Source organism: Acomys minous (genome assembly GCF_964271855.1).
Source record: "Acomys minous genome assembly, chromosome: 8".
NCBI lineage: Eukaryota > Metazoa > Chordata > Mammalia > Rodentia > Muridae > Acomys > Acomys minous.
This window is the reverse complement of record NC_140489.1, coordinates 955,652-1,027,740: the sequence shown is the minus strand read 5'-3', so window position 1 is coordinate 1,027,740 and position 72,089 is coordinate 955,652. Positions and strand designations below refer to the sequence as shown.

Sequence of the window (72,089 nt, the reverse complement as noted above, 5' to 3'; positions counted from 1 at the left end):
GTATGTGTGTTGTTCTGTCCTTCCACCATGTGGTTTCTGGGGATCAAATTCAGGTCATCAGATTTGGTGGCAAGAACTCTTACTAGCCGAAGCATATTACTGCTATATCTTGAAGTTCTCAACAAAATTTCACTTACTTGCAGAGAAAAACCCAAAACTGTCAGGATGCCATGGAATGATTTTAAAATGGATACAAACAGTTATTGTAGAAGACACTTATATCTCATCACTTTCCATCCTAAGATGCCCTCAGGTGGGTGAGACATAACGTCATGCAATGGTGTACAAAGCAGAGGGGGCTGGTTAATTTACTGACTCTACAACTCACTGTGAACCTGATCAACAGCGGAGCACTCGGGTCTCTCTGGCTATTTTATGTGGTCTTTATAAAAAATAAAATAAAAAGAAAGAAAAAGATTTTCATTGCCCTCCATATCTGCACCATCCTTTAAGGAGCAAGCACCCGGCTCTCACGCGTTTCACATAACTCTTCCTAGAGACACGTCTCTTCCAACCTATTTTTGTTTCCAATGAGAGCACAGCTGTCTTTCATTAGACATGTTTAACTTGCCAGCTCTATATATGCACAGCTTTACATCCTTAACAGAAGATTTTTTAATACAGTTTTAGCTCTTGCTTGAGATAAATCAAACTCAAAGTGACAAATAAGCAAGTGTCTGCAAGAAGTGGGGGGTTGTCTGATTTAAAACTCTGAGAGGCTTAGAGAGCCTTCAATCTCAGATTGCACAAATACACATTTTATTCAGCAAGACATGATAGATACTTTATTGCAGGGCTGTTCTTTTTTAAATTCACTACATGCAACTGAGAAGAATCTAAAGCTATAATATATTAATAAGATTAGCTAGGGATAGAGAAAGAAAAACTGGTAATTTAAGTAGTGTAATTTATCAAATGCTTTAGAGATGTTGCATAAACATTTTCTAATATTAAATGCCTTTTTCCCCCTGGTTCCCTTGTTTTCACTTTTCTCTTCTATTGTACTCACTACCGGCTCACTCTGTGTGTGCGCACACAGTCCGAACGCTCTCCCGGTTATTAGGAAGCATGAGTATATGTAAATGCACTGCAGTTAACATGCAAAGGAGATGGCTGGCCCGCACGTTTTACTGCATGGACCTAACTTATGACCTCCTTGCTGCTTGATGAAAATCCAGACATTTACTGAAATGAGTATAGTCTTTTTGCCTCTCCAAATTAATTATCTGTAATAACATTTTTGCCTTTTAATTGCCTAAAGACAAATTAATTCCTCATCGCAGCCTGTCCCCTACTTTAAAAAATAATTCCTAATAAGAGCTTATGCTTGATCCAAGTTTTGGGAATTTGACATTTGGCAGCTGTATTGGTCAGACTCCCTTCTCTCCGATAAAAACACATGGGAGAAGCAACTTCATTGATTCAGTAGCAAATAAATGCTGAGGAGAACGATGTCTTCAGCGACCATAACAGGTACCTCCTGAGAGAGCTGTCTGGTTAGTTTTACCAAGAGCATGCTAACGCTGCATCACGTGCATGGTGATGCGACAAACTGAGAAGACCAAACCACCAGGAAGATAATATTGTACAAAAAACAAACAAACAACAACAAAAAACGTGTCCACTTAGGCTGTCACCTGAATCTCTCACTATGAGGAAGTAAGCACGTGCTGAGGGGCATTGTGCAAAATACGGTTTGCCTGTCCTCTACTAAACTTGTGACCACTGGAAAGATTGGTGAGCTGGTACAACTCAGATAGACTAGAAAGGGGCTAGGGAGCTGACGCAGTGTGTAAAATGCTGTTGTACAAGTGTGAGGACCTGAGTTCACACCCACAGCGCCCACTCAGATGCTGAGCAAGGCAGCCCAGGGATATACCATAGACCGGGGAGGGGTAGAGACAAATCGAGACAGCCAGGTCCCTGACAGACCTACCTTGTCCATTGGTGAGCTCCAGGCTTGGCAAGAGAGCATGGCTCTGAAAACAAGATGGTGAACGCTTGAAAAAAATGTTCACTGTTGACCTCTGGCCTCCACGCATGCACAAGAACCTTCTCTCTCACACACAGACGATACTAAAAAGACAGCTAAGCGCAAGATATAATTCATATTAATGCTGGAGAGGGAGGAAAAGAACTTTGGTTTTACTTGTGCGTGTTTATTGTTCTCTAAAGAACAATTATTAGGACGAGTGGTAAAATTGAATATAAATTTGCTTTAGGTGATTACTGTTGTAGTGAGCTTAAATTTTCTGAAATTGAGATTATCTGGTTTCCTTAATCTGTTGGCAAACAAGGACAATGTGAGGACATATATTGTAAGTAAAGATAAACAGTTAGGATACCTGTCGACAAGTTGATAATAGCTAGGCAGATGGATGGACACAAGGAATAGATGGACAGACTGAGAGATGACAGGTCTATCATATGCACAAAACAATAAAGCTAACACCAGGAAATACTCTTACATTTGGGGACCATAAGTGAAGTGTATGTAAGTGTCTATTGTCCTATAACGTTCCTAGTTTTATGTTTGGCACTTTCAAAACAAAAAGTAAAACAGAGGGCTATCACAAACCACGTCACACAGGCTATCCTGAAGGAAAGCAGGAAATAGAAGCTAAGAAGAAATTTCGTTTCTCTAATGTGGTGAATGTGGTAGCTTTTCTTAACACTGAGTGTCAACACTGATTTTTTTTCCCTTTTGAGGCAAGGTCTCCTTCAAATCTTCCAGGCTGGCTTCAAACTCTCCACTTTCATCCTGTTGTCTTAGTTACTTTCCTATTGCTGTGATAGAAACCATGACCCAGGCAATTTATAAAAGAACGCGTTTGACTGGGCTTATGGCTGCAGAAGGTTAGAGCTCAGGGTTTCAGACTGAAGCCGTGGCGGTGGAAACAGCAGAGCTCTCACATCTCAAGCCACAGGCAGACAAGGAGCACAGAGAACAGCAGGAGGCTTCTGAAGCCTCCAAGTCTGTGCCTGTAGCACACCTGCTGCAGAAAGGCCACACCCACTAATCCTTCCCAAACAGTTTCACCAAACTGGAAACCAAGCATTCCAACGGGAGCCTATGGGGCCAATCTTATTCAAATCACCACTTCAGTGTTGATTGCATTGACACAAACCACCACAGCTGGCTAATGATGAGCATTTTATAAATGAGTTTTGTTCCCTGTTCAGTCAGATGTGTGTATCTATTGCTCCAAATTATCTGCCAAATTTTTCTTAGCTACTTTTGACATAGTTACATACTTTGGGAGTATACTTAAGAGTCACAAACGCTAATGATGCCGGAGATATTTTGTCAAATGTGCCTTTCTCTTTTCAACTTTTAAACTGCATTTAATGATTTTTAAATTTTTTTATTTTGCATGTAAATGTTGGTGGAATCACATATGTTACAGAGCTTGTGTGGAGGGCAGAGGGTGACTCTCGGGAATGGGTTCTTACCTTGGGATTGAACTCAGATCATGAACACAGATAAAGCAGCCTTTACCTGTTGAGACAGATTACTGGTGAAGGGAAATGGTTTCAATTTTTAACTAATGCTATTTTTTTTGTTTGCTTGCTTGTATTGTTGTTCAAGATAAGGTTTCTCTGTGTAGCCTTGGCTGTCCTGGACTTGCTCTGTGTTGGGATTACAGGCGCGCATCACCATGCCTGGCTATTTTTTCAAATTCTAAAGGAGATAATGGCATAACCTATGACAAGCTATCGGCAAGGTCTCCATTACCTATACAACACCCCATAAAAGTTGTATTAGTATTCATTTCTTCTGCTTGATCCTCTGTATTTCCTCATCTCAAAAGTCATTCTTTCTGTTCCCTTTATTACTCAGCCTTCAGAATCACTTACAGAAATCTATGTGGTCTTTCTGTGCAATAAATTTTATATAACAGTCTATTAGTGAGAGTTCTTTAGAGTAACTTACAGAATGACTCTCTCTCTAAACACTTAAAGGGGGTATATTAGAATGACTTATAGGCTATGGCCCAGCTAACCCATCAGTGATTGCCTGTTAATAGAAGGTCTAAGTATCCAGTAGGTTTTCAGTCCACGAGGACGCCTCAGCTGGCCTTCAGTACTCTCTCATTCAATAGGCTCTCGTCCTAGTGGAGAAATGGACTTGTAGCAAGATGAGAGCAAACAGGCAAATGCTTCCTTCTCCCATAGCCTTAAACAGGCATCCAGCAGAAGGTGTAGCCTGGATTAGAAGCCAGTATTCCTATCTCTAAGGATCTAGATTATAGACGTGTCTTTACACCCCAAATGACCAGACTAGAAGTCAATCTTCCTACTGCAAATGAAGCAATAAAAAAAATCCCTAACATATGTGCCCAATTTTGGGGTTTCAGTTAATTCCAGATGCCATCAAGTTGACAACCAAGAACAGCCATCATGACTGTTTTCAAGAAACAACTTAGATTTCCTGTTTGTATCAGCCAATAGCAAAGCCTACACTCCAGCTCATAAATGGAGCAAACATCAGTGTCCCCTTTTTCCAAGTCGGCAGCCCTTCTCTTGGTGCTCTGAAACTCTGACAACCTGGCGAAAATCCTGTGTGCCACATCTACACACACACACACACACACACACACACACACACACACACACGTTTCTCTGTATAGCCCTGGCTGTCCTGCACTCACTTTGCAGATCAGGCTGGCCTCCAACTCACAGAGCTCTGCCTGCCTCTGCCTCCTGAAGTGCTGCTGGGTGCTACACCTCAGCCTGCTCTACATGAGGCCAGTAGAGGATCATTGCGTTCATGGGACCAACATTGTTCGCACCTCCCCCAATCCATGGGCTTCCGGAGTGTAAGAAAATGGGTAATTCCCTCCCACACTCACAAGGATCTCAACTTAGCCTCAGAACTGGCTTTGGCCAATGAAATGACAGTCAGTGCTATCCAGGCAGATGATTAAAGGGCATTGTAACCTCTGCTGTTACCACTGTGGAAGTAAGCAAGGTTCAGACTAGCAAGTTTGATAATGAAAAGCATGTGACCCCCTTTCCTCGTTGCTCCTTTTAACACCTGAAGCCCAGCTTTTCAGGTAAGTACTAAAACCCACCATGGCATGATAGAACCCAATTAAAACCTGATTCTCCCTGCAGAACCCACCTAAGTTTTCTAAATCATATCTCTATCTATCTATCTATTTATCTATATATCTATCATCCATCCATCTATCCATCCATGTATCCATCCATGTATCTATCTATCTATCAGTTCATCCATGCACCTATCTATAATCCATCCATCCATCTATCTGTCCATGTACCCATCTATCTATCTATCTATCTATCTATCTATCTAACTATCATCAATTCATCCATGCACCTATGTATCTATCTATCATCCATCCATCTATCCATCCATGTACCCATCCATGTACCCATCTATCTATCTATCTATCTATCTATCTATCTATCTATCTACCCATTTAATCATCCATCTCCATCCATCATCTATCACTCTATCAATCTAATAAATGCATACTGTTTAATCTTCTGATCTTGAGAGGGCTTTATTTTTTCAGAAATAGACAATTAATACAGAAACCAATACTTAAAGGTGGTATAATAAAAAACAGAAAACACACTCTTATGGCTTTAGAATCAGGTGGCTGATGAAGGCTACACGAAATAGTGGCAACCTGCTGACGAGGGTGTGGTAACAAAACTTCAGCGGGATAGAGAACACAGCATTCTCAGTGAGGTAGATGTGGGGGCAGTTTAGGAAAACGTCACTGATAGAAACTAGTAAACTTCTGGATTGGGTGAATGTGATGGCCACTGAAAGTCAGACATGTTAACTGGCTTCTTTTGGCTGCCCATCATAAAGTACTAGTAAGGACAGAAGCACTTAGGGAAGTAGTGAGGGCCCAGAACATTCTGGAAAGAAAGCACATTGTTCCTTATCTTCCATCTCCTCAGTCAATAAAAAAAATTGTCAACATAAGAAATGGCTTTGGGGTAAAGATCAAATCATAGTGCAACTGTGAGTTCCTTTGTTAAGAACTCTGAAATCTCTAAGGTTGTGCTTAATGCTTTCAGACAAAAGTGGCTTTTAAGGCTCAAAGGGTTGTGTTCACCAGCAGGCTGACACACCAATGCAACAAGAAGCCTGTCTCGGTAAGAATTGTGGGTGGGCTTCTGTGGCAGCAAATGAGCCAGCACTGGCTTTATAGGAGGCTCTCAGAAGGTTGAAGTCATTTGTACAAACAGAAGTGCCACCATCTTAGACTAAAATGTTCATGTTGGCTCAAAACAAAAAAGAGACTCCTAGCATCCAAACTGCTATAGGAATGGATGCTGAGGTTCAGAAAGACACTCAGCTAAACACCAAGGACACCCCAATTTTCTTCAAAGAAAATGCTATTCACAAAATCGAATTAAAGGCTGTAAAGAATAGAAATCTGAGTACTTAGCTCACAGGGCCGATAGGAAAGGCTCTCAGGATGCTGTCTCAGCACCCTCAAGGAGAATTCCCTCACCTTGGTGTGCATGTTACAAATGTAGGCCTGGATGGATTTTTTAAATTCCTAGGAGTGGGTGTGGATGCCCATGTGCCATGCTACATGTGTGTAAATCAGGAAAACTTGCAGGAATGGATTCCAAGGGATTGAATTTAGATCATTAGGCTTGGTAGCAAGCACCCTTACCCACTGCGCAATCTTGCTAGTTTTAATTGATGGTTGTAAACTGCTAAATTTGAGATGCACAGAATTCACTGCAAAACCCATTTGAGGTCAGCAAACTACAGCCCAAAGATCAAATCCAGTCTCCTGTGCAATTTTGTACAACCTGCAATCTAAGATCTGAAAATGATTGGGTAAGCTTGGTGTAGATGTGCATGCCTATAATTCTAGCTCTTGGGGGCTGAAGCGTGCAAGAAAGATCTCAAGTTTGAGGCCAACCTGAGCTTCATACTGAGTTTCAGGCAATCCAGGCCTATGTTGCTAGCCCTTGTCACCAATGATGAAAAAAGAAAACAGTGAAAAAAAAAAGGAAAAAGAAAGAAAGAAAAGAAAAGAAAAAAGAAACAGGGTGGAGGAAAAATTAAAAGATGAAAATATGTAAAACAATATAAATTCAAATTTCAGTGTCCAAATAAACTTTACCTTAACAAGTTGGTTTCCCCCTTTAGGCTCAATTTTCTTAACCAATATAATTTATTACAACTTTTTAATCGAGTGTACGTCACTTATAACCCAACTAACCAAAACAATAGGAAAAGAGGATTAAGGGGAACACAATAACAAAACCATAAGGATATCAGTTCCAAGGAACAATTCTCCCGGTATAATCAGCAGGATTTCTTCTGCTAGAACCTGGAGTAACCAGAACCCAGAACCTCAGCAGGAGCCGGAGCCCTGAAGCCTTCCCTCGAGCGATTCTCTCTAGGAGCGTCTCGAAGTGGAGCGATGAACAGCCAAAACTATCCCAAGTCTCCAAAGGTCCCGCCTCCAGTTCTGGGCTCATTTATATATCTCCTCCCAGAGTCAGTTCACAGGATCTTTTCAGCTGGTAACAATCAAGCTCCCGCATGAGGTGGTTGGTCTTCTAGTGGATTAACCTCATCTGTTCTCTCACAAGATCGTTCCCCATCCCACACTTGGGATCATAACAAAAACAGGTTTATCTCTCCTTCATCTCCCTTCAGTGTCGAAGTTGGACACTTGTGGTAGAGTTCAGGTCACATGTCAAACCTGGAGTATCTGCTGTCTGCCTCTTTAGAGAGCGTCTGAGGAGCTCTGCTCCAGTTGTGACTCACAATTGTTTACGTGTGATCAAAGGGAGCCCAATGCTTACACGGCAAGTAAAATGGGTGTGCTATGTCTTGGCATCCACTGTGAGCTTCAAGCCATTCCCAGATGAGGCAGCCCAGGCTAGAGCTGGGGGCACCGACCAGAAGGTGAGAACACGCAACATATGACCAAGGACTACTGCCTTTCAGTGGAAGAATTGTGTGGACACTAAACAAGGTTGTCTAAGATTTTGAGTAAGGAATCAGAGCTGTCAGTAGCTCTTCACCTCCGTTCTTCATGTCACAGCTGTAGGAACATGGGTATGAATACAACATAACAACAGAACTATGGCTTCAATAATCCAACAGTCACCTACTGCATGAGGAAAATCTAAGACTTTATCAAAGCCACCAACCAACCAAAATGTCTATTCTTACTGTGAATACTCCCCTAGCACAGGCACTGTGAAGGAGAGAGTGACAGAGGCCTGAAAGCGAAGTGACTAACGTAATTATTATGGGCTAAGTTTCATCCTTTACGTACTTCTTTTCTAGTTAAACTTGAGTCTGACTGGCAGTGAAGCATGTTCCAGGATGTTACCACCAGTTCAGGCCCATGATACCAAAGCCAGACACTTTGCTGATTGTTCTAGGTGTGGAGAGAGAAGCCAGCAAGACAGGACACGCAGCCATGAAATGAGACAAAGAGAAAGAAGAGGAGGAAGAAAGGACAAACACCAAAAACCAAAATCCTGCTATTCAGTTGTGTTACGGAAGACTTGAGGCTCTTAGGGGATAGCAGAAAAACAGTTCCCACTGGGCCTATAAACCTAGCTATTCAAGAGGCTGAGGCAGGAGGGTGAGAGGTTCAAGGTCGGCCTGGACTGTAAGGTGAGTTCAAGACCTCCATCGGCAACTTATCAGTAACCTGTCTCAAGGAGCAAAGTAAAAAGAAGCCTGGGGAAGTAGCTTGGCATACATAAGGTCCAAAGCCCAAATTTATGAATATAAACAGATTTCTACAGATGAGGTGTGGGGTCACAAGGGACTTGGACGTACCTCAGCCATTTAGGTACGGGCTATGTCTTCTAGCCTGGGAAAATGACAAGCCTCTGATATAAATAGCTACAACAGTGTGTGTGTGTGTGTGTGTGTGTGTGTGTGTGTGTGTGTGTGTAATGCTGGCTGAATATTTTACTGCTTGTTTTAAATTAAAACTTTTTACCAATTTTTAAGTGCCTTCAAACTGGGGCATATGAAGAACAAATTTATTAATACAATAAAAATAATAGGATTGGTGAGATAAAATGGTTGCTACATAATCCTGAGTCTGATCCCTAGAGCACAGTTAAAGATGGAAAGAGAGAAGTAATTCTATAAAGTTGTTCCCCGACTTCCACACAAATGCTGAGGCACATACATACACCCTACCCACACAATACTAAATAAATTAATTAAAAATAAATAAATAAGAACCAATCTGCTAGGTTAAGGATGCCTAACATAGATGAGGCTCTAGGTTTGATCTTTAGCACTGAGCTAGAGAGGAAAAAAATCAGCTCATTTTAGGGGCTGAGGAGATTGCTCTGAGAGTAAGAATGCCTTGTACGCAAACAGGAGGACTTGGATTTAAATTTCCAGCATCTATGTAAAAAGCAAGGCTTGGTCCTGCACACCTGTAACCCTAACACTGAGGACAGCACAGAGCAGTGGGTCCCTGGAGCTCTCTGGCTGGCCAGCTTAGCTGCACAACAGGAGCTTGTGGTCAGGGAGAGATTGTGTCTCAATAGGATAAGGCAGAGAGGCAGAAAGTGCAGAGCAGTGCTCCTGTCATCCTCTTACGGCTTCTGCCCTTGCACACCCTCATGTTCAACACACACACACACACACACACACACACACACACACACACGCACACTTTTTAATATTATGTACAGAAAATTCTAAGTGGCAGCCATGATCAAAATATTCTTTGCACCCTCAGCAAACCATCCAGCAAACCTCATTCTTTCTCTTCTTATTTTAGCCTAGACTCTTTTTGTTTTGTTTTGGTTTGGTTTGGTTTGGTCTCTCTGTGTAGCCTTCACTGTCCTGGACTCGATTTGTAGACCAGCCTGGCCTCGAACTCACAGCAATCCACCTGCCTCTGCCTCCCGAGTGCTGGGATTAAAGGCATGTGCCACCACCCCCAGCTCTATAAGGTGTGCCTGTCTTTTCCATTCCCAATGAGGTCTTAAAGCCAGTCTCAAAAAAGACCCATTAACAACAAAAACAGATACAGAAACACTGAGAAAGCACCAAGTAGCAAGTGTACTGAAGGTTGCTCAGGGAAAGCTCACAAATGTTTCCATTCATTTCCCTCTCTGACCAGACCTCTTCTCTCTTGCTCTGAAATCGTGGTGTTTTCCCTCCACCTCCTGTCACCTGAACCTTATTTATCCACCTCAGACTCTGATTCCACCATCAGTGCCTCTGCCCTATTCCTTTGGAGAAACGTCTCCAGGCTTTAGCTTTACCTACCGCCTTCTCTATCAACCCGAGTAATGAAAATGCCAGTGGGATTACCTGACCCCTTTCAAGAATCTAAAATGCCAGAGGTGGGTATGAGCGTACAAACAGCAATGAATTAACCTGCCCAGTCACCCCAGGACTGATAATGTGGGCACCACATATGCATAGGATGAGCGTCAGCACCTACTTAAACTACATTATAGAAAATCACAAAAGCATTAAAGCTGCGAAGGGAGCATTCTCCGGGGTCTTTCTTTTTATTTACATCATACCTCCTACAAGAAAGACAACATAGTTCACCTATTAGTTTAGCATTTCTGATTTCCCGTCATACAGAATCTTTAACAACAATAGTGAATTCCCGATAAACTAAAAGAAAGAATGCTAACGCTTTGAGAGCCCAGAGCCACCTAAAGTGGCTTTCCATGGAGTGTGTTTCGCTGTAGTATTCCTTCTCAGAGGAGTTGCTCAGAGTGAATTTCTCCAATAATAAGTGGAATAAAAGGCCTAAATTGCTTCGGCACAATTCAATGAGATTTCGCTGCACTTACTGAGGTACGCCTTTCCCCACAAGCATGTGCAGCTCCTAATGATCCACTTAGGACAAGGGGGCAAAGTGCCTATAGCCAGCACTGCTTGCCCAGAGATCAGGCATGAGGAAGCCAAATGGATTCCCTCCTTGCAGGCTGAAGTGACAGGACACCGCTGTGTGAGGTTCATCTTCTCCTGGTAATGATCCCCACAGACAGCATCAAGATGAAAACAGTCAATTTGTCAGGTCTTCCATAGTCGATGTCTGGCTTAACGGAGGGAACACTACAGAGGCATGGTGGGTATGCGTATAATCTCGGTTCTCAGACGTGGAGGCAGAAAACTCAGAGGTAAAGGTTGTCTTCAGCTTTGTAAGAAGTAACGTACAGTAAGGTCGATGCTAACCTAGGCTACATCTCGAAACAAATGTGCCAGCTTGCTAAACAGAGTGCTTGCAGAGCATCATCTCTGTACTCCTCTGGGAAGACTTTCATCCTATCTCGTGCTGATGACATGCCTGGAGATGAATTTCAGCCAGCCCTGACTGAAAGTCTGAAAACCATGTGCTCCTGTTTTTTGTCAGCAGACAATCAGGAAAAAAAAAAGATCATGATTGCTTACATATCGAAGGCTTTGATATAATTTTTGTGCTTTAAACGGCAGGCTTGAAATGTTTTATAACATTGTATCACTAAGAGAAAAACAAGCATAAACTGCAAGTAATTATAAAAGTATCTTCTTTTTTATTTTCTTTATACAAGTGTATTATTGTATTTAGGTTCTTTTCAAAATGAAAAAAAAAAAAAAAGGGAAGATTTAAAATTGAGCATGTGACTCCCTGGTAGAGCACTTGCATAGCATGCTCAAAGCCCTGAGTTCAGAAAAATACACAAAGTAAAAGGAAATTGCAGCTTACAGATTAAGATAATGTCACACAGTGTATTTTTAAGTGCATTTGAAGTATTTTGCTTTGGTTTGCTTTTGAGTTGCTGGATTCAAACCCCCAGCCTCAGCAGAGTACTAGACAAGTGCTCTACCACTGGGCTATACCCACAGCCTTGAGTTTTAAAAATTCTTATTAAAATAGAATATTCATTATACGTGTAAGAGAACAATATATCTCAACAGCTTCACATGTGTGTGTGACACATGTACCTCCATACATGAACACACACACATACACACTAAAACTTAAAAATATAAAACTAAACTATATAGGCTTAGCATGGTTGGATCTTAACCCTAGAACTTGTTGATATTGAAATTTCTGATTCCACACACCTGACCAAACTTGGGAGGCTGAGGCAGGAGGATTATGAGTTCAAAGCTAACTTGGGCTACATGGTGAATTCCAAACCAGCCTGTGTCTTGAACAATAATCAGTTAATCAATATTTTCTTTAAAGAAAGTAAGATCTGTACAGCACAAGAATTGCTTGCGCTAATACCAAAAGAAATTTCAGCCACTCAAAAGCTATTCACTGTCTACCTTTCCTCCCTGCAAAGGTAGGCCTTCCTACTCGGTGAGGTGCAGTGCTCTTTCCAACCTGCCAGAAATTTCTAGAATGTCAATCAGTTGTTAACTTGGGTGGAAAGAAGAAAGAGCCAGGGGATGGCAGATGGTTGTCACTGGGGCATTCTGGCCATGTGGGACAGAGTCTTTTCCAGGCTATGCATTTCTTCCCATGCTGGAGAGATGGAAGATGTTGGGTCACATGACAAGCAAAGCCCTACACACACTGGGAAGATAAAGGAGAGTGCGTTGAGACCTCAGGTCACTGCAGGTTCAAAATCATTCACAAAAGGCACAAGATTCCAGAGTTCAGGACTCAACATGGCCTCTAAGACTCTTTTCCCTAATCAGCTTAGGGGCCAACAGAACACAGAGCTGAGCTGGTGACCTCCATTGAGAAGGCTAATCTGAGGTCATTGATATATCTCGTTTAGTTTAAAATGGTCTAGAAAGTTCAGGGTGGCCTGAACATGTAATAGTCTGAGAAAAGCAAAGATCGGGGGGTGGGGGGAGGGCTGGAGAGATGGCTGAGAGGTTAAGCACATGGATTGCACTTCTGGAGGTCCTGAGTTCAATTCCCAGCAACCACATGGTGGCTCACAACCATCTATAATGTGATCTGGTGCCCCCTTCTGGCCTGCAGGTGTGTATGCAGGCAGAACACTCTTTACAAACTAATAAATAAATAAATCTTTAAAATGTATATATATATATATATATATATATATATATATATATATATATATATATATATATAATACAGGTTCTAAATTGTGGTAAATGTTATGCGCAGAGTGAAAGATACTGGTTTGATCAAAGCCTGAGGGAGGGGGGGCAGAGATGAAAAGATTGCTACCTTATCTCCAAAATAGCTCTCTGGGAAGGTGCATTGTAGCTGAGGCTTCCTGATAGACAGACCAAGTCATGCACTGGCAGGAGAGTCTGATAGAAACTCAACAGCTGGTGGGAGGCAGCTGAGGCAAGAATGTCCCTGGAGGCGGTGAGGCAGAAAGGAGGGAAACCTACAAATTGGGAGTGGCAGGAAGTCAGCAGCAGAGTCATTAGTCAGCAGAGGGTTTGAAATGCCCCAGGTTCAGTTGGAGGTCTGACCAGCAACACTCAGGCCTCCGGGGCATACCAAGCACAACTCACAGATAATAACACCTATTTTTCCTGTCAGTGATCTCAGGAGTTTGGACTGTCTATCTGGACAGCACCACCATGCCCTATGACCCTCAAGGAAATAAGTACCATAGGCTAGAGTAAGTAGAATGTTAAAAACAACCCAAGGCAGTTTCCTACCTCACTGGTCAGTGAGGCTTGCGAGCCCTGTGGAGTCACGGTCTTCCGCATGCCCTGAATGAGCCCTGTCTCTTTGGTCTTTATAACTTCAATTTGCTTTTTTATGTACTGTGTGTATGTGGAACGGGCTCCTTGCCAACGGGTTCCCATCAGTCCTGGATTCAGGCCTGAGCTTTAGGATCGATAGTCACAGGACAACGTGTGGGAGTCGGCTCTGTCTTTCCATGAGGCAGGTTTCCGAGATCAAGTCAGGTCCTCAGGCTTGGCGACAAACCATCTCAGCCTCAGAGTCCGTTCGTTGTTTTGGTGACCTTTAGTCACTCTGTCTACCTCAAGGCTCTCCTCTGTCCTTACCACTGCCACCAGCCAGGACACAGAAAGAATCACTGGATGCAACTCTTCAGCAGTTTTACCTAGAGCTGGGGTTTAATGGCAAACGCAGTTGCCGAGGGCAGCAACAACCCTCCCCCAATAGTTTCTATTTTCACATTCAGGCTTGTCTTTGGGGCTCAGTAGAGAAAAGGCACTTGCTGCCAAGCTTGATGTCTGGACTCTTAGAACCCGCATGGTAGGACAGAACTAATTCCTGCAGGTTGTCCTCAGACATCCACATGAAAACTGTGGGATGGGTAGGGTGTGTGTGTGTGTGTGTGTGTGTGTGTGTGTGTGTGTGTGTGTGTATCAGTGTACCTGTGTGGCTCCTGCTTAATATAGCCTCAGGGGCTTCCCGAGCACAGGGCACTTTCTCCGATGCATGCTCACTATTGGCTGAAACTCTGGGAATGCTGCTCACAACCTGTAGTCAAACATGTGCTGTGTGGAGACTGGCATCTCAAATTTGCTCCCTTGGTGAATCTCGTCAGGTGTGGGCTGCTATGAAATCGCTCCGCCCTGCCCTAAAGCTCTCCTGTTATTGAAGGACTGTGTTTAGTAATTACCTCTTCACTTCTGCCTCACTTCTTCAAAAATGGTTTTGTAGTACATTAAAATGCTGTGCATTTTTTTGTGTGTGAATCAGCCTCCATTAAAGTATTTGAGACCATTATTAAGGAAATTATAGGCAAATTTCTTTTCTGGTTTGGGTGATATTAGGGGTTGAACCTGGGCTCTTGTGCATGCTAGGCATGCTAGGCAAGCATTCCTCCACTGAGCAATTATCTGATTTTTCTTTTCAGTCTTGCATTTTTAGACAAATTATCACTAAGGTGCCCAAGCTGTCATGGACTTGAAATCTTCCTGCCTCAGCCTCCCAAGCAGCTGAGATAACAGACGTGTGCCATGAAGCTCAGCAAACTTCTCCCACTGTTTTAAAAAAGAATAAAATTTTACCTCCATAATGAGCAATTAAGTCTATTTAAAATTTGAAATATCTTTGCTAATTGATTTTCTGATGGATGAACATCAGGGCCAAGGTTTATTAAAGGCATCAGTTAGTCCTTCTTTAAAAATTAGAATTCTGCAGGGCTTGATAGTGTAGCTTGTTGGTTGAGTGCTTAGCCATCCCCAGTGTCATGAAAATAAAATGAAATTAAAACTAACAGTAACCGATTCTTGGGATAGGTAACCAAAAACCAAAGCTTTAAAGTCCAGTGTGAACAAGCCAGGTTTCTTGGAACCCACCAACAACCCCAGTACTCTGGAGGCTGAGGCAGGAGGATTGTGGTGATCCACAGACTTCACGGTGCGCACACGTGTCCATTCTACAGCTGCTAAATGACACCCTATTTCAAAAACAAAAGCGAACAGAAATTGAGTGTGATCAGAACAGACCAAACACTTCAAGACTAAAAATCTTTATTCATATGACCTATAGGGTGTGGCCTTCCCTAGTCTTTTCCGGAAGCTGTACAGGGAACAAGCACGACTGAGCATCCATTGGCTTGTGGGATGAATTCCTGCCTCCTCCATGGCTCTTGTCTGGAGAGGAGAGGTGGTGGTGGCTGTCCCCTCGCCGGGGGGCCCACTCCTGGAGAAGAGGTCCTTGCCCGCGGCTGGCCAGCGTGAGGCATGGACATTTTTCAGCATTCAGAGCCCCTGACTGGCATTGCCTCCCAGGACTTCGAATACTTCTTTTCTTGTTTTAATCCTCTTAAGTTCTTTTTCCCATTCCCGGGTGGCTCTCTGGGTTCCTAGTACCTCGAGGGGCGCCTCACCCAGCGGCCCAGAGAGGCCTTCGCTTTCAAGTTTATGGCACATTCGAGGTGCAGGCCGGAGGAGCTGAGCAGGGCTGCGGAACTAATCAGTAATCTTAACACCACCCCGCCAGGCCGGCGTTAGCGGACAGCGAAATGTCACCGAGTATTTTAATTGTGAGGACACAAGGAAATCGGTCTTAGGAATCACTGATCAATTCTATGATTTCAGAAGTCCACAAAATCACCCCTCAGAAAAAGACCAACTCAAGTAAGAAAAAACTGAAAGGAAAATTCTTTGCTCAGGGAACAAAACAGAAGGGGGCAGAAAATTGCATGTACTGCAAAAATTGCCAATGAGACAAAGAGACAGCCTGCATGTTCGGATGGGGTTCGCAGGAACCTACACTAACCTAACTCAGGGTTAATCACAGAACCATAGAGTGTGGATTAAACCCCCGTGGAAGAAAAAACACAAAGCAGAGAAATTTTAATCAGGAACAAAGATTACCATAATCCTCTCCCTCGGCTTCCTTTGCAAAGAAGAAACATTTATAGAGGGCAAACCTCTGAAAAACTATAAAAGCGCGTTATGCTAAATTAGCCCAGGGAACGTCTGGGCTGGGGAAACACTCTGAGGCAGCTTCTCCGTGACAGGTAAACTAGCCTTTACTCGGCATCTGCCTCGCATAGTCCAGTTGCTGTAAAGCTGGAATTTGGAGTCTTTGAGGATAAGTGTTTCTTCATACTTCGTGGTTCCCTATATGTAAAGATTACCTCATTCAAGAAAGTAAATAACCCACTCTCCTAAGACTGTCTTGTTTTCTCAGGCATTCCTGGGGTGTAATTATTTCCACTCACTCAATTTTCCTGGGGATTGGGAGAGAAGTCCACACAAATATTGCACAAAGAAATAACAAAGACTTACACTGGTTCAATAGCTGTAGAGCACACTGCATGGGAAACACAGGGGTTAGAATTTACGTGTATATTCACACCTACTAGGCTGGACACACAAGCTCCCTTGGTCCTCAGGTCCCTTCAAGAGAGATGTACTGGGGGAGAGTGGCAGTTACTCTTCCAAAGAATAGTCCAGACACTTATAAGAATGATGGATGGGGGGAAAAAAAAGGTCAGTCAGTATCACAGCAAACAAAGGTAAATGGTAATGATAAAAGTAAGTGGTAAGAAATAAATGTAATTTGTGAGCCAAGCATTAAAGCAAATGCCAGAAACCCAAGCATTTGGCAGGTGGAAACAGAGGGATTTTGAGTTCAAGGTTAGATTGAGCTATATAGTGGGACCCTGTCTCAAAATTAAAATGATTTTAGGAAGCTATTTGTGAGAAATTGATATATTAATGTCAGAAAAAAATTTATGAGTTATAGAATAGATGCTAAAATTGTACGACTGGCTATGATACTGAAAACATAAAATTTTACTGTATTACTCACTTTTGTGCTAAAGTCTGTTATATTTACCATCACATGTTTGTTTAGCAGATCACACTTTGGCCTCTGCAGGACTGAGCAGAAAAATGAGCTGCAAAGATGACAGTAAAGTGCCTTTCTATGGAGCCCAACCCCTTGTTGAGCCAATACGCATAACACTGTAAGAACAGACTGCTAACACGTCCATGATAATAATACTGTAATAATAACAATCTTGCATTTATAGAAAGCTTTTCACTCCCCAAAGTGCTTTTCCATTTATTATAGTCTCTTTGATATTCCCCCAAATAGTAAGCATTCATCCTTGGCCCCTGAGGAAAATATACTCCTCATTCAGAGGCTTCTCTGTTATACGGCTTTGTGTCAAAAAACAGCCCCAGTCAGTGAGTACTCTGCCCACAAGCATGAGTTTTGCTTTCCATGTAGCATGATAAAACAGCAGTCTCATGGAATATGAAAGCAAGTTTAAACTGCCATGAATCAATTGAAAAGAAAGCTTATTGGAAATAACAAACTGTTTATCTTGGAGATAATTCTGCAAATCAACAAAATAATGTTTTGATGAAAATAGCTAGCAATCTATCAAATCTGTTTCCCTTCATTCCTGGCCTTCCATGAGACCATGTTTCTGAGGACCCATTGTGAGCAGAGCAGCCATGGACTATGAGGGAAAGGACCAGTTTTCGTTGTTGTTGTTGTTGTTTTGAGTTGTTTTTTATTTTATTTTTTGTTTTGTTTCCCTGAACCCAGGGACGCTGGAGATGTTTCCTTGTATCTTAGCAAACCAGAGGAGAGAGAGTTCTACCTTACCCATGTAGATGGCAACAGTGCCCTGGCAGTTGCTTGCACAAGGTGGTGGAAGACACCTGATCACTTGAGTGATTTGAGGGAGACACGCTGCCCAATCTACTCTCCAGTGTTACCAATGAGAAAATAAGCTTTTATGTTCTTCAAACATACATGCACGTCACACACACACACACACACACACACACACACACACACACACTACTTATTATCGCCAAAGAATATTTTCCCCAAGAGTGGAAAAATTTTCTCATCATAATAACTTGTCCTGAGGCAATGAAGGCTTTTTGTTGTTGTTGTTGTTGTTGTTGTTGTTGTTGTTGTTGTTGTTGAGGGTGTTATAGTTTACATGTTTTGGGGTTTCAGGCCTGTGTGGATTTTTGTGTGTTCGCAAGGGTAGAAGTTAACATTAAACGTCTTTCTCAGTTGCTTTCCAACTTTTTTTTGAAGTCATTGAATCTGGAGACTGCCCATTTGTCTATACTGCCTACCAGCAAGGCCCAAGAACCCTCCTCTCTGTCTGGCTTCCCAGCACTGGGATTACATGTGCACTCTGCTGCTCTTGGCTTTACTGCTGAGCCCTCTCCGCACTGGATTGTTGTTTGTTGTTGTTGTTGTTGTTGTCATTGTCTGTTTGCCTGACACAAGGCCCCCTGTCAACCAGACTGTCCTAAATATCACTAAGGAGCCAAGGGTGACCTTGTGCACATGACCTTTGTGCCTCTACTTCCCAAATACTTGGACCGAAGTTACGAGCCACTGAGCCTGACAACGCCAATGTGATCTCTCTCTCTCTCTGCGTTTTATTTTGCTGTATTTATTTACTTGTGTTCGTGGAAAGTGGGCTGAAGATGGAACTCAGGGCCTTGCAAGAGCTCTGCCATTGAGCTAGCCTCACCTTGTTATTGTTAAATGGGGCAATGTTCACGTATCCATGGTGGACCTAAGTTACTATTACTATAATAAGTTTCTGAGGCTGCTTATTTCAACTGAAATGAGCCGGGTGGCTTGCTATGATGCCTGTAATGTTTAATAATAACAGTACGTGGCCACTGCTCCTCCTAAGCAACTTATATAGTCTTAGATATAGAACCAAGAAATAGAGGGCAGAGGCCCATCAGTGTTTCAAGGATTAAAGAGGTTTAGGATTCACCTGAAAACAAGTCTTTTTCCAGTGCTAGGGATCAAATCTGTACTCTTTGCATGCCACAAACACTCCACCGCTGAGCTACATGCCAGGCTATGAAAACTGTTAACATTTGCAAAGTGCATCCAGAGCTAAATGCCCAGTCTTAGGCTACTAAAATCCTCTATATTTATCCCAAAACTGAATTGGAAGATGTAAAGACTATTTTATGGCTCACATTTGGTACTCAGGTTTATTCATTTATCTTTGCCTCTCTAACAAATGCAAGCTTTGGTTTTGTGAGATGGCAAGTTTTTGGGGGCTACTTATCTAACACAAAATTTCTATATTGTGAAAACTTTATTTTTCTTGTGAAAGTCTGCTTATATGTATTACCAGGAAGGGATGTATAACAACCATCTTAAGCAGAATAAGTTTGTGTAAAAAAAATGTTAGCAAAAAAAAAATTAAGCAGAAGGATTCTAAAATGAAGTCTGTCTTACGAGTGTAGTCCTCCCTCAGTGTCTTCAAGACATTGGCTGCAGACCCAACTCCCCAGCTCACACTTAAGCCCTTACTCAGGTGACTCTTTTATATAATGCCTGGATATTTAGCTATAGCTTTCACATATCTCTGCACTGGTTATAAAACTCAACACAGTACAAGTGCTGTGTCAAAATTTGTTATTCCGTATTATTGAAGGGATAAAATCTGCAAAGTCTTCACATAATGCCCGTGCACAATTTCACTTCTAAATATTGTCCATTCGTGGGTGGTTCAGGTCCAAAGAGCCGAAATTGCTCAAGTCATGCGTTCTAAGCAGTATAAGCCTGGTGCTGTTCCAGACACTTCACATGCACCGAACCATTTTCTAGTCCAGCCCAGAGAATCTGATGGTCTTAATGGTGACCTAGTCTGTCTCATAGAGTATAGGATAATAATTAGAACTCTTTATATATTACACAATGTTTTTATATCTTATGAAACTGCATTTCCACAGCTTTATGTGGTAGAATGAATGGGCCATAGGCTAGAAATCATTTGGAAATATTAGTCACTTGCCCCCCATTCTTTAACAGGGGAGTGCAGAGACTGGCAGGTTAAAGAAAACGACTTGAAACTGAACTTCTTACCCAAGTCTGCCACCTTGCATCCCAACAAGTCCTGAGTTAAACAAGGCTTGGCAATCCCTGTGCTTCTGCCGCTGTTGTTCCCAACTGGCTGTGTCTGGCATACGGTAGAGATTTTGCTGCAGCTGAGCTGTGTGGTGCCCCTTGCAATGTTAGCCCTACCAAAAGGTGAGATAACACCTTACGACTTGCCATGGGAATTTTTAAGAACACACCTGTGAGGAGAAAAATACCAAACGAAGTATATATATTTGAGAAAGAGATAGACCGACTCTCAAATGGACATACAGAAAGAGACAGCCTCGTTTAGCGGCCTTTTATGGATGAGACTTACAACAAGAATGGGGCGGGCAGCAAGATAATCTTTGTTGAGACAGGTCATTCCGTGAGCGCACTGCATGCCCAGCTGTTGAGTGATCTACATACCTTTTGCACGGCTACTCAGCCCAGACAAGATGTTGCTCATCTAATCAACAAAGTGATCGTGAGTCTGGGTATTGTTTGTGTACCCTCTTTTCGCCCCGTTCTGCAGGCATTTCATCCCGTCAAGACCCTCTTTTGTTTGGAAGCTATGTGACTAGCTTATGATTTACCCCGCGTCCTCATCCTGGCTGCTCACTCCTGTCTCAGAACTCAGAGTACTCTTCATCCAGGCTGCGAATGCCTGAGGTCTCAGCACTTGGGATGTGGGCGTAGAAGGATACTACGACAGAGGCTAGCCTAAAGTCCCGCAGTGAGGCCCTGTATGGAAAAAAAAAGGTGGGAGGCTTTTTAAAGGAGAGACTAACATTTAAATAGATTGACTCAAAGATTAACTGGCAAGTGAGCATACTGTTTTAAATTTAAAATAACCAGTTACAAAATAAATTATTCTGGTTCCATTTCAAGCTCAGTGATAAGAGGCTTGCAAAACTGCCATCAAAATTAACAGTCTCCTAACTGATCTCTGTGGCTTTGAGGATGTGAATAAAGATCCAGATGAGTTGGTGTGTTGCAGTTGACATGACAATGTTGTGGTTAATCCAAAACCGCAGTGCCCACTGGCTTCTGTGGCTCACTTTGTAAATTCAAATAGTTGGTCTGAAGCCACAACCTGGATGGTCTAGTGAGACTGATCAGAACTCAAAAGTGAGACAAGAACTGAGGGGGGGCTGGATGGGGGGTTGACGTCCCTACCCCTAAGTCTTAAGAAATATTTGGCTAGGATAACAAAACCACAGCCAGGAATTTGCTAGCAAATCAAAATTCCTTTAGAAAAGGTTACATACTAGGATTGCACTGGGTTTTTGGTTTTTTGTTTTGTTTTGTTTTGTTTTTTGTTCTTCTGAAAGATTTTTTAAATTTGGAGATGGGTTCTGTCACTTTAATCTAGTGTACATGTCTTAGAATTTGATTGCTGTGTTCTTGTCACTTCATTACAAGTGAGAAAAGTGCTAGCTGAGTCCTGCATGCTGAAGGAGGGTACACATATGGACTTAGAGGATGGTGTGCATGGACATTGCCACTAGTCCTGGGGCTGAAGTACATACGACTTTCTCACTGCTACAGTAGACCCTAAAAAGAAAAAAAAAGGAAAGAACCAAAGACACTAAGTATTTTTAATGTTAATGTTCTTCCTATTTTAGATTAATATTCAAAATGGAACAAGAGAGGAATACGGAGCACTCTGTCTAGCATAAATAACTCCATGTTCACCTACACTGTATTTGATCATGATCATTTGAAGACATGTGTCTTGACCAAATTATTTCACTAAGCATCATTGCCTACAATCTAGGTATCTAATAAATTTTGTTTTCCAAAATCTCATGCCCGATCTAATATTACCAATTAACTTAGACACTGATTTTCTAGCAATGGACTTAGAGAATAGAAGTTCAAAGCCTTCCGAGTATCAGAGACTATTATAACCAGGCCAGAAGTTTAACTGAAAGTTACTTTCCAATGTGTAGACCCAGAATCCGCCATTTTCATGAATTCATTCAGTTGCCCTTCTCTGTGTGAAAGAAGGTGATGAATGTCAGAAGGAAAGCAAAGACACGTAAAATGTTGCTGCTGCTCTTGGAAAAACCTTCCCACAAACAGAAAAGACAGTCAAGAGTTCTGGGAAACAATTAATTTGGGTCTGTAAGTGGTCCTGCAACACTATCTTTGACTCACGTGCAGTATGGGATCCTGAAGGAGATCGCATATTCCTCCTATTTACAAAGGTACCAAAACTGTGGGCAGAGGTCATGTGACACTGCAGAGCAGCATACAACTCATGTCTCTCAATTTTCTCTATGAACTGAGGCCCAGAGAATTAAACTCAGTCAACTACTCAGTGGAAAGCTGGCCTCTGGGGTCACAAGGTGACTCAATGGGTAAAGGTGCCTGCTCTGAGGCCTGACCACCTTAGTTTTAATCCGTGGAACCTACATGGTAAAAGGATATAACTGACCCATACAAGCTGTCCTCTGACCTCCACACATGTGCATGAGACAGAATTGACCTAGCAAGTAGAAGCCTGTGCATTAAGATTTAGGTGACATGGGGTTTTGAATAGGTGTGAGCCTCATAGACTCAGGTATGTCAATGCTTGGTCCATAGGAGCTGGTACTATTAGGAGTGGGAATAAGGCTATTGTGTAATTCAAATGCTGATTTCTGTCCCCCCAATATCTGGTTGTACTCCTTGTTCTATGAATCTCCTGTCCCAAGGTGGTATAAACACTGTTCCCTAATTGTCCCCTGGTGTGCCAATAAAGCAGCTTACAGCCAGTTGCTGAGCAGGGGAAAGAATAGGGCTGGACTTCCTGCCAGGCAGGGGGGGAGGAGTTAGAGGAGGAAGTAGGGGATTCAGCCATTTGGGAGATGTGCAGTGTCATCAGGAGAAAGGAGCTAGGGCAGGGAAAGCTACAAAGTGCAAGTATCTCAGGGATGCACTCTGTGAGGAAGCCAGATTATCTTAGAGGGATAAGAATAGAGTAATAACTGTGAAAGCTGTTATAAAACAAATATAAGAGAGTCTCAGTTATTTGTGTGATAGCCAGGTTAGGAGAGAAACTGAGAAACAAAAACAGTTTTATAAAGATAAACTTTTAATAGTTAAGAGGGATGGCCTTGTTGAAGTAGGTGTGGCCTTGTTGGGAAGAGGTGTGGCCTTGTTGGGAAGAGGTGTGGCCTTGTTGGGAAGAGGTGTGGCCTTGTTGGGAAGAGGTGTGGCCTTGTTGGGAAGAGGTGTGGCCTTGTTGGGAAGAGGTGTGGCCTTGTTGGGAAGAGGTGTGTCACTGGAGCCATGGCCCCGTGGCTGCTTTTCAAGACGACCAGAAATCAATCCCTGGCATTCACATGGCTACTCACAATTGTTTGTACCTCCAGTTTCAGGGAACCCAACACCCTCACACAGACACATGTGGGCAAAAACACCAATACATATAAATTAAAAAATAAATAATTTTATTAAGTGATGGCCTTAAAATAAACTAAGACAAATAACATTGAGTTCTAGAACAAAATGGAGTGCCTTTCAAAGACATGCATTGTATAAACTGTAAGACTCTATGCATCTTTTTCATCTGCCAAGAAGATAATTTGTCATCTTTACCAAAGCTTCCATTAGCACACCTGTCATCTATCTCTCTGTGTGCCTATATCTAAGTAAACCTGACAAATAAAGGTACTGTTAAATTCACTCGTTTGAGTCATTCTAAACTAGACACCTGTTCTTGCATAATATATAACTGAAATACGTTTAAAGTAAGTTTAGTTTAGTGCTGTGTTCATGATCCATAATTCACATGTTTATAAAAATTGAAGTTGGTATAGTGGTTCACTCCTTTCATCCCAGCACTTGGGAGGCAGAGGCAGATGGATTCCAGGACAGCCAGATCTACATAGTGAGACTCTGTGTCAGAAAAAAAAAGTTGTTGGTTGGGAGTGTGTGTGTGTGTGTGTGTGTGTGTGTGTGTGTGTAGAAGAGGATCGAACAGCCATTGTTGGACTACCCAGTCCATGCTGTATAAGCCAATGTGAGAAATGCCTTTTGTAATATATATTCATCCTATCTGCTCTGTTCTTCTGATACACCTGACTAATACAGGCTATATATGTATCTGGTTTCAAACACTCTTAGTCTCACCAAAACTCCACATTTTTCATTCATCCTTGTCACCAAATCCTCTGCCGAATTGCATACATGCGAAGTTGTAACATATAACACATTCAAATCCTATGAATTATTTGGATAATTATTGATTTTTTTTTTTTTAGAAGAAAGAGAGAACAGAAAAAACAAACGAGAAGAAAAACCAGGCTCTTCGTGTGTGGCATAGGCTGACTACCTTGGTGCTTTGGGAGCAATGGGGCTAAGTGTACGGACAACTATGCCCAACCTAAGCTTTTCAAACCAAAGCCACTGCCAAAAACTACACATTTCTCTCCCCCATCCATTCCAATAGTTACATTTTTAAAAGTCTAATTAAATCAGCAGATGTCCTTGCCCTGCTATAAACACACTTGATGTTCCACTGAGTGGCAGCTCTCCCCCCCCACCTCTCTCTCTTCATATTTATTTATTTAACCCCTTTACATCCTGATAACAGCCTGCTCCCTCCCCTCCTCTTAGACCCAACCTCACATTCCCCCCCCCCATTCCTTTTTCCCATTTTCTCAGAGAAGGAGAGGCTCCCCACGAATACCTGCCGACCCTTGTGCTTCAAGTCGCAGAGGAACTAAGCACATCCTCTTCTATGAGGCCAGACAAGGCAGCCCAGCTAGGGGGAGGGGACACAGTGACAGGCAGCAGAGACAGACGTGGTCCCTACTTCCATTGTTAGGGGATCCACATGATGACCAAGCCGTACATCTGTTACATATGTGTAGGGGGGTTAGGTCTGGCCCATGCATGCTCTTTGGTTCGTGGATCAGTCCCTTAAGTCCTCATGAGTCCAGGTTAGTTCGCTCTATAGGTCTCTCCTTATGGCGTCCTTGACCCCTTCTGCTCCCTAGCTGAGCGACATTTCTAATGTTTTTTTTTTTCTCTTTCTCCTTTTTCCCCCTACGGTTATCTATTCCCTTACATTAGGCTGGTTTAATTTTCTGTGAACGCACAGGTATTCCTTCCCCTCAAAAGTTACAATAGATTTATAAAATGCCGATAAACATTTCTAAAAGTTCATGAACATCAAATAATTTGTTCTTCTTGAAAATTTTTTTCCCTTCAAAATTCCCCATTTTAACGCTTCTGCCTTGGGGTGTGGCCTGGCATCACTCTTCCTAAAGCTGACACTACTGGTTCTCCCCCCCCCCCCCTTTAAATTAGCTTTGCATGGGCTCTGTTCTATGACTGCTTGTGTCTTGGTTTACTTTCTTGTCCCACTCCTCTCATATTCGTTATTATCTGGTAAGTTTCTAGGGAGGGGACAGAAAAGTGTGTGTGTTTGTTTTGCCATGTTTAATAGGGAGTCCCTGCGCCACAGTTTCCTCTGACGCTGCTTACATTGAGCTAGCCTTTGATAATGGGATTAGGCCCCTTACCTTTATGAACTTCAAAAAAGAAGAGACTACTGTAAGTGAAACTCAAATTACCACCAGCAGCAGCTGACCCCGCAACTGACTAGACTACAAAAATAGCTCACCTGTATGCTGCTCGCTATGCAGTTTTATGTCCGTCTTATTAAAGTACCTGGTTTCATACACACACAAGGAAAATGTGAACTGTCTTTAAGAGTTGACTAAATTATCTAATACAGAAATGATAGCACAGATAATAAAGCTAAACAGTTTTGTTATGCAAAATGCTGTTTTGTTATATAAAAATAATAATACAAATGCAAATATTGGTCCTCTTCTTCCACCACATGGGTCCCAGGTCTGAATTAGGTTATCATGCTTGGTGAGCTGCCACATGGGTGCTGGGAACTGAACCCGGATCCTCTGGAACAGCAGTCAGTGCTCTTAACCACAGAGCCACCTCTCCAGCCCCTGGTCATGATGCTGGGTAATAGGTACCTGCTGAGCCACACCAGCTACTAATCATGGTTTTTTTTTTCTTTCCTTCTTTATGATCCAAATACAAGAAACCACTAAATTTTCTTTAAGACCTTGCATTTGTAGAATGTCTCTTCACTTGGATTCAAAGGTAAGAAACAACAGACCTGCCACCAGGCAGTGTGTTTAGAAATCTCAGTAGCTATAATTACAACTGCTGAGTCAAATGATCATAATCACCGTTGTCCAAGGGACCAAAATGTGACGGTGTCTATTGTCTTCCTCATCAATGTATCTGTTGTCCGCTTCCTGCGGCTTGAGATGACGGCACCCACAATGTTAGGGGTTGTTTTCCCTTCGTCTTCTTGACTAACATGAAATAACTGCACGACCAACACTGCACTGTTTGTATTTAATTGCTGAAATGTATAACTTAAGTCAAGACGTGTAGTCTGCTTTCTGTTTAAAGGATTATCCAGCAAGCTTTCCTCCCAGCTTTGTCTGGTGCTATGCCTTGGCCACATTTCTTCTACCCAATTTTAGGTAGTTATGGACAGTTCTCAGCCCTAACTATTTGATGCTTTATTGAGTAATAAAGTAGAGTGTTGCTGAAAATCTCCGCCATCTTGCAGGGTTTTCATTTGGTCTACCCCATAAAGACATCGGACTTAGGATAGATTAAGACACAGACAGTCCTTGGTGGTTGACACACTCTAGGGTAGCATCTGCGTCATTGTCTCTGGTTGTGGGAGTCCTTGTACATGCTTTCACCCCTTGAATATGGACACGGATGCCGTCTGTGAGTTCCTGTCGCCAAAGGCAATGAGATTCTCTCTGAGGTTACATAAGTTTGTTGATAATAAACTTACCCTCAATACTTTCCTTACTGTCTAGATGAAGGTAAATGGAAACATGACATGGGACTGTTGCAATCTCCACCTGCTGGACAGCAAATGTACTGTGCCATTAACGACACACTTGCAAGGAAATGCGTTTGACTAGCATTCTCAGGGATGGCCTTAGACATAGACTCTTTCCTGTCAAAGCCTTAAAACACAATTGCACGTCAGTTAATGTTTTTATTTCAGCCTACTAAACCCTAGCTATGCCACAGTAGAGCAGAAACTGAGTAGTAAAACCAGGCTATATTCGCTGGACAGTGGTGGCTCATGTCTTTGATCCTAGCACTCAGGAGGCAGAGGCAAGAGGATATCTGAGGCCAAAGCCAGCCTGCTCTACACAGCAAGTTCCAAGTTTCAGGACAGCCCGGCTACACAGGGGAACTCTGTCTTGAAAACAAACAAAACAGCAGCAACAACAAAAAGTAGGATGTTTCAGTTGTGAGTTTGTGGTTATTTATTAAATAGTAATAGAATGTAAATGTATCTTTATTCCTGTAGTGAACAAAAGAAAATGTAAGAAATGGAAATGTAAAATAAAATATTTTTATGGGACAAGTACAGAGAAGTAAAGCCTGTAAGGCCTTGATAAATATGGTTCCAAAGAAAGACAAACTCCATCCTTGGTAGGACCTGACCCTGACCTAACCCTGACGTTCACACTGGTGAGCACTGGACTTGGAGAAGATCCAAGTAAGGAGAAGGGAACATTGGTACCATTTGCAAATGAAACACCTACAATAACCCCAGTGTTTCTAGCATCCTGTTTGTGATGCCAATAGATCGTTTGACCTTATGCTTGTGCAGTATTGATAATTACAATAACTTTGCTGTATTACTCAGCTTCTCTCTACATGTGACACAAATGGCTAGTCGGCATGCCTAATGTCACACGACTTTTTGTGTTAGCGGAGCCAAAACTTGAACCCTGAGCTTCGGAGCCTACATCTAGCTGTATCTTCAGAGGGTTTGTGTCTGTGTGTGTGGGTGTGGGTGTGTGGGTGTGTGACTGAGGGTCCTAGTCTAACTTTTGCTATCATGTTGACCCCTACTTTAGCTATGGGCTGAGTTCCCCAGAAGTAGATTCTGACCCAGAGGGTCAAGAGAGTACTAAAGGATGCCTTCAGGAGCAACACGTGGGAGGGAGACGTGAAACCACAGGCGGCTGTCACAAAGCTTCATCTGATCTCCAGTGTCACCTCTGAAGAGTCCCTCTTGAGTGACCTGGAGAACCGTGAGTTGAGGCACAGCCTGGGCCTTATCCTGGGCACAAGCTATCACTGGTGCAGTATGCCCTGGTGACAGGTGACAGGTGACAGGTGTCAGCTATCTTGATTCCTGGAAAAGGCCAACAACTTTCCAGAAGGTTCTCCCAAGTGATCTTTTTCAGGGCTGCATTTCAGCTACTGTTTCCTTCTGCCTGATCTTGCTGTTCCACCCCCCCCCCCTTACAGGTTGCTTCTGAAGGTAATGGTTAGTACCAATACTCACGAGGAATCTAAGCTCTGTGGTAAAGCACCCATGGCACTGGGTCCTGATACATGTTAGTATCAGATGCATCGACTGAAAGATTTATTTATTTATTATGTACACAGTGTTCTGTCTGCATGTACACCTGCAGAAGAGGGCATTAGATCACATGATAGATGGTTGTGAACCACCATGTGGTTGCTGGGAATTGAACTCAGGATCTTTGGAAGAACAGGTGGTGCTCTTAACCACTGAGCCATCTCTCCAGCCCGATGCATTGACTTAAGACCATGCCTACTTTGACTCCTACTATTAGATTTCTACAAAGGATCTTCTGCATGAGTGGATGGCTCAGTGCAAGCACAGGGACTCAAGTTCAGATCCTGATGACCCACATTAAAACAAACAGAACCAAGCATGGCATGCATGTTCTTATAACCCTAGTACTGTGAAAGACAGAGAGAGGGCTGTTGAGGCTTGCTGTCCAGTTATACTAGTGGACACCAGCCAGTTCCAGGTTGAATGACTCTGTCTCAAGGCAACGAAGTAGAGTTGAACACTTTACATCCTCCTGTGGCCCCTGCAAGTGTGCAAGGCACTCATACCCTCATATGCATAAGTAAGGAAATAAATACAAAGGATCCTTTATGGTTTATATATGGGAACTCTATTAAAAGAAAGAAATAAAACCATTTGTGATCAATGTAGTGGTTGCAACATGGCAATTTGGTGAAGGAAGTGGGCCCTACTACTACTAATTTTTCTGTCCAGCCAGACTGAAAAAAGTTTCTTGGTAATGTTTTAAAACACACACACACACACACACACACACACACACACACACACACACACACACACACACGGGGGCTGGAGAGATGGCTCAGAGGTTAAGAGCACTGGCTCCACTTGAAGAGATCCGGAGTTCAATTCCCAGCAACCACATGGTGGCTCACAACCATCTGTAATGAGATCTGGTGCCCTCTTCTGGTGGGCAGGCACATATGCAGACAGGATGTTGTATACATAATAAATAAAGAAATCTTTAACACACACACACACACACACACACACACACACACACACACACACACCAATAACCCACCTAGTATATCCTTGGCCCATGGCTCTCCAGTTTATCTAAAATTAGTCAACTCTCAAGGTTCTGGTGTGTGTGTGTGTGTGTGTGTGTGTGTGTGTGTGTGTGTGTGTGTGTGTGTAAACCCCCAGGGATCGGGGAGTATCAAAATTCCAACATTTTAGGGACATGCCAGACTGCTTTTATCAATATCTTAGGGTCAGTTAATTCAAGACTCTAGAATTGCTCAAACCCCAAAAGAAAACAAAGTTACAGACAAGGTTAAGAACTACTGAGACTGAACGGAGAAGCCAAAGGATGTGACAGGTAAGCTTTGTGTCAGTGACCAGAAAGCACCTAAGAGATAGTTTAAAACAATGATAAGAGGCCAGGCAGTGGTAGCACATGGCTTTAGCCCCAGCACTTGGGAGGTAGTTGCGGCGGATCTCTGTGAGTTCAAGGCCAGCCTGGTCTACAGAGTGATTCTAGGACAGCCAGGGCTAAATAGAGAAACCCTGTCTTGAAGACTTAAAAAACAAACAAACAAAAAAATGTGCATTGCACGAACCCTGGTGCCCCATATTTGACCACGTTCCCTGGATGGGGAGGCCTGGTGGCACTCAGAGGAAGGATAGCAGGTTACCAAGAAAAGACTTGATGCCCTATGAGCATATACAGGAGGAGGAGGTCCCCCTCAGTCACAGTCATAGGGGAGGGGAGTAAGGGAAAAATGGGAGGGAGGGAGGAATGGGAGGATACAGGGATGGGATAACAATTGAGATGTAATATGAATAAATTAATAAAATTATAAACAAACAAACAAAACAATGATTAGGGTAAAATACCAAGGACAAAGCTTAATAGTCAAGGAGGAATATATGCATAAGCCTTATATTCTTCATTACTTGTATCACTAAGGTGCTTGGGGTAAGCAGGTATGCATGGTAGCATTCCCTGGAGGAAATAGTTAAAACTAAATAATCAGGCCAAAAAAAAAAAAACCCCAAAACAAAACAAAAAACCAACCAACCAACCAAAACAAAACAAAGCAAATAGAATTTGTAAATCTGAATTCTTCCTTGTCTCATAATGTGTGCTTTCTGTGTCTTCCTAGGAACCTGGCTCAGTATCAACTGGCTCTAAAACATACTTCTTGGAGCTCCTCAAGCCCATCTGTGGAGGGACAGAAACTGCTGGAGTTAGAATTACTGTAGAATTTTTCCCACCAGTTTTACTGGGATGGCCGCAGAAAAATTCAGACACATGCACACGCGTGCACACACACAGACGCGCATGCACACGCACACACACAAACTCAAATGAACTTTGATCTTGATGACACCAATTCCAAGTGAAAGCTGGAGAGTTTGCCAGAGTTCATCCAAGCAGAAAAGCCATTAGACCTTTCTACATTCGAGCTTCTGTGACAAAGCCAAGATGTTAGTGCTGAATTAATAGAACTAGCAAGTCCTAAACACAAAGCATTCCGCTGCTTATATCTATGAGTCTTATTTGAGCAGTCAAAGGATTAGTTCCTATTTGGAAGCAAACCTAAGTGGATCTTCTGGACTGTCCTAACCTGCTTCCTTTTTTTGTAAATCCTTCTGGCTATGCAAATGCACTGAATGTGGGCATCAGACAGAAGTTATGGCTACAATCCGACACCATTGTTTTTATTAACAAATGCCATCCAGAGCAGAATAACTAAATAGGGACACATAGTAAAAACCAACATTCCGCTGACCTCTTAAACTGAAAAGTTCTGCTCCACGAACAAAGGGTAGAACAATACAATTACATGATAGTGCTTGTACAGCCTTGCTGAATTTGTGATGAAGTCTTGGCTGGTGAGCCGGTCTTCCCATCCCTTCCACCCAAGAAAAGATTGAAAAGAACGGGACAGCTGTAGTGTCTCGACTGAGATTCGATGGTGAATGGGGTGACAGATGTAGGGCTCGTGCCCCAAAGTGGGCAGGCCCTTGTCCTCAACAAACAAAAGAGGGTGGCAGTCTCAGAGACCCATTTATTTCGATAACACTTTTTAAGAGCCAGCTGTCTATATATATATGACATGGGTATAAGGCAGTATTTACTTACCTATTCTCAAATATCATCTAATCTGATAAGCCAAGTAAAAACAATTTCCCCACTTCCTTACTATTAAGTCTGTGTTCTGTTATACTTTGCTAAGTATGTTCTGTATACTATTACTCTGCTTCTTACTTTATCTCATGTCTCAAGTAAAAGCTACTGCAGTTTATCTTAAGATGACCCATCCACAATCTGAAAAGTAGGGCTCTGGGGTAGAGCAGAGTGTAGAGTATTTGCCTAGCGTCTGTGGTATCCTGAGTTCAATCCCCAGTACTACAGAAAAGAAAAAGCAGGATAAGTAAAATTTCGTGTTTTAAAAATGCCTTGTGTGTTACAAGGGCTTTGTCTGGGTTTTACTATCATTTAAAGGAGAATGGACTCCATGGCCCTGTCCTGGCCCAGTAAGTTCTCCACCCACTGTGCTACTCTCCAGCCACTCTGCTACTCCCCACCCACTCTGCTACTCCCCACCCACTGTGCTACTCTCCAGCCCTTGGTTTCTTGGCAGAGCTTCCCTTGGTAGCACAGGCTGGTATGAAATTCATGATTTTGTACATGCCCAGCTAAATACATCATCTGCATAAAAGCTAAACAAGCAAAAGTGTTCCTAGTTTGACCAGGCGTGACTTACTCCCAGAACTAGGGAAGCAGAAGCATCTGGGTCTCTGAATTTGGGGCCTTGCTTGATTTAAGCCAGAGATGCATAGTGAAACTCTGTATCAGCAAAAGAAAACAAAGGAAGCAAGTCAAAGCAATCCCCGGCTTTGCCTTCTAGTAGGTCTCTATGGTCCAAAGTACTGACCTTAATAAACTCGCTGTGTGTATAGTATGATGCAATGGCAGCTTCCTGTGTTTTTTGCTTTTCTCACCAGGGACCATGCCTATCTTAAAGCTGAGCATGACTATGGCTTAGGTGTATCCAGAGTAGATGCTCGTTAGATGGATATTGCCTCCGTGGTTCCCCCAGAGACTTGTGTACAATTGGCAGCACTATCTTTATTTTGTAAATAAGCAAACTCACTGATGAGCGAACTCGCTGATACATGAACTCACCAGCAGGAAAGCAGTGGAATTGGAAAGAGAGATCAGTCTTGCTAGTAAAGTTGGTGTCTGTTTTATCTTAACATACAGTTTCTGCAAGCAGATGGAGAACGTTATCAGTTTTCGATAGAAATATACCAGTTCTTTAAGTTGATCAGTAAGAACAAATTTCTCAGGGACAGAGACAGTCACCAGTAGCAGTGGTTGGAAAACATGATGATTTTGTCTTAGATGTGGCTCCTAGATTTTATAAGGACACATACAACATGTATGTATATGTTCCAGGAAGGTAAAAGTGAAACTATCTAGGGAAGAAACGGGATTAAAAGGTGGGCAGGGGGCCCTGGGAAAACATGTAATGCATAGCATGTATAATGAATATATACAATGAAAAATAAAACATTTAGGCTCTTAATGCATTTTATTGAATAAAATATGTAACCTTTTTAAGGAAGAAGAAGAGGAGGAAAAAGAAGAAAGCATGAACTCAGTATTCAGGGGACTTAGGCAGGAAAATAACCAGTTCTAGGTCAACCTGGGCCAAATAGCAAGGCTGGATTAATTATTTCTGTACTGCTGTGTGACCAAGGCAACTTACTGAAGAAATGGTTCATTTGAGCTTATGTCTTCAGAGGGTTTAAGAGTCCATGAAGGTAGCAAACAGCAGGCAGGACAGCAAGAATAGAAGCTGAGGGCTCATATCAAAGAGCATGCTCAGGGTTGACAAAGCTTTGAAACCTCAAAGCCTATCCCAGTGGCATACTGTGCCAACCCCTAAACCTACCCAAAGAGTTTCATCAACTGAGGACCAAGGGTTTAAGTGCCCAAGACTACGGGAAACATCTCGTATAACCACCGCAAAGGCCCTATCTGGAAAAGCAAACAAGTGGTGGCCACGAGACTCAGGAGGTAAAGGCACCTGCTACCATGCCTGATAATCAAAGTTGGATTCCCAGACCATATGGCTGAAGGAACGAATTAACTCATGGAAGCTGTCCTCTGACTTCACTGCCACACTCACCACCACCCACATGCATACACAAGCACATATGCACGTGCCCATACAAACATGCAAAAAAAAAAAAAAAAAAACCAAAGGAAAAAAACCAAGTGGACTTTACGTCTGTAATCACTGGGGAGGCTGGGGTAAAAGGATTGCTATGAATTCACGGCCAGCCTGGGTTACATAGTAAGTTTCTGGCTAGCAAGAGCTACATATCAAAGCCTAGTCTCAAAAACTGAACAATAACAAGAAGAACATAGGTTATAATGTATTATTGCTATAATGTATTATTATATGTAAGCATGTATTAAAATTTAGCGGTACTGTTTTCTGTTTGTTTGTTTGGTTGTTTGTTTGGTTGGTTTTTTGAGACAGGGTTTCTCTGTGTAGCCTTGGCTGTCCTGGAAGCTACGCAGTTTAGATTGTAGTTTCTATAGCTGAAAAATTCTGATTATGCAGTCAGAATTCTTTAATAAGCTAAACACAATCATCAACATTTTTTTGCTCTGCCTTAAACTACAGGTTTGAAAGATGGAACAATTGTTGAACTATTAAAAGACACATTTTAAAATGTGAACTACATAAGAATAAAAGAAAACATTAAATTAACCTAATTTGTTTTGTTTTGTTTTTCGAGACAGAGTTTCTCTCTGTAACAGCACTGGCTGTCCTGGAACTGCCTTTGTAGAGCAGACGACTGCCTGCCTCTGCCCTGCACGCTGGGATGAGAGGCATGCACCACCAGGCCTGGCTAAATTAAATTGAAATAACCAAAATAAGACTGAGTTGAACCCAAGGAGGTTATTATGTGTATAAAAAATGTGATGTTCCCATTCATTTTTACATAAGGCTGTATGAATTTCACACCTAACAAACTGCAAGAATTCATCTACACTTACTTAAAAGATGGGCTTTAAGCTCCAGGATTATCATGCAGTTTGAGGTTGACTTTTTATCAGAAGAGAAAATAATGCTAATGAGTGAATACTAAGTACAACACTGATTCTACAGAGGTAAATACCTAATTACATCCATTTCCCAAAGTGCGATAAATCACACATTAAGTTATATAGTAATTTAAGGACTTGTAGGAGACAAGAGATGTACTTGATATTCTTCAACCAATTACTTTTAATTAACATGTCTATATTATAAAAACATATGAGAATGTTTTAAAATTAAAAATGTAAAAATATTCAATGCAAGAAGCATATGGATCTGTCCAGCTTCAGGCAACACACCATTGGGAAGATGAGAGGTCTCACTTCCATCTCCCCATTAAAGACTAAGTCTAGACATTCATAATTACACCAATTAATCAGCCATTTTGGCTAAATTATGTAAATTGTCTACATACACTTCTCAAAGTACATAACTGCCAATGCTATCTTCACTTTGGTCAAGTCTATGCTACATAGAAAAATGAAGTGGATAATTAGGACAATTATTCTAATACTTTAGATCAAACATTAATTAAGGTAAAAGCAGATAGATTTGTTTTTTAAATTTTGGATCAAAATCTAAGTATTCTGCTTGTATTCCATAAGCATGCCAAAAAAATGGGTTTTTTCCAATTGTTTTTGAAATCTGAGCATATGGCAACTTTGTAATCAGAGTTTTTTAATTTCTGAAAACTCCTAAAATGCCTACACTATAAGATAGTATTATAGAGTTACTTATATCACTGCTAGGTTAAATCTTATTTTCTAACTTCATACACAACCCTGATAAAGTTTGTGAGCTGGGCAGTGGTGGCACAGGCCGGGCAGTGGTGGCACAAGCCGGCCAGTGGTGGCACAGGTCAGGCAGTGGTGGCACAGGCCGGGCAGTGGTGGCATAGGCCTTTAATCCTGGCACTGCCCCTGACAGATGCAGCCGGAGCTCTGAGTTCAAGACCAGCCTAGTCTACAGAGCGAGTTCCAGGACAGGAAGGCTATACAGAGAAACCTTGTCTTGAGGAAAAAAACATTATGGATGTTCTGAACACAAAAGTCCCTGGAATGCTTATAAAACTCAATAAGTAGATTGTAAGGGGGAATTTTCTATAGTAGCATTAAGATTATACAGGAAAAATAGTCAATGAGCAAGACTTAAGAGTTGCTCCAGTTTTAAATAATCATATTCTTTTATCTATCCAGATAGATAGCAATGACATCCATCCATCTATCTCTGATCAACCTAGAGAAAACCCGAGAAACTGTAATAAAATCTTAACTGATGACCTTAAGCAAAGGAAATAGGTTCTTTGAAATGAAACGTTTCATTGGACCATTATTTTCAGCTTTTCCGTTGATTCAAAATTTATCAAAATAAAATGTTTCCCCCCCAAAAGTGCATTTTAAGCTCCACACAAAATAACTAATAAACACTCAGTACCCATCATGCCCCATGAATATGATATGCCTGAGAATGAAAATTCTGCAGCCCCTCATTTTTAAAAACCATACTGTGAAATCTATACTAAAAGGGTCTTTCCAATAGGCCTTAAGTGAGCACTTTAAAATATCCCCAAGGTTTCCCATGGAGGGTATAGTTAGAGAGCATTCCACTTGAGATCCTCGCCTGAAAGGCCCTATAGAATTGCAGAGTATCATTATTAAGCAAATGTTCCTGGGCCCTTGGGTGGTTCACTTAAAACACATTTCACTGTATTGAATATTCAGTGCCAAAAGCACAGTGTTCAGTGTTAAGATTTGCAATTTAAACCCAGTTGGGAGAAGTAAACGGTCTTGTAATTTGCCTATACTGTATTGCATTGATGTAGTAGCTTTCGTTGATAATTAAGTTCCAAAAATATGAGTAAGGTCTCGGGAACAATGGGGGAAAGCTAACCTTTCTATTACAGCTTTAGCTCTTGACTTCTTACAGATGCTCCATTAAATCGATTTTGTGTTTAATCTCCTCTTGAAAAACAGTGACTGCAAGTCCCCAACTTTCTTCTCTTTGAGAGAACCCAAGTATTTGACAATGAAAACTACAAGGCTCAAACTAGATAATTAACACCACCCACTGGGATAAGAAAAGTTTAGCAAGTCTTTTTTGGGTAGTTTTCCTCAACTAAATCTCACCGGGTTGGAATGTCAATATATATTTCAAATTGTATTTACAAATAAAAATTTAAAGGAACCAGATTTGAGAGGATAGAGGTGTGCTTAAATATGATAAAATTAATGACATTCACTTTACATATATAGATTATTTCTTTAAAAAAGAATATTTCAAATGTAAACTCGTGCTTTTAAAAGGGGATTCATTTAAATCACTGCTGTTTAGTACTTTCGCTGGTTTTGATCCTCAATACAATACAATAAAATAAAAATGTGCAGGCCATAGGATTGAGGGGTAAAAATAGAAAAAAAGGCAAGAGATTGTCGTTAAGTAAAAAAGGAGAATCCGAGCCTTGTGGGTCATGCCTGTTAATCCCAACACGATGGAGGCTGAGGCAGGAGGATTGCTTGCGGCAAGTTCCAGACCAACCTGGAGTAGGGAGACTCTGTGTAAAAGAAAATCCGGTTACTTTTTTTTTTCTCCGAATCTGTGCATAGGTGCTGAAACTCAAAATTCTGATTCCGCTGTTGGGGAGTGGCACTCTGGACTGAGGCCTCGCAAGAGGGTTAACTCCAGTTTTTGGTCAGTTTCAGAGTTCCGGCGGGGAAAATGCACTAGGTACGCCTGCAGGAGAATTGCAGCTTGGGGTCCTCCGCCGACCTCTGCGGTGAAGGATGATGGACAGTGAGCGGCATAGTGTGCTCACCAGTGCCGTGCCTGCATCAGCAGCGTGGGTAGAACGTGGATACCTGACGGAAATACACAATACCCAGATACAGCCCCCAAACTTAAGCTGATCCCCTGGACTTGGCCCAGCAACCAGCCTGGTAACTGGAATAGCTCTGTGGGTGATGCTGATACATAAATCCGGACGTAAAAATCAGCACCTCGCTTCTCAAAAGAAGCCTTTAGGTCCCATGAAAACCCGAGGGAGAGGTTTGGCCATTGTGGGTTCAGCTACTGCCGGGGCAAGGAGGTCCGCAGCAGCCTGACCCGGCGGCGACCCCGAGCTCGCACCCCCCACCCAGCGCCCTCCTCCCGGGGCCTCGCTCACAGCAGGTGTCAGGTGGGCGGCCCGGGGAGCGACGGGCCCCTCCCGCGGCCGCGCGTGCCAGCCTCAGTCCCCTCCCGCCCCCGCCAGCCCCTTTGTCCGCCCCGAGGGCGGCCCCTTCCCGCCCGCAGGGTGTGCGAGCTCTCCAGGGGAGGGCGAGGAGGAGGGCGGGGGAGGAGCTGGGAGGAGCAGGGCGGACGGCTGAGCGAAGGGGTGGGAGCCGCAGTGCGCCCGGGAAGGAGCAGCTCGGTGACCCGCGCCGTAGCCTGTGCGCAGCCGCCGCCCCGGGGCGCAGTGGCGTCTCCCCCTTTGGCTGGGGCAAACACAGCCTACAGCCCGGAGCTTCCGACGCTGGTGGTAGCGGTGTCTGTACAGCGCGGCAGGGAAGCGCGGTTAAGCGGAGGGGAGGGCAGAGGGAGGGCCGGGGCGGGCCCCGCCAGCTTGGAGCATCCTGGAGCGCGCGGGAAACGCGGGACCCTGGCGCAGGACTGGAGTGTTCCTAGGACCGGAGTGTTCCCGTGCTGGAAAACCGAGCACAGGGAGGGACCAGCCACGAGGGGAGGCCGAGTTGGCAGGACAGAGAGCACTAATACTGTGACTCCCCGAGACACTGATTATTCAGGGCTCATTTGAGGACTCCAGGCTCGCTTCCTAAGGCCGCAAAGCCCTGAGCCTCCCCGCCGCCGCGAGTCCCCCCCCCCCGTCCCCCCGCCCCTTGATCTGGAGCTGTCACACTTTCCTACTACACCCTCCACCGTCTGCCCTTAGCTTTATCTCGCAAGGGAAAGTGGCCCTCCATTCACTTTCACTCCACTCCCGCACGAAGGGCAGGCGGCTGAAGCTGACAGTCCTCCCGGGATGCTGTCGCGGGAGACGGGGACGGCTGCCTCATACTGTGAAGGAGACTGGGAACCTGTCCTCTTTCTCCTGTGCTATCCCCACTTCCTCCCCTTCCTAGAAACTTCCAGTATCTTAGTTAAAGATAGCCCGGAAGCAACCAGCCAGGTGAATCGTTAGAGCAAAACCGTCTAAATTCACTTGAATCGGAAAGCAGGGGCCACTGTCTGAGGCGCTCGGACAATTAATTGCAGAAAACGCAGTTCTGGGAGATTCTCTGGGGGTATCCAGTGGGGCCTTGCCCTGAGCGGAGCACTTTGAGGCTAAGCGCCTTGGATACACCCGGTTTTCAAGTCCCTCTCATGACTGAGCTATGAACTGGGGCGTATCTGGAGCCTTCAAAGTCAGCATTGGGTTGTAATTTCTCTGCAGACTTTTCACCCTACAATTTCCCCCACCCATTATTAACCATTTTGGAGTTTCTCTTCCTAAATCTTGGCTGAGGAAGGTAAAGGGAAGGAAATTCTGTTCATAGTCGCTTAAGAAAAAGTGTACTTTTGGCTTGACTGGCAATTTGCCTAATAAAATTATTTATGAATATCAAAGGCACTTAGTAAGCTTTTGAACACGATATGTTACTTATTAGATAATGTTGACTAAAACACCAAATAGACTACCATACTCGATATCCTAATATCAGCCAACAAAATAACAGTACAGGCGATTTTTAACTTAAAAACTTGTGGGGTTTTGTTTGTTTTTGTCATTTTGGTTTGCTGTGGACTCTTGGCTTGCTGCACCCTTGTCCTTAAGGTTCCACGTGGTCAGTTTGTTCTAGCAATCAGTTCACTTTCTTCCTCTTGTTCTCTAAGAGTAGGGGATTTCTTTTTTTTTTTTTTTTTTTTTTTTTTTTTTTTTTTTTTGGTTTTTCGAGACAGGGTTTCTCTGTGTAGTCTTGGCTGTCCTAGACTCACTTTGTAGTCCAGGCTGGCCTCGAACTCACAGCGATCCGCCTATCTCTGCCTCCCGAGTGCTGGGATTAAAGGCGTGCGCCACCACGCCCGGCAAGTAGGGGATTTCTTAACCAATGCAGATAAATAACGTGGATTAGTTACTGCTCATATTTCAAGTGTATAGGCAAAGGATCGTTAATGGTAAGGTCACTGTGGTTAATGACAACTGATTTTCCTACTGCAGCGAGGACTGGGGCGTGGGGGCATATGTCCAGGATGGAACACCACTGAGGCACCATCTACAGAAAAACTCTGTCCTTAATAGACGCCCCCTTTGAAAGTAATGGACCCTCCATTTGAGGGCTGTAGGTACCAAGTGTGGACAGCGGAGCCATGGGTCTCTGTTTTACAAATATTTGCTTTTTTTCAGTGTTGGTCCAAGACCAATGTGTTTGCCTTATGAGGCAGCATTGGATAGTGTTTTTTTTAGAGCAATTACAGACATGACAATAGTCAATTCAACTTCTTTTTCCTTTGTGGAATCTTCTCCCCCCTCCCGAAAATGCAGGGGAGGGGTTGTGAAAAGAATGATTCATTTTAATAAGGACAAAGGAGGCGGAAGGAAAAGGACGTTGGCTCTGGCCGGTTAAGTGCAGGCAAGGCTGGAAGAGAAGTTTGATCCTGCCTCCTTGCGCACTTCTGGGCCTTATTTTGAATTAAAATGGGGGCAGAGCTCCTTTGGTGGTAAGCGGTGGGCTCTTGTCACTTAAGGCCGAGTCTTCTTGGCTAATGTTCATGAAGTACATGATTTGAAGTGTTTGGGGGGGGGACAAAGCTTCATAAATAACTCACATTGGAACAATAGGTTGAAGCTGTTTTAGGGCTCCCAACATTCATGACTTTTCCTGTTGATAAACAGATAAACAAGGAGATCACATTTCCTTTTAAAGTGGAAGAGGTTGATACAAAATACATATACTTGGTGCCTGGCCCCCAGGCCACTAATTCTAAATGTAGGTGGGAAAGAGCCTAAGGTGACCAGTGCTTCTCCAGAGAGATGGCTGCATGGACCTGACACCAAGCAGAAGTAGCCGTCTCTGCAGGCTGGACAGCATGGATGGCGACAATCACTTTGATTCCTCCAGTTTTCATCTAGATGTCATTCACAAACAAAACTGTTGTTTACTCAGCATGAGAAATCGTGAGTGCGTAGCCCCTTGGGCCAAGAACATTTCTAAGTGCTGCAGAACTTGCTGAATGGCTGAAGACTTAAGAGAGATTCTTGAAGAAGAGCTTGCCAAAGCCAACACTTCCTTAGAGAAGAGAAGAAGTGGGGGATGGGACAGGGATGGGACAGGGATGGGACAGGGATGGGACAGGGATGGGACAGGGATGGGGTGCCCACCCTAGTAGGGGCAGAACCCTTGGGTCAGGGGAACCGATGCAAACCTGCTGCAGTTTTAGGCATTTATGACCAATACAAATACCCAGGTGAACTTGACTCAAATGTGAGACCTACCTGGTTAACCAGAAGGAAGGGCTGGGCTCTGGATTTCCTTCACTTAAGACATCTAAAAGCCATTCTGTTGGAAGCAGCTCTCCCCCTCCCCCCCTTTCTCCCTCTCTCCCCCTCCCCCTTTCTCCCCCTCTCCCCCTCCCCCCCTTTCTCCCCCTCTCCCTCTCCCCCGTTTCTAGGAAGGAGTTGTTGCAAAGGTGCTGGCGGACAAACTCTTCCTAAATGGCTTTGAAGCTGTGTTCTTATTTGTAATTTACAAACCTGGTAAATTTCAAAAAGCTTGATGGTATTTCCAGACTCCTTATTTGCACTGTCAGCTTTACTCCAAAATTAGGTTTTCATTTTCCTCTTGATTAACTTCACTGAGAAACATGTGACCCTTATGTAGATGGGGAACAGGGAGAAATGAACTAGATTTGAGACCTGATGCAGGTAGACTTGTGTAAAATGTCCACAGGCAAACACTTCAGTATCTTTCATACACAGGCAGGCTAAACCCTGGCATCTCCTCACAAGAATCCCCTGGTTTTCCTGTTCTTTAAAGTGGCTTCTGATATCCCCACTTGAGAAAAATAAAAGTCAATAGGAGCCTGTGCCCAAGTTTTGGTTGGGATTCAATATTCTAAGCAAAAATATGCTCAACAGATGACAGCGGAGATGAAGCCAGAAAACAACTCCAGCTATTTAAACTGCCAAATGAGACATAAAGCTGCATTGTAAAAATCATCTGGAAAACAGGTTTTCCCATTGAAGTCGCTATGTGTTAATTACTGTGAGCTGGAAGGCTGGAGATCGAACGCCTGGAAGCCGACTTTCACCCCGCATACGTAAACGGGAAAAGTGCTGAACTGCAGCCAGAGGGCTCCTGCCTGGGCTCATTGTCATGCATGCCTAGACATTAATATGTGTTCATGGAGGGCTCGTACAGTACGAGGTGTTATTTCCTTATAAAGAAACACCAGGTCTCGCTTTTCCATTCTTCTTACAAAATTATTCGCATTATTTATGCTACATTGAGCGATCTAATTTCTTCGTGATAGTCAGCTAATTGCTCTGGCAGGTAATTAGAGAAGAGGTTTACAACGCAAAGGGCTTTTGCATTGCCCTTCGGATTATTAAGTTGCGCTGTAAATTATACTATATTTGCTGGGGGAAAATTCTTTTGAGCAAGTTCTCTTCCTGCGCTCCGAGATGAAATCACCCCCACACCCCTCCCTAGCCACCCCCACTGCCGCCACACCCCCTGCTTTTCCTGGACTCAGAGTCGAATGGTTCTAAAGCTCGAGATTTTGTTCGTGTTCACTGGGCCGAAATAACGTGGCCATTATGGCCTGAAATGGGCCAGGTTTGAAGCGAGCTTCCTGCGCGCCTGCAATATCCAGCAGGCATGTGGGAAAAGAACGGCGTAACCGGGGACATCTGCTCAGTGCTGCTCATCTTGCTCTTACAGCCAGGTCAGGTTAAGAGAATAACCTGTTCGCCACCTTTTTTCTTGTTAATAAGACTATTAGGGGGAAAAAAAGCAAGCACACATACACACAACAGCACTAATTAACTGCCATATAAGCAGCAAACACACACACACACACACACACACACACACACACACAAAGGTGGCAGCAGTTACAAGGGGGAACTGTAAAAACATAACCATTGAGTGATTTGATCAGAAAGGCACAGAACTTCCTGCAGAAAAATAACCCAGGAAGAAAAGCCACAAATGTGAGCTCAAGAAAGCTCCCCATGGAAAAGGATTTGTGCAAAGGATGTTACAAGCTCATATTAATACAACCAATCTGAAAGTAAACTCCAGTGAACATTTTCTTCCTCCGGCTTTTAAGCATTTTGAGACACCACCCCCACCCACCCGCCCACCCACCACATTTTTTTTCATGGTGTTGTTTTGGTCTGTGTGATCTCTTGGGTCCTGATGACAAAGCCTAAGGAAGAGCATCCTGGTTTGTATCATGGTTTTAGAACATGAACTATAACCCTGGTCACAACCATCCCCATTTGTGAACTGTGTACACTGATTTGAACACATGTGTGGTGAAGCCCAGAGACCCAGAGCAGCTTCTAGATTATTCGTAATTAGAAACAATTCCCAAAGTAACATTTATCTTCCCTGAAACTGCGATTGCAATTGTCAACCGTCTGGAGGAGACAGCATCAGGGTGAGCTGGGAGCATTGCTTCTCCCAGGAACAGAGCAAAATGAAAAGAAATCAATAGTGTTGAGGATAAGAATTTAGTAGTTTTTAACTCTGCATGTTAGCTGTGAGAAAGTAATATATAATACGAGAAAGAGAGAGAGAGAGAGAGAGAGGGAGGGAGAGAGAACAGCCCAAACAAATCTATTCTAGAAAAAAATCAGACACACTTATCTGAATGTCTAAGTTACTTGTTTTACACACCAGCCTTGCACAAGAACAGCAACACCGCCCTCTGCAAACAAGCAAGCCTTTTTTCTTACAAGTGTTTTCCTTATTTACATAAAGAAATATGGAAATGCCATATATTGATGCTGTATTAGCTCCATTATATATGAAGAAAATAAATATGAAATGTGTTTTGTATCTTTAGTTAAATAGGTTATACACATGTAGTGGAGATTTGGGTTATGTGTTTTGGTAAAGCACTCTTCTTCTTCTTCTTCTTCTTCTTCTTCTTCTTCTTCTTCTTCTTCTTCTTCTTCTCTCTCTCTCTCTCTCTCTCTCTCTCTCTCTCTCTCTCTCTCCAACCTAACTACTAGTTAAGGCGACTTTTTGATGCCTGCCTGTGTGTTTGTGTATGTGTGTGTGTGTGTGTGTGTGTGTGTGTGTGTGTGTGTGTAAGTCCTTGGCTTTTGAGTATATGCAATTTAAATTACCCAGCTAAAGGAAATAAAAGCCTTTCATACCCTAGATTAAGCTGGTAGATATCTTTTTAATATAAAGTGTTTCTAACTTTGAATGCTTTAAAATGGCAGAGAAAAAAACCCGATACATATTAAGGAGAAATGGAAGAAAATATCGAATCATTTCAGAAAGAGGCAACGAGGAAAAAAATACACTCCCCATTTATTCGAGGAATAATGCTTTGCATCCTCAAGAGTCCCCGGGCAAGTAGCTCAGAATCACTGTGACTTCGCTGTGACCAACAAATGCATCCAAGTAAGCAGGGACCCGGCTGTAAATGTGGCTGGACAGTTGAAACCGAATAACCTCGCTAATAGGGGCTATTGTTCAGCGTGGAAGTTCCCATTTTCCAATCAGGAAAATACAGCCCTCTCTCAGCTCTAGCCGACTGATCTCTTCCCACCTACGGGTTCAACAATCTGCCACCAGCGAGGGGCTTTTATTACGTCCCTTCCAGGAAATGCTAGGCAAGTTCTTAAGTAGAACCACCCGAGAGCAGGGATGGACCGTGGAGGGGGCCTTCAGGAATCCACAGGCCCACGCCTGGCCAGGCTTTCTTTTCAACCGGAATCCCAACAGCTCCCAGCAAACCCCACCTGGCTCAGCCCTCTTCTCCTGTGGCCGCGGGCAGTGCTCGGCTCTGCTTCTACGCTTTTTATCTAGTTAGCCCGCGCGTTTCCGCGTCAGGTGCCTACACCGGGGAGAGGGCAAAGCTGTCCCTTCCCACGCTGCCTGCCAGGGTCACGCCGCTGGCGCTGCACTGACTTGCAAAGGACACCCGCGGGTCGGCTAGCAGTCTTGGGGAGTCGCCTCCAAGTCTCAGGCAACCCAGACGCCAGCTGCTGGCTTATCCGTACCCTGTAGAGGTACGAGCTCAGTTCCCGTGCCTTCTCCCACTGGCTTTTCCCTCTTTCTCCCACCCAGCCTCCCCCCCCCCCCGCCCCTTCGCCTGTGTGTAAGTCAGATCATACTTGTATTAAAAGACAGTGTGTATTGAAAGACTTGTGTAAAAGACAGTTGGAAGCCTAGATAACTTTGATGTCTTTCTATTATAAATCCCCACTTGTATCTAGTAGTTAAAAATGGTTTTATTTACTCGTCTAGGAATCTACACATTTTAATCTATTGACCAAGAAGCAGATGCATATCTCACTCCCTACTCTCCGGAAAGAGAACGCAGAGATCAAAACCTCTGGTTTGCTTTTAGAATCCTGTTTCTCTGGTTGTGAGATTCCTAGCATTTGACTGGGTCTTCGAACCCGCCCCATAAAAAGAAGCCCCCTCCCCGCGCATACACACACACACACACACACACACACACACACACACACTCACCAAAATACAAAACCCAAACCACCGCCACCACCAACGCCGCCACCGCCTCGCCTCCACCACCACCAAGGGGGAGGAAAAGCCCTCCCTTTCTCTGTTCCATCTAAAGAGCCCGTGATGTATATTGTATCTGCAAGGTGTTAGCTATACTTGAGCAGGTAGTTCCCAGGATGTAAATTAGGTCCCAAAAGCTGTTGTCCAAATCGAAGAAACAGAGAAATTAATCTGGGAGACTATCCATCATCACCGGTAATAAAGAGAGCGACATGGATGAGACAGATGATATGATTAAGGGGCTGTGGTCGTTTTAATTAACTTTTTGCTGTCCTGTAATGATCAAACTGGTCACCAGACCCGGTCAATAAGCATGTTAATATCAAACAAATAAAACCAGGGATGATTAAAAACCTCCTGGTTTATTAAATTTGAAATTCAAATGAAATTTATGCTGCAGATGCATACAGAATGTTAATAGATTTTAGTTTTATTGATAGTGGATCCCACAGGTTTGCAAGAAAACAGCACACTTTCTCCTCTTGCTTCTTTCCAGCACATTAAGCTTATTGGGTAGGGAAAACTTTATTGATGTTCGGAAACCTGAACTTCCTGTATTACTTCCACCTTTTCTCTAAACATCTCAATTACTATAGTACAATACTGCAAAACTGATCAATATCAAAACAGGTGAGCTGAACTCCATGACTTAACCAGGCTGGCTGTACCTGCCATGATGTCTTCCATGGGACAGGAATGGTGTGTATATGGGTCACTCCTCAAAGTAGGGGGTAAGTGGCCTTAACAGTGGTTTCATTTAAAGTAGAAGCAAGGCTATGAGCGTATTACCTCTGCTGTTTGATAACCTCATGAAGAAACAAAAACAAAACAAACCACTAACCAGTTCTTGGTGGAGTGGGAGGAAGAAGGCCAACTAAAGAAGAAAGAGGCCCACTGGCAAGCCCCTCCCTTTCACAATGGCAGTAAGTGGAATATGTGTAAATTTAGATGTTTATAAATACTATACGTTAGCGACACACTGAATATATAATGTATATATTTCTAGTGAAAGCTGCCCATGCAAACCTTTTCAAAGCCCTCAAAGCTGAAAGCAAACATCATGCAAATGGAAGAATCTGGTATTTTCACTAAATCCACACCAACATTGTGACTCATTGTTATAGGAAGACTGGCATGTAATTCTCAAGCGCATTTATACAAGTGAAATATCTTAGAGTTAGCTTAAAATTGAGTAGCTCAAAATTGCAGTCACATGATGCTGAGTTTTTCTAATTCCTGACATTTTTGAGGAAACAGTAGTTAACGCCTCTGTTTACTCTCATGCTCAGCATTTAAGGTTTTAACAGTCCTGCCTCTTTCCAGAATATAGGAGGATTAAAAAGATAAAATAACTATTCATAGGGAGGAGTCTTCCTTCAAAGCATTTCCCTCCACCTTTGAGGATGATGCTATTGATTAAAATTAAACCCCAAATTTGAACAACTGTATATTAGGTTCCTAAAATGAATATCATTATCGAAGGAGACCAAAGCAATGAAGTTAATTCTCTTTTATTTGTTAAACGGAGTTCCCTCCTTCCCCCACCCCTTCCTCCTCCTGGGCTGGCCTGTCACGCCTTCTCAACACGCTGAAATCATTCAGAGGGGCTTGCAGAGAGAAACTCGACATTTATGGTAAGCGTCAGCCTTCAGAGAAAGAAAGCAGTTCATTAATTTACTTCACACTTACTTCAAACTGTGTGGATGTCCCTTACTCCCTTAATCAATAGATATGATGTGCAGTCAATATCCACACATGAGGGGAAAAAAAGGCCTAAAAATACAAATTCCTGCACCACAAACATCAACTCCAACTGTGCAGGTGAATTTTACACAAAGGATGAAACCTGACTTTGGATGTCAGCAAACCCAGGAGATTTTTTTTTTTTGACATCTTCAGAAACTGCAATACATTTGAGAACATTTTTTTTTTAAGTCTCCCAAGTCAAAACAGAATAACTCTTTCCTCTACTCACATTTTCGTCAATCCCCCTTAGAGTTAGACTTCTGAGAGTCTTTCTAACAGGATAAAATAGAGATTGCTGTGGTTTTAGAAACATGAATATTCAACAAACCCCCCCAAGGACTGGATTTTCCTCTTTATTCTGGTGTTGCCTTTTTTTTTTTTTTTTTTTTTTTTTTTTGTAGTTTAAGAAGTTCGGTTGTGGTGACCAGAGAATTGTAATGACATTTCTGAAGGCAATTAATAATAAAAACACCAAGTGAGTGACTAAAACGCAGGGAATTTGAAGAGCGCATGGTGACTCAAGAGACACACTCCAGAGACGGCCTGCTCAAATCACAGACGCTTCGGTAAACGTATCACAAGCTTTGTCAAAGGCTCACCTCCATTCTCACATAAATGGAACCCACAGATTTCAGTCGCTCTGATTTTTCTGTCAGAAAGGCACAGTGGGGTTTCCTGCGAAAACTTCTAAATTGGGTAAAATGCTCCTCAATTTCTCATCCAATGGGAGAAAAACACAACCCCTCTTACTCCCCTCTCCGTCTAATCTTTTTGTAATTTTACTGCACGCCACGGGGCAAACACACCTCCTCCCAGACCTGCACTTCCAAAGCCGAATCCCACCTCAGAAAGGGGTGGGGGTAAGAGCAACCAGATCAAAGTAACAACTCAAAGGCGCAGGCGCACACACGCCCCATCTATCACACTCCCACCCACCCGCCCTCGGCCCCAACCTTCCACTCTTTCTATTTGGCTGAAATATCAGGAAATGGAACATAAGTATCAAGATTTGCTTCAAAACTGTACTGAACGAGCCCAGGAAACTAAGAAACAAACAAGCACAACAAAAATCACTCCATCTTTTAAGTTTAAGAGGCAGAGGAAGTTAGTGACAGAGGTAGAGTTTGGGAATATTTATTTACCCGGCCTCACTCAACCTCCCGGTTTCTCTCTCCAGATCTCCAATCTCTTATGCAAGTACACTTTATTGTATTGTTTCAGTTCCCTGCACCCAGCTTTGGTGCTGGCGCGCACGCACACATCACTCTTTCCTCTGGATCACGCGCACACAGGCGCGCACACACTCTCCACCTACACTAAACACGCGTGCACGCCTCTCCCCACCCGGGATTGAACGCTCTGTAGTCCCTGGCAAGCTAGGGTAGAGGGACTCAGTTATCTTGCACATTTCACAACTGTATTCCTGTCCCCCTTTGTCACACACGCAGTTACTCCCACACACACCCTCGAGGTGGTTGCACGACCACTGCTTGCCAGTGCTTAGCCAGAGCTTTGCGACCCTGCCCAGCCACCCCTCCGCTTTCTGCAGTGCTCTTGCCCTGGTGGGTTACACTCGCGATCGCTTTACACGCGCGCGCACACTCACACCGTGCGACACCCCTATCTACCCCCCCCCCCCCGCCTCCCGCCTGCGCCGATGACCTCACGGCGCGCGCGCGGCGCGGCCCGGCGAGGCCACAGATTGGCTGGCCGCGCCTCCGCGGCACTTCAAAGCCGGAGAGGGAGCTACAATTGTGGCGGAATGGGCGGAACTGATCATTGTATTGCACACCTCTAAAAAAAACACTGCCTCTGATTTATCAATATAAAAAAGATCCTCTGAGAGGAGGAGGGCGCTTCTGTGTGATGGCAACTTCACTTCTAGGGGTGAGTCTCAGGATCTTCTCTCGCTGGTTTAATTAGTTTCCTTTTATTGCCTATCGGAGGGGGTTAAAGTCGCCCCGGCCAGGCCACAGGCTATCAGTCTCTCTATTGAGAGGGCCCCCCTCCCGCCCTTAAATACAAGTGAGTTTAGAGAAAAGAAAGGGGGGGGGGAGGAGGCAGAGCCACTTTTTTTTTCCTTCAGCACAGGAAAGGTTCATAGGGCATTGAGACCCGCCACCTCGCAGCGCCTGGCCGCTCCCTGCCTGGGAGAACTGCGCGTATTAGGATACGAGCGACGATTTCGAGGGGGGAAGCGAGTAAGTTTTTTTCCCCTCCTGGGCATTCTCTCCTTTCCCCTTATTTTTATTTTTCGTCAGCCCGCCTGGCTTGCAGGTACGTTGAACTTGTCTTAGAGAGAGAGAGAGAGAGAGAGAGAGAGAGAGAGAGAGAGAGAGAGAGAGAGAGAGAGAGAGAGAGAGAGAGATCACTAAAAGGCTGGAGGAGGGAGTAAGCCTTACAATTCGGCCTCTTTTTGGCCGGGGGAGAAGCCATCAAGGATGGGTTGAAGGGGACCGGAAGAGGATTTTCAAAGCTCTCTCGGGATTGCCGGGTAGCGACCTTAAACGCAGTCCAGCAATTTCCCCAGGTTACAAGGGAAAGAAAACTTCTCCCGCCCTAGTCTGGACTGCATGTTCGTTTGATCGAAATCGTCTAGGGCTGTGTGAACACAAGAGTGTTGTCTTAGGTGAGAATTCTTGTTAAACTCTTCTTTAGCGTGGCGCTTTGCTCCGGAATCAGACGCCCGCAGCCAAACTTGTCCCCTCCAGTAGAGTAGGAGGCAGCCGGGCGCCGGGGCAGCTGGGGGTGCCAGGTGAGTTTGTGGCTTCACGCCGCCGCAGCGAGAGGTGGGGAGCAGATGGGGCGTCCGGAGGCTACAAGGGGACTAACGTGCATTTCTTTCCTCCCTCCCCCACCGGCCCTTTGCCCACCACCCCTCCCCCACCCTTCTCCTCCGCTCTGGGCCGTAGGAAGAACCGAGGTTGGGATCCACTCCTCTGGCCATGCTTGCTGCTACCTGTAATAAGATCGGCAGCCCCAGCCCGTCTCCCTCCTCCCTGTCGGACAGCTCTTCTTCCTTCGGTAAAGGCTTCCACCCTTGGAAACGCTCCTCGTCTTCCTCCTCCGGCAGCTGCAACGTAGTGGGTTCCAGTCTCTCCAGCTTCGGAGTGTCGGGCGCCTCCCGGAACGGCGGCTCATCCTCGGCCGCGGCGGCGGCAGCGGCGGCGGCGGCAGCTGCCGCAGCCTTGGTATCCGACTCGTTCAGTTGCGGCGGCTCGCCGGGTTCCAGCGCCTTCTCTCTCACTTCCAGCAGCGCCGCCGCAGCGGCCGCAGCTGCGGCGGCCGCCGCTTCCAGCTCGCCCTTCGCCAACGACTACTCGGTGTTCCAGGCCCCGGGAGTCTCGGGGGGCAGCGGCGGCGGCGGCGGGGGCGGCGGCGGCGGCTCCGGGGCGCACTCGCAGGACAGCTCCCACCAGCCGGTGTTCATCTCCAAGGTGCACACGTCGGTGGACGGGCTGCAGGGCATCTACCCGCGCGTGGGCATGGCGCACCCGTATGAGTCTTGGTTCAAGCCCTCGCACCCGGGCCTTGGCGCTGCGGGCGACGTGGGCTCCGCGGGCGCCTCCAGCTGGTGGGACGTGGGCGCGGGCTGGATCGACGTGCAGAATCCCAACGGGGCGGCGGCGCTGCCGGGCTCGCTGCACCCGGCCGCCGGGGGCCTCCAAACGTCGCTGCATTCGCCGCTGGGAGGCTACAACTCGGATTACTCGGGCCTGAGCCACTCGGCCTTCAGCAGTGGTGCCTCTTCGCACCTGCTCAGCCCTGCGGGCCAGCACCTCATGGATGGCTTCAAGCCGGTGTTGCCCGGCTCCTACCCGGATTCCGCCCCATCGCCGCTGGCCGGCGCAGGCAGCTCCATGCTGAGCGCGGGGCCCACGGCGCCGCTGGGTGGGTCCCCACGCTCGTCCGCGCGCCGCTACTCCGGCCGCGCCACCTGCGACTGCCCCAACTGCCAGGAGGCTGAGCGTCTAGGCCCGGCGGGAGCGAGCCTGCGGCGCAAAGGGCTACACAGCTGCCACATCCCCGGCTGCGGCAAGGTGTACGGCAAGACGTCGCACCTGAAGGCGCACCTGCGCTGGCACACAGGCGAGCGGCCGTTCGTGTGCAACTGGCTGTTCTGCGGTAAGCGCTTCACACGTTCCGACGAGCTGCAGCGGCACCTGCGGACCCACACGGGCGAGAAGCGCTTTGCCTGCCCGGTGTGCAACAAGCGCTTCATGCGCAGTGACCACCTGAGCAAGCACGTGAAGACGCACAGCGGCGGCGGCGGCTCCGCGGGCTCCGGCGGCGGCAAGAAGGGCAGCGACACCGACAGCGAGCACAGCGCGGCGGGCAGCCCGCCTTGCCATTCTCCCGAGCTGCTGCAGCCCCCAGAGCCGGGTCATCGCAATGGCCTGGAGTGACTGTCCCCGAGCTTCCCACCTGGGTCCCGTCGGGCTTGACTGCCTGGACTGGGTTCGGGTTTCAGCTTGCTGTCTCACGCTCTTTCCCCCCTGCGCACCATTCTCCCTCTAACCGGCTTCCGTCGTCTAACTTTTATTAAAGGGATGTGGACAGTAAGTAGCACGCACCGGTGGCTGGAGCCCTGGCTCCCTTCTGCATAGTGACACCCAAGGTTCCCTGTGGGAACCCGCTCCTCCAGCTGCAGGCTGGCGCAGCTTTGAGAGGGCAGCGGCCTCTGTTATGAGGCCGCGTGAGTGGGTTGTCTGGTGGACCCCCAGCCTCTGCCGCCCCGGAGAGCGCAGTGCACGAACCAGTGGAGACGGAGCTGTAGGGAGGGGGAGGCGGGAGGCCAGGCAGGCACCCCGCCTGGACCCCCGAGCCCTCCCCATTGGGCGGCTATCCCATGCTGAGCTCTACCGGGGCAGGGAAAGGGGGCGCGGGGGACGGGGGGCGGGAGGCTGCTGCACCCAGACCGGGTTAACCGAGTTTAGCTCCCCCCATTCGCTCTGCCTAGGTCTTTGTGCCCTGTGGGTGAACTGATGAGAGTTTTTGCGACCCGGAATCAATGTCCCCACCCTCTTTCATCTTTGTAACTTTTTTTTTTTTTACTAAAAAACTGAGAGGAAAATAATGAACAAGCAACCTTCCTCTTAGCTTCCCGTTTAGATAGTTTTCCTCTGCCTGCGAACACGTCTTTCCAGATTGCTAATATTGATCCCAAAGTTATTTTGATCACAGTAATTTATGGGGTTGGGGTGGGAGTGAGGGTAGATATCTTTTTTCTTATGCAAAAATACTCCCTTTCCTGTGAGGCGAGATCAACCATCTTCGTGTTTGTCCTTTTCTACCTCGTTTTTTCACCATTCCCAAGCATAGTCTCTCAACCGCCCCCCCTCCCCCCCCCCCGCACACTTTTGGCTTAGTCCAGGAGTCAATAAATCTACTGATTTCTGTAAATTATTGCAAGTCATTGAGGATTTTTTTTTTAGAATTAAACGTTTTTCTTTGTGATTTGTGATTTAAACTCAAGTGGAGAAGCTATCCTTTATTTCAGATAAGGCTCTAGTTTAAATGCCAAAAGAGGGAAACAGGACAAAATTTTAAAGTTCTTTGTAAAATATATCTGAACCTAATGGTTTGTACAACTGGAAAACCGTTCTAGATTAGTTTCTCATTAAACATGACTCCACCGGTGTGAGGTGTGAGGCACACTGTCCAGGAGACGATTATGTATAGTATTTTTCTTGTACATTACTTCTGGTAAATATTTGAAAATATATTGAAGTAAACTTGATTTTTTTCTTTTCTTTTTCGTCAGAAGAAAATATTAAGAGTTATTGTTGAGGTTCTGATGAGCTGCAGGGGTTTTTTTTGTTGTTTTTTTGTTTTTTGTTTTGTTTTTGTTTTTTAAACTCAATTCTGGAGGTGCAGAGCCACACACGCACTTTCCGGGCCTAGTTTTGCTCGAATATAAATTTAGATAGGTATCAAGCTGTAACTAAGACACTATTTGATGAATGTTGGATGACATTTAATTTAATGGCGCATGTACTTATTTGCATTTGCTGGCAGTTCAGGCATAGTTAAAGTGAGAGTTCTCCTATACTTCATAATAATGGGGTCTGCCAAGCCCATGTATTAAATAAATTGTCCAAGTGATACTCGACTTACTTCAGCCTTTGTGTATTTCCTGAAGGTGATATTGTTAACTGTTGACAAATACTCCTGACACTACATTTAAGTGTTGTTTGCAGAGTTTGCAAACTAACTATTCATTGTAATGTTGAAATAATTTGGATATTTCACATTGAAATGAAAAGCCTTTCTCTGGAACATTTTAGACTTGCATTTTAAATGCATGAAATGTAATTGATTTATTTGTAATATTTTAAATGGTATTAATAAACTCAGATAAACGCCTAGGTCAGTTAATTTGTATTTTTTTCCCTTTTAAAACTATGGGCATTTGCATTTTATCTTCAGTTTTAATGTCTAATTTAAACAAAATATGACCCTTTTTGGTAATATTTAAATATTTGACCTTAAGATATTATGTAGATGGAAGGTATATTTGGGAGAGCTGTGTTTTCTTTGTTTACCAAGATAAAGATTATAGTGTCTAAGATATGTAATTAATTATTTACTCATATTTAGCTCATAGCAACCAGGATTTATTGACCTCTAAAAACTTGCAGTAATTCGCAAACAATTCAAAGAAATTCCATGTTGCTGCTTCCTTCTCAGTCTCCAGAAGGAGTCAGGTTGTTGGCCTTTAATTGTATTTAGTGTTTAAAAGGCCAAGACTTAGATGGAAGATCAATACATCTAAAATAAAGGCATCATTTGGGGGTAACTTCTGTTAGGAGGCAGAGGGGATCAAGCTAACAAAAGCTTGTTTTTTTGGCATTCTATGTCTGAACTAAAGAGTCTGCAGAGGTAAATATCAGAGATTACTGTTGAAATGAGTTATCTGTTCTTTAAAAGTCTCTAAACAGCCACCAAAGAAAAGGAAGGTTAAACCTTAATCTGTCTACGAGGCTATTGTTCAAAGGTGTCAATGATGCCAATAAAAAACATTGTCTTGTTATGTCTAAGTGCATTTAAGCAACGGGTGTTCCTTGAGCCATACTTTGAAACATAATATACTTTAAATGTTGATTGATGTTATATCAAACTATTTCACTATTAGATTAATATTATTTTGAATCAAACTTAATAAAAAGCTAGTGTGTTGAGATTCTAATAAGTTTAGCTTCTTTCTTTCTGTTTGCATGCTCCTTGACCTCAGTTCAGTCTTGGTATTTATCTGGAATTTAAATTTGTTTTCATTGAAATTTATGTAAAGTTATAATACATAGAAACAAATGAAAAATACAGTGTATTATAAGTACTATATAAAGTCTGGGCAAAAGCAATCAGAGACTTGTAGTTTAATATGGTGTATAATAACGCAGTTGGTGCTCACAGAGTAGAGACAGCCTTCATCCAGCTGCCCAATCCGTCCTCATATGGATGCATCAAGCCCTTATGGTTAAAGATAAACAGTAACCTTTGACATTTTGGGATGCTGTGGCTCTAAGAAATGGCTGCTAAGAAAATAAAACAGTCTCTGTTACTTTTTCCTAGGAATAATGCAGAGCACGGTTAAAGTGTTTCTTTATTGTTGATGCTTGCAGCAGGTTGGGGGATGCAGAGAGGCCAGCTCCACAGCTAATGTAGAGGCAGGTAAGAGGACAGCTTGGTTTATCTATAGGAATGAACACCTGGCTTGAGATGTATTGTGCCAAGGAGGGAGACTGTCTGGAGGGTGAGTTCTTTGGGGGTGCAGGAAGCAGGGCTTCATTTTGTGTTGTAGAGGTTCGAACTTTCACTTTCTCCCTTCAGCTTTCCCTGCAGTCCAGCTTGGCTTTACTTGTTTTGCCTGGCATGGAGCAGTACTGCTAACTTAGTTCAACATAGAGTGGGTAGAGTCCCCTTTTGGGGTGGGGGTGGGGGGGGCGGTGAACATTATGTCTCGTTGGGGAGGAAGGAAGATGAAACACAAAAGGAATTCTTTTCTATGTAGTCCTGATAATGGCTACAAACTCACTCCCATGAAGCCAGAGTGGCTGTCACTTTGAACCAAAGGACAAGCTTCCGGGCTTGCAGATCAAGGTAGAGTCAAACTAGCTGTTGACCCAGAGGTCAGGCCTGCATGTATCAGCCCATCCTCCCGAGACTGGGAAGGCACTGCCCCTCTCCTCAAGGCTTGGTGCTATCCAGCCTCCCTAGTTCATCCCTAGCCCAAACTTGAGGCTTAACTTCCCCACCCTGACTTGCTCTTTCCCGGCTTCTTCATCACCTTGGTTTTAAAATGAACTTGTTCACTTGGATACCTGAAAGTGGACAGGATTATCAGCTAAGATATGCTGTGAAAGATACCGAGTTTAAACCACGGTGATAGTTGCTCTCCCGCAGCGAGAGATACTGAGGAGTGTCCCTGGATAGGCTTGCCTCTGCACTGCCCTGTTACCCGAGTCTTGGCATAACTTCTCAATTGTGTCCTTAGCTAGGGGACCGACCGGCGCGGCGACGAGCAGGGATTCCCGCTTCGTAAGTAGACTGCAAGTTCTACCTTAAACGTTTTCTCTCCCCCATAGATCTTTCGGTCATGCTACCGAACGGAAAAATAAATGTATTGAAAATTAATGTTTTATGATAGAAGATTGCCTCAGAAGACAGGATTGGGGAGGGGCCTGTTAGTTAAAGAAAAAAAAAGGTATGAGAAAAAGTATAGATTTAAATATCTTCGGGTTGTCTTAAGGTGGTAGAGATAAATTTTACTCATTTGTTTTTCATATAACTGAGATACTGATTTGATCCCAGTATTTTTTAATAAAGTATGGTTTTAAAATTTTTCTTCCTTTAAAGAAAACGTTTGCGTCAAGTAGGCATTTCTATTTATTTTCACCCCCTTTACTAAAATGGTTACAGGTTCTGGTCCCGTCCCCTCCTCGCTGCCCCATCCCCCTCGGCGCTTCTTTTCCAAAATAGCCTTAAAATTCTACAACTGATTTAGGAGAGGAGACGTGTTAATAGAGTAATGCAATATTCTCTGGGTCCCCGGCTTCAGTTCTCCGAGTGCCGTCTTCCCAAGGCTTTGCTCAGCACAATGGTTGCTGTTATCTAAAAACTAAGATGCAGAATTTGGTTATGCTCCGATTTCCTGCTTCCGGATTAGGGGAAAGCCAGTAATCCCTGGGTGTCCTGGACTCCAGCCCCTGGCTCCTGGGGAAGACGGCCACCTTGTAGACTCTCCCTGGCAGCTGAACGTTGATTACACTGCTGCGGGAGGGAGGGAAAGAGTCTATTTTATTTCAGTCCCTGGGCGCGTGTTTAATTTAATTTAATTTCTGTGGGTCTCTTGGCGGCAGGGAGGCAGATTTTTACTTTGGCTTAGCTTCTTAAAGAGGCTCGGGACTTCTAGGCAGCTAGGAGGGTGATTTAGCCCCAGGCATATTGCGTTTGCTACAATCTGCCCCTTATCACGTTAGTTCTAAAGCCATCTTTTTAGGCTCGTACACTTGGATTCTTGTTTGCACTCTCCAATTTGGCTGCTCGGGCTTTTAAATTCCGAAGGCTCACTGGAAGTGACCCCGTGTTCTGCTGAGTTCCTCGCTGGCCCTCAGTTTCCCCAGCTTTCTGGAAACAAATCAGGGGAGTCAGGGACGAGTCCCTCCGGCTCGGCTTGGCGTCCTCCACGTGCAAGCACAGCTCTTGGGAAGATCCCCGGCGGCCTCGGGAAGGCTCCCAGCGGCCAAGATTCCTTGGGGGTGTCTGTGGCGCTTCTGCCCTGGCTCTCTGCGCGCCCCGCGCGTACAAAGGCTCCGAGGCAGCCTGCGCCTTCTGCGCGGTCAGCGAGCGCCACCCTGTGCCCCGCGGCCGCGCTGCAGAGCCCCGGCCTGCGACTCTCTCCAGCCTGACCTTGGGGCTCCAGTAGCATCTCCTTCCTCCAAACCGAACCGCACTGGCACTGGCTAGTTGAGAAAACTTACGAACTTGGCGGTGCTTTGTTGCTGCTTGTTTTACGTTTTGTCTTGTTTGTTAGCTTTAGGTTTCTTTTTGGTTTTGTTTGTTTTTTGTTGTTGTTGTTTTTTAGCTTCCTAGCAGTGAAGAGAGTCGGTGGGAAGGTACAGACTCATGATACCTTGAGTAGAACTGAAGTGCTCTTAAAGCCTTGTACCTAAAACCCAACGACCTCTTTATTTTTTGCTTTCCTTCTCTCTAATGGGCCCCCACGCTATTCTTTGGGCCGCTGAGTACCGGGGCGCGCTGCCAATCTTCTCCAGGCCATATGTTGGTGATATATATTTTTAAGACCCAGGATCAACCGTTTGCAGTGCATCATGTGCCCTCTGAAATCCTCATTTGGAGAATGCACCTGCAGCGGGCAGGCTGTCTGAAGAAAGGAGCTGGCATTTGACAGAACTCTTCCCACTTTGGATTCTTGTAAGCCTCAGGCCTATGGGCGTTTCTGTTAACTGGGATCTACTTTGTATCCTTGAGGTTGGCCAGGAATGAATTTGACGATTATTGATGGCGCCTACGCACCAGTCTGTATTGGTGTGAGGCACCTCAGATTGAGGCTTTGTCGAAACTCTCCTTAAGCACTTAGGGATGCACACTTGTGCAAGACAGGGCTCTCATAGTTACTTCTGTAGTTAAAAATCCTTACTTCCGTTGACTCCTTATGTATAGTGGGGAAGGAAAGAAGTTCTTAAATATATTTGGTGTGTAGAGTGCCCAACGCAAGCAAAGCAAAATGCCTGCAGCGGTGGGCACACGCAACGTGGCCACCACAAGTTCTAGAACTTTATGGACAAGTCCCCCTCCAGAGCTCTTCTCCTTGAAACCAGCTGGTGATGCGAGCCCCCACCCCCACTCCTTCCGGTCCGGAAAGCCAGGAAGCTCTGGAATGCCGCGTTCTCTCACTCTATTGTCCTAGGTGTTGCAAACCACTGAAGGACAGAGCTTTGTGCTTTGATCTCATGGCCCTGCCATTCTGTAGCACAGAGGGGTGAGTTTAAATTAAATTTCTTTCTCTGCTGATAAGTTCTAATGGGCCTCAGAAGGCGAATAATTATGCAGTAACATTTCATGGGTTGTTGGAGTAGGAATTCCCACTGCGCTGTCACCAGGAACAAAATGCTCAATGCTAAATGAAGCTTTGTAAGCAAGCCACAAGTGTCTTTCAAACCCCTGCAGACAATCTAGGCCATTTCTACTTTTATCTTTCCAGCCTCTGCTAAGCAGTGTATTTTTTTTCTTATATTCAAGTTTTATTATTGGTGATTTATTAAAAAAAAAATGGAAACAACCAATACTTAAAAGATAATATTTTTTTGAGGTTAAAAAAATGTTTGATGATTAAACCATGACAAACACAGTGCTCTGACAAAGCTGGGCCAGTGCTCTGGGAAAAGGCACAACATACCCAGGACAAAGAGCCACCTGAGGTTAGCTCTCACTGGGATTTGGGTCTTTGGGTCTAGCCCTGTTGTGACTTTTGGTGAACTAGTGGTGTTTTTTGTTTATTTGTTTGTTTGCTTGTTTTTTATTTTGTTTTTGTTTTTTTCCTTGATTGCAGAAATAGTGGACCTGGAGCAGATGAACTCTCTTTAAGAGGTGATCTGGTCACTAGTGTTTTCAAACCACTCAGATCTGCACCCACACAATTTAGAAATGGGCTTTCCAGTAGAGAAGGTTGAGAGAAAAGATGCTTCCGCTGTTCCATGCTACTTAGTTGAGGAGAACTAAATCTTTGAGATTTTTAATTCACATTTAATCGGCTGCCAAGTTTGATAGGAATTGTCAACAATTTGGACGCTAAATGCGTCATGGTTATTTAATACCAAAAGGAAACCAGACCTTGAAACTAAAAATGTAAGAACTCTAAATTTGTCAGTTAAAGTACAATGGAGGCTTTCTTGCTTTATTATATTATTATTACTATTATTGCTATTATTTTTTAAAAAAATTCCTTGTTCTCCATTTGAACAAGTGCTGCATTCCACACCATTTTCCTGGTTTAGTTTCCTTTCTTTAAGTTTCTTCCTTTAAACGAATTGAGCTCCCACAAGCCTCAAGATTTCTAAATCAACACATAGAAATTGGAGCTTGCTTATCAAGTTTTCTCTCCTCTCTTGCAACCCATTTGAAAGGGCTCTAACAATGAGTCAATTTACATTATGCTCACTTCACCCTGAACTCTGTTCAAATGTTTGAAACTTTCAATAATTCACCTTGGGTTATCTTTATGTCTGTGGGGGAACCAGTCCTTTCAGTTTTCAAGTTTTTGGCTACTCCATTTTAAGTCCTGAAAGAAAAGAAAGTAGATGGCCTCTCCATTGCCAGAGTTCAAATAACTTTCTAGCTCTGCTGAAAGTAAAGGATTTGTACTGCCCAGCTTTGCACCCGATTTAACGCCTCTAATTACACAGGGGCCAGGTCGTCAGGTTTCCCATCTTTTCAGGAAGCTGTGCTCCTGCGTATATGCTGATCAGGGTGTCGGGTTTTTTTTTTTTTTTTTTTTTTTGCATACCTATTTCTTATTCAGCCCGGACCCACCTCTTTCCTAAGCAGGTTCTTTCCCCCATGCAATTTAGTTAACAATGGCCTTTGTAAGGGAAAGAACTTTGTGGCTGGTGGAAATGTATTTTAGAGATATTTTCATTGATTTAGGTGGCATTCTAACAAGACTGTTGAGTTACATGTACACTCTATTTTCTGTCAAACAAGTAAACTTCGTCTGGGGAGAAATAATCTTTATTATGCCCACCACCCTCAACTTTAATTAAAAGGCTGAGCTGTGTTGGGTTACAATTGACTAACCTTTATACTTCCAGGTAAGTTTTGGTGTTTCTTCCTAAGAATAACTATGTTACTTAAAACTGTGGGAGTTAAGTTTAAGGAAGGTTCACACATACATTACACTTTCCATGTCCTTGGCATTAACATATTGTAGACAACATCATAGTTAAGTATTGTATTAATCACTGGGGAGCAATTAAACCACTTAATAAATATCTTGGGAACAGAACATGGTGTTCTTCTACTGTATAAACTTTGAAGGAACAATGGCGTGCTTTACTTAGTATGTAATTATTAAATGAAATGCTTTGCCAGTGACATGTTTACTATTTTTATTGGTGTGTTTTAATATGAATACCCAGAAAGTCAGATTTTGTGACATTTTTCCATTCTTAAAACTCTACATAATATGGGGAATATGGGCTGCTTCTGACATGGACCCTGTTGCCCACTCATTGGTCACCTCCCCCTTGTGGGATGGCTTTTCCAGGCCACAGAGGAAGAGGATGCAGGCGGTCCAGAGGATTTGTGATAGGCTGGGGCCAGGTGGTAGGTGAGGAGGGCTCCCCCTTTCTGAGGACTAAGGGAGGGAGCAGGAAAGAGGGAGGGAGGGTAAGACCAGTGAGACGGGAGGGGATGAGGGAGAGGGCTACAGTTGGGATGTGAAGTGAGTAAATTAAAAATAAATAATTAAAAAAATTTTCTACTTGTTTTGCAAGGAGGTTACTTTCCCAGTGGGGTAATGGTAGATTTCCTGTTGGAAGAGAAATTATGTCTTTTTTCCTTTTCTGCTGTGAAAGCACGGGTATTTTAAAAGTCACTTAAAGGTGAGCTGTTGGCTATGGGGTCTTAAGGTGGCATATAGAACCTCTGTGTTTCCCTTCCCAGTTGCCTTAGACAAAAAAAAAATTTAAGAAAAATATGTCTGGTTTAGTTCTATGTTTTATTTCATGCGTGGATAAGATTGAAACTAGAATGGTCAGTATTCTTACGTTGAGTGATTAAATGTACATTTTTAGCAGCATTCTATTTATAATATACACTTCAAATTTTATTTTTTATTAATTATGTATTTACATTCTGATTGTAGCCCCCCTCCCTCCTGGTCCCACCCTCCCTCCCTCCCCCTCCCCCCCATCTTACTTCTCAGAGAAGGGGAGCTCCCCCACAACCCTCCCCAGAGTGTCAAGTTGCATCAGGACTGAGCACATCCTCTTCCCCTGTGGCCTGGTGAGGCAGCCAAGCCAGGGCGAAGTGGTCAAAAGCAGGCAGCAGAGCCCCTGTCAGAGACCACAGGAAGCCTGAGCTGCCTATTGGCTACTTCTGAATGGGGACGGAGGAGGTGGGGTGTTGGGGGTGGGGGTGGCGGGTGGGGCCTAGGCTCAGTCCATGCATGGTCCTTGGTTGGTGCTTTAGTCTCTGCAAGCCCCTCTCAGGCCGTGGTTAGTTGGCTACAGCTGTTGGTCTTCTTGTGAAACCTTTTTCTCCTTCCCCACTTTTTAAAAAATACTTTGAAATGACTTTCTTATTTTCCTTATTATAGTAATTAAAAACACAAATCATTTAATGATTTCATTTATTTCTTTCCTTGTTTAATGCATTAATTTTTAGGCTATGTTTGTTTTAAAATTTGAGTTCATCAAAGTACAAAAAAATTTAAAAGTTGTCTCTCTCTCTCTCTCTCTCTCTCTCTCTCTCTCTCTCTCTCTCTCTCTCTCTCACCAAACAGGTATGACTCTTACATTGAAAAAATTACACATTTTTGTCTTGTTTAATTAGGATTATAGCAAAAAGGAAAATACATTTTTAAAGAATATCTTTCATATAACTAGTAAAATGTAATACAACATTAGAAAGGATGTTATTCTGTGCTGTTTTAAAAAGAATTAGGATGTGAAGAAATTAGTATTGCTCATTTCCTGGAGGGTGAACTTGTGTGGTTGATTTTCCCTTTTTACTGCTTGGTGTATCTTCGTTTGGAACCTGCTGGGCTATTCTTACTCCTTAGCACTCTAATACCGCATGGCTGTCTCAGGAACCAAACTTGCCTAGTTGCTACCTGGCTACTGCTGGCCAGCTGCCCTGCACCTGCTGATCAACAGAAATGTACCCAGTTTCTCCACTGTGCGTTTTGCTCTGGGGACATTACATCCAGCCATGCCTGATTCACTCTCAATTGTTCAAAGGTCTCAGAAGCCTCAAACACTCACTTGCAAGGTCTTACATAAATTATAACCAGATGATCACAAGCGAAAGTTCTCCTGTCCCAGGAGAGTTTCTTTTTCCTTCTATGAACCTTTTGCTGTAGGAAATGGGTGCTGTGTCTATGCGTTGATTCATAACACCACCTCTAAAAACAATTCATTATGTTTATGTAACGAGTTACTTGCCTGTGGATTTTTCTTTGTGCTATTAATTTAATTTTTCTGATAGCTTCCTCTCTTGTGATAGTCACTGTGTATGATTTTCTCCAGAAATGAGTAATATTATACACAGTGTTAGTAAGGACCTTGGTACTTAAGGGATGTTTATCTTGCCTTATGTAACACATATGAACAAACAAGGATGGTGTTAACAGAGCAACACACAACCTTTTACACATAGACTTGTAGGTCTAGTCTTCAAAGGGAGAGACACTCCTTAAACTCCCATTTTTACTAGAAGATCCAGCTACAACCAAGTTCTGAAGGAACAGGAAGGTGGGAAGATGCTCCATGGTAGCATCCCTTGGAATGCTAAATTGTATGTCCTCTTCTATAAGTTACCCTAATACTCTCCTGTTGCTACTTTGATTATAAGATCAATTAGCCATACATTTGGATTAATAATTTTAAATATATATTTACCTCTTGGAATGCTGACAGACATTCATGTACAAATGTAGATTTTTTTTTGGTAGGTGTCCCTACCTCTGTACTAATCCAGATGTTTATACCTCAATTAAGTCTATCTTGCTTGCTTTTTAAATTTCCAGGGCCTCCTGTATGCTAGGCAGGTGCTCTGTTGCTAAGTCCTATCTCCGGTCATCAATAAAAAATTTAAATTTTATTTTGTTTTTTAGTGACAATCAGATGCTGACTGAAATGCAGAAGGAATTGTCAAAAGCAGAGATACAAACTGACTTCATCTCACTTCTCATACAATTGTCTCTTCATAAACTTTTTATTACATGTTTTTTCTTTTCCTTCACTAATATCAAAATAAATTTTTCTTTTGTTAAAAAAATTCTCTGCTAAACAGCTAAGACTTCATATCTTAAAATTTTATATACTCCCCTAATATTGAACATTTAGTTTTCCCTCACATGATCAATATACACAGTGATGCATTGGATGTCCTTATGTATTACATTTTATTGTTGTTCTAGCTTGTTTTTTGAGACATGGTCTCAAAGTTGGCCTTATATTCCCTGTGTAGTAACTGATGACCTGCCTCCACCTCTTCAGTGGTGGAATTTCAGGACAGCTGTGCACCATCATGCTGGTGTAGGCAGCCCTTGGAGATCAAGCTCTGAGCCATGTATGTGCTGGGCAGGTACTCTACCAGATAAATACATCCCTGGGCCTGATATTGAAAATTTTAGGAAAGTATAGACTGCTGTAAAATAAGAACATTATAAAGCCCCTAGATAAAAGTGACCTGACCAGTTTACTCTCCCAAGAAGAACAAAGCAATTTATATTCCAACAAACTGGCTGAATCAGCCTTAAATCATACCATCACTGAATTACACACACACACACACACACACACACACACACACACACACACACACACATGTGTTACTTTGATAAGAAAGAACCATTAGGGCTACACAGAGAAACCCTGTCTCAGAAAACAAAAAACCAAAACCAAACCAAACCAACCAACCAAAAATAAATACTGATACCTTGTCTGTCAGGGGCCAACTGGGTCCCAGCTGGGGAGTGAGCTGTTACATTTCACTGCAATAAGATGGGACTCATTTCAGAAGTATTTGTTGGAATGAGTTAAGGAAAATATCTTTTATCTTAACAGAAATCAATGTAGAGAAAGGAGGATTAAATCTCGTGTGACTACAGTGGGGATTTTTTGTTTTCTATTTTTAAGTGAAGATGATAATCTTCATCAAAGAGAAAAAGCAGCTCCACTTGTTCCAGTTCCAGAGTAGGAGTGAGCGCTGGGATTTGCATTTCTCTGGCTGGTTCTGCCTATGGTGGGTTTGTAATAGCATGTGCCAGGTGCCTTACTTTATCTAGATTAATATCATAAAGCTTCTGCCAGTATATGGGAACATACCAAGTCATTTTGGGCTATCAGTAGTGGACACCATAATTTTAAAACTATTTCATTACTTCAGTAAGTATTTAGTTAAGTGTGTGCGTGCGTGCGTGTGTGTGTGTGTGTGTGTGTGTGTGTGTGTGTGTGTGTATGTAATGCTTGAGATGGATGTGTGTGTGTGTGTGTGTGTGTGTGTGTGTGTGTGTAATGCTTGAGATTGATGTGTGTGTGTGTGTGTGTAATGCTTAAGATGGAATTCAGGACCTTGTACATGAAAGCCAAATGCTGTCTATTCTCTACCCTTGAGGCAGTATTTATTTTAGAATATTTAGGACAACATTCACAACAGTTCAAATGTCAGTAGAGTTCAGGCTGTTGCAGCTGCTTTCTTTCAAATCTTAGCCATTGCTTCACTCAATGCTTATGCTTCTATTTAAAAGACACCCCCTCACCACCAAAGTTACAGTGCTGTAAATTCACCCCTCAAATTATTATTATTATTATTATTATTATTATTATTATTATTATTATTATTGTTACTTTAACTCATCCTGGGAATCTTTGAGCATCAGCTTCCTTATTGCTTGTTCTGTTTTTGCAAGATGATTATTAAGATCTTTATTATCCAGACCAAGGATAAAGATGACACAACTGAGCTTCAGAAAGAACAAAGGAGTTAGGACAAGACCTTGAAAGTGAAGATAACAGAGATGGTTCTATATCCTGAGACAATCTGTGTAGACATCAAATCTAAGCTCTCCCTGTATTGACTGCTTGTGACAAAGGGCGGCGAAGCCGGAGGCCTTGCTGAGTATCATTGCTGGATTCCTAATTTCTCTGTGTTATGGTAAGGATGTAAAAAGAAAAGTGTTTCAGAGTGTGGAAGGGATGGGAACAAACATAGCTCCACACCAAAACCTTAACCAATGTACCTTTATGACCTACAGAGAAGACAAACCAAAACATACCTCTTCATCACAGGGGCATCTAAGGAGAGATGGTGAGTTGATTAGATGGTGGGATTCCGTCCAGGAGGGACGGTGAGATCCCCAAATGGCCAGCTTGTGTCAAGTCGACATAAAACTCCAGCGCAATGAGATTTGAATAGTGAGCCAAAGCGTGTGGACCCAACCATCTACAGCCGGACAGCATGAGAAGTTCAGGATTATCAGCACACTCTTAACGACCTAGCTGCATCTATGCTATTGAGCTTATGCTCCTACTACATCCCATAAACACTCAATTTTACAATTCCTCCCGCATCTCTCGGTGTCACAATCATGGTTTTTTTTGTATTTGTTTTTGTATTTTTCAGAATTACTAATCAGACCTATGTCTTTTCTCTGTTCCTTTGGAGGCTTTGTCCTTCGCAATGCTTGAGAATCACACTGACCTCTTTGTTTCAAGGCCTCCTGCTCCATGCACTCTGTCTGTCCTAGAGAGGCCACGCTTTTCTTTTAGACCGATTTGCTGTTTAGTCTCTGTCTTCTTAGGGTGCACAGCTTTAGGAAACTGAAGAGTAAAAGAATTTATGAAACGGGTGCAGGGGAAACAGATTTTCAGAAGCAGGAGTTTGCATTCTTATCTCATTTGGAGCTGTCTGAGGATTTGATGATGAGATAAGTTTCCCTTCCAGCCCTCATCTGGTTGCTAGAGTGTGTTACACTAGTGTGTGAGCAATGCCCTGCAGCCTCCCTCCATCCCTCCCTCTTCTCTTTTCCTTCGCTCTGTCCTTCCCTTTCTTCCTCTTCTCCCATCTTTTTACCTCACAGTTGTCTATAACATTTTGGTAATTTAACAACATCAACCCTTTCCTAGAATCCCTTTTTGAAAGTTTTTTCTTTTTAAAATTCAATCAATTAATGTATTCATTTTACATCCCAATCGTGTCCCCTTCCCTCCTCTCCTCCTGGTTCCACCTTTCATCCCCCTTCCCCCTTTCCTCCATTCCCTGCCCCCCCCAGAAAAAGGAAGCCGTTCCCCCATGTACCCCTCCCAGAACATCAAGTCACATCAGGACTGAGCACATCCACTCCTGGACATATACCCAGAAGCTTTCCACCATACAGCAAGGACATTTGCTCAACTATGTTCATGGCAGCTTTATTTGTTATAGCCAGAAAATGGAAACAGCCCAGATCAATGGAGGAATGGATAAAGAACTGTGGTACATTTACACAATAGAATACTACTCAGCTATTTAAAAAAAAGGAAATCATGAAATTTGCAGGCAAATGAATGGAACTAGAAAAGATCATCCTGAAAGAGGTAACGCAGACCCAGAAATACACACATGGTATGTACACAGTTATAAGCAGATATTAGTCATATAGTACAGGATAAATTTACTGCAATTCACATCCCAAAGAAGATAAGTAACAAGAAAGACCCAAGGGAGGGTGCTTGAGTCTCACTGAGAGGGGAAATAGGACAGACAGAGGAAGTGTTTGAAGAGAGGAAACAGGATAGGAGAGGGAATGCTGAGGAAAATGAGTGTGGGGCCCAGATGTGGGGAGAGTGTTGGGGAGGACAGAGAGCCTGCAGAGGGAAGAGAAACTGTGGGAGGGGCATCTCTGAGACAAGCTGGGGAGGCTCCTGGGAGGACACAGGGGTGACTTTAGCTGAGACCCTAATAGCAGAGACATGGAGACTGAAGAGTCCACCCTCTAACCAGGCAGGACTCCAATGGAGGGAGGGGAACACCAGCCCACCAGCAAAAACTTTGACCTAAAATTTACCCTGCCTACAAGATGTGCAGGGATAAAGATAGAGCAGAGATTGAGGGATTATCCAACCAATGCCTGGCCATGCCATAAAGAGAAGGCCAACCCTGACACTATTTTCTTTCTTTCTTTTTTTTTTATGATTTATTTATTATGTATATAATGCTGAGTCTGCATGTACACCTGCACACCAGAAGAGGGTGCCAGATCTCACTGTAGATGGTTGTCAGCCACCATGTAGTGTCTGGAAATTGAACTTAGGTCCTCTAGAAAATCATAACCTCTGAGCCATCTCTCCAACCCTAAGCCCTGATATTATTAACAACACTCTGCCAGGCCACCATGGACTAGGATGCACTCTTCTTGACTTTCAACTAGGCAGAAGGGATTTTAGCTATGTACATGTTGTGATTTTGTTTTGTTTTGTTTTGTGTTTTGTTTTTTGAGGCAGGGTTTCTCTGTGTAACCTTGGCTGTCCTGGACTCACTTTGTAGACCAGGCTGGCCTCAAACTCACACTGATTCACCTGCCTCTGCCTCCTGAATGCTAGGATTAAAGGCATGCACTACCACACTCCGCACATTTTGTGATTTTTTTTTAAAGTAAACTTTTAACTATACACAATTATTATTTGTTTGCTTCAAGACAGGGTTTCTCTGTGTAGCTCTGGCTTACCCAGAAATCACTGTGTAGACCAGGCTTGGTCTTGGACTCAGAGATCTGCCTGCCTCTACCTCCTGAGTGCTAGAATTAAAAGTGTGTACCACCACTATCATCCACCCTAATAAGTGTGAATATAATTATTATTGATAGGGAGCTAAAGGTTTGAAAGCCACAGTGCTGTCACATCTTTTATTCACATTCTTCCACTTCAGATGTTTTATTTCCTCCTTGTGGTTGCTTGAATGCGAATGTCATATAGGCTCATATCTTTAAATACTTGCTTTCCAGTCTGTGAAACTGTTTGGGAAGGATTTGTAGGTGTGGCCTTGTTGAAGGAGGTGTGTCATCGAGGAGAGCTTTGAGACTGCATTTCCAGTGTGCTCTCTCTGCCTCCTGCTTGTGATTTGAGGTGTGAGCTCTCAGCTGCCCCTGCAGCCATGTTTTCACTCTGCCACTATGGACTCTAACCTTCTGGAACTATAAGAAGAAGTAAATAGTTTTTGTTATTCTTGCTTGCTTGCTTGTTTTATATATTTTTATAAGTTCATAAGTCATTTTTGGTCAGTGATAGAAAAGTAACTAAGACACTCCTTTAACTATTTCTTATAGGTAAACTTTCCACAAGCCTATGTTGTCACCTCACAGATCCTTTTGGAATAAAAGCTCAGACAAAAAGTGAATACATGAGTTGATGCTAACATAGCAAACTTTCACAAGGTCATAGGACATCTCTACTGTCAGTGGGCAGAAAGTCAGTAGACTCTACATGAAGGCATACTACAATTTGATTAAAAGGTGGTATGGTATATAATATTGGTTAGGTTAGTTATAAAACAGGTGTGACATTGTTACATCTTTTCTTTTCTCTGATACCTTTGCATAGTTTATTTTTTTAAATTCATTCTTGTTTCTTGGTACCCTCATTGGTGTTCCCATTGTTTCAAGGCTCATGAGACAGTCATGTCTCCTGAGAGGGAAGGGTGGTTGGTTCCAAAGAAAGATACGGCCATGGCTGAGAGCTGCTGTGACGTACTTGACATTTCTAGATGTCTTTGTAGTGGATCTGGACTTTTCTGGACACTTTCTCTGTTGAATTTAGGACTTACTTGGTGTGTGTGTGTGTGTGTGTGTGTGTGTGTGTGTTAACCACTGCCTTCTCTTTGTGTCTCTTGTTTCATAATGATATCCAATCCCAGAGGGATTATTGGTCAGGCCAGAAAGGGATGTCTATTGAGGTAGCTTGTCTCCCAAGATAGTCTGCCAGCCTTGGACAAACGATCCCAGGAAGGAGGGACTGAGGGTGAGACGCATAGTCCCCTACAACTGCAACATTTCCTCTTATTCCTTACACCCTGCCTCTATATAGGGTTGCAACCAACTTTTCCCCATGGCAGACCCCTTCATTTCCCAAGGGAGAGAGGCTGCCCTTGCTAATAAACACAGTTCAATCTGTTGAAGTCAGACTCTGGCCTCTTTCCTGCCTTCTGTCTTTTTTTTTTTTTCAGTGAAATCAGAAATCTGAAGAGACGTAAAAGCTGGGCACGGAGGTATTTGCCTGTAATCCCAGTACAGGATAGAGATGGAAGATCCTTGGGACTTGTTGGCTATCTGGTCTATCTGTAGTTTCAGTGAGAGACCCTGTCTCAAAAAAAAAAAAAAAAAAAGAGAAAAAAAAAAAAAAGAAAAAGAAACGTGGAGAGCCACTGAGGAGCATACACTGTGCTGACATTCTACATGTTCTATTCTCTCTCTCTCTCTCTCTCTCTCTCTCTCTCTCTCTCTCTCTCTCTCTCTCTCACACACACACACACACACACACACACACACACACATGCATATACATGCCCACAAACAGAGTGTGCATTTCGTTTCAACTATGGTTGCCCCTACAAAGCATCTGGTCTCAACCTACTTTCTTCCCTCATCAGCTGACAACCTCACAGATTGGAACCAGCAGTGTCTTTACTTAGGAGAATACTGCTTGTGCGTCTTTCACAATCAATGGGAATAAAACAAGGATGAAGACGGGCAGGGCTACCGATGAGAAGGGAAAGTGATTTTCTGTCGTCCACAGGCTGAGGTGGGTGCCAACAGGCTGTGCAGCAGGTAGTTGTAAGTATTTGCCCACCTGGCGGGGATTACAGAACTAGAGCCTGGGATGCTCTGGCCTCCAGTGTATGTATACCACATTTCTCTTTCATCCTGTCTAACCCGCTCTGGGAACAGAAGCTACCAAAGGTTGTCTGCCTGCACAGGGCCGAATAGCCACAAGGCAGTCAGTGTCAATGTTTCTAAACAGTGTTCCTGGTTCTCAACCCCAGCCCCATTTTCACTTTGTGTTTTCTTTTTAAAAGTGTAATAGTACACATAAATAGTTCAAATTCCCCTCTGCAAGATTTCAGACTGTTGGCTCAGAGCATTTAGAGAGGTTGGTTGTAGGTGCCATTGTAAATAGAAGAAAATATAATTAAGAGCAAAGAGGACAGTGATGCACACTGTTATCCCAAGACCAGGGTGCCAAAGCAGGAGTATCATGAGTTTGAGGCCAGGCTGAGCAAATGGAGAAAACTTGCCTTAAAAAAGAAGAGAGAGCCAAGCGTGGTGGCGCATGCCTTTCCGAGCACTTGGCAGGCAGAGGCAGGCGGATCAATGTGAGTTTGAGGCCAACCTGATCTACAAAGCAAGTCCGGGACAGCCAGGGCTACACAGAGAAACACTGAAACCAAAACCGAAACAAAACAAAACAAAAATTAAAATTAAAATAAAAACAAAAATAGGGGGAGAGAAAGGGTAGGCCCTCCAGCATTTGTCTCTCCTTCCTTCCTTTCTTCCTTTCTTCCTTTCTTTCTTTCTTTCTTTCTTTCGTTCTTTTGTTCTTTCTCTTTGAGAACTCTGATTGATTCCCTAGGCCAGCCCAGTTTTGGCTTTTTTCCCTCCTTATGGCCCTGACACATTTGAACTGTCAGAAGCTTGGACTGTCTGCGTGAGATCTGCACTAACTTGTCCCACCAACAAGTTAGTTGGTGGGACTGAGACGGGAGAGGGAGAAGGGTTCACAAGTTACTGTTGCTTTCTGAGGGTTTATAGGCAGTAAGTGGTTGCTGAGGTGTGTGTGTGTGTGTGTGTGTGTGTGTGTGTGTGCGGGTAAGTCGTCATGTTCTTGTAACCCCCTCACTCGTGTTCCTGAAACCAACCCTTATTAAACTCACTGGATAACACACAGAAGGACATAAAAGCAGCAGGGAGGCTGGTTAGGGGGAAAGGAAGGGATCAGCGGAAGCAGGTGGACAAAAGACGGCGATAGGTGGTGAGTGTGACCAAAGTATGTGTGAAATGAAACGCACGAAATGAAAATATGTCATGTGTGAAAATGTCGTGATGAAATCCACTGCTGCACATAGCTAATATATCCTAGCAGAAAACCTTAAGCAAGAGAGGGGCTGAAAGACGGCATTATGTATTTAAGTAGGTGGGAACATAACTCAGTTAACTAATATTGCTATTTATATTAGAATGTGTAAATCATACATTACATATTATTAAGTACATATGAATTTAAATAAATTGTTTGATCCAGTACTGAAAAGCATTTAAATTTCTTTACCCACAGTAGAAGTATCTTTACTCTAAGCGAGTGCTCATATTTCACTAAGCTTCATACCGAACAGAACACCCAAAGCTTGGAATGCAGTCTTCGGGAAGACCTCTGTACTAATGGGGGAAGCAGGGGCCGTATCCTGGCTGCTTTACCCTGTGCTCTTCTCAAACCCTCCCACTGCTGCCCAATTAGGGGATATTGCCGGGTTTCAGAAGCAAAGGAAGGCATAGACAGTGAGCCAGCACACCACGATGCCGGCACACTACCGTCTTCCCTGCCGTGCCACATCTAACCCTTTTGGCTGAGACCCCTCCAGTACATGGTGTTCTCCTGCGATGTCAACACAGAACATTGATAGAGAAATGCCTTTATTTTGTACAAAGCTGCTTATAAGAAAACACATTAGAATATTTTTATGAGATGAGAGATATGGGCACTTGCTCTAGGCAACTTTTGCAAACGTTTTGTTTTTGTTTTCTAACTTCCCATGGATGCCTGGTGCCCACGGAGGGGAGAAGAGTTGAGTGGACTGCAGTTACAGGTGGCTGTGAGCCGTCATGTGGGTGGTGCTGGGAATACAACCCAGGTCCTCTGGACGAGCAGCCAGTCCTCCAAACCACTGAGTCATCTCTCTAGCCCTCTTGGCTTGCTTTAAAAAAATCTAAAGGGAAGACACTTGAATGGAACATGTCTGTACTTGAGTGTCAGGATCCTCGGTGCTGACATATGCAGTGAGAGACCAGAGCAGGCCAAGAAATGACAGCATGCTCTTCAATACACAAAGACCAAAGCGCTTGCAAGGCTGGCAGCGTCAG

General features: G+C 43.7%; 2 protein-coding genes across 4 annotated transcripts in view; one reads left to right on the top strand and one right to left on the bottom strand.

Moving 5' to 3' along the window:
• The first annotated feature begins 48,958 nt into the window (after positions 1-48,958).
• Positions 48,959-52,108, top strand: SP8 (Sp8 transcription factor). 3 transcript variants are annotated; one of them, XM_084792547.1, is made up of 2 exons: positions 48,959-49,123; positions 50,149-52,108. In XM_084792547.1, exons 1-2 carry the CDS (start codon positions 49,103-49,105, stop codon positions 51,640-51,642), a joined length of 1,515 nt encoding a protein of 504 aa, XP_084648673.1. In that variant the 5' UTR covers positions 48,959-49,102; the 3' UTR covers positions 51,643-52,108. The 3 variants fall into 3 exon arrangements, with proteins under 3 accessions (XP_084648673.1, XP_084648675.1, XP_084648674.1); XM_084792549.1 differs by lacking the exon at positions 48,959-49,123 and adding an exon at positions 49,247-49,513; XM_084792548.1 differs by lacking the exon at positions 48,959-49,123 and adding an exon at positions 49,247-49,865.
• A 19,504-nt stretch (positions 52,109-71,612) lies between these two features.
• ABCB5 (ATP binding cassette subfamily B member 5) overlaps positions 71,613-72,089 on the bottom strand; it is a 93,626-nt gene continuing 93,149 nt past the window's right edge. Inside the window, exon 27 of the mRNA XM_084792258.1 lies at positions 71,613-72,089. This exon is cut by the window's right edge and continues 208 nt beyond it. The gene's annotated coding sequence lies outside the window, so the exon portion shown is untranslated.

What these genes read in the sequence shown, in the direction of transcription:
- SP8 (XM_084792547.1), top strand. Translation starts at nt 49,103, where the DNA reads ATGGCAACTTCACTTCTAGGG. An exon ending in TGGCAACTTCACTTCTAGGG is followed by an intron (nt 49,124 to 50,148) that starts GTGAGTCTCAGG and finishes TCTGGGCCGTAG; the next exon opens with GAAGAACCGAGGTTGGGATC.